General features: G+C 43.3%; 2 protein-coding genes across 2 annotated transcripts; one reads left to right on the plus strand and one right to left on the minus strand.

The window, feature by feature from the left end:
- Window positions 1-21,051: 21,051 nt before the first annotated feature.
- On the plus strand, window positions 21,052-44,845 carry klhl20 (kelch-like family member 20). The gene is made up of 14 exons (XM_083782170.1): window positions 21,052-21,145; window positions 23,856-23,922; window positions 27,456-27,719; window positions 28,671-28,779; window positions 31,717-31,923; window positions 34,567-34,725; window positions 36,110-36,204; window positions 36,729-36,844; window positions 37,743-37,926; window positions 39,028-39,171; window positions 40,893-41,026; window positions 42,224-42,432; window positions 44,158-44,264; window positions 44,600-44,845. Exons 2-14 carry the CDS (start codon window positions 23,900-23,902, stop codon window positions 44,682-44,684), a joined length of 1,836 nt encoding a protein of 611 aa, XP_083638296.1. The 5' UTR covers window positions 21,052-21,145; window positions 23,856-23,899; the 3' UTR covers window positions 44,685-44,845.
- Window positions 44,846-52,185: 7,340 nt separating this feature from the next.
- Window positions 52,186-60,621, minus strand: LOC310870839 (centromere protein L-like). Its single transcript, XM_083782173.1, has 5 exons — window positions 60,596-60,621; window positions 57,810-57,954; window positions 55,006-55,269; window positions 52,865-53,476; window positions 52,186-52,268 (listed from the first exon to the last, which is right to left on the minus strand). Exons 1-5 carry the CDS (start codon window positions 60,610-60,612, stop codon window positions 52,194-52,196), a joined length of 1,113 nt encoding a protein of 370 aa, XP_083638299.1. The 5' UTR covers window positions 60,613-60,621; the 3' UTR covers window positions 52,186-52,193.
- Window positions 60,622-72,089: the final 11,468 nt, after the last annotated feature.

Here is a 72,089-nt window from a genome sequence, read left to right on the forward strand (position 1 = left end):
TGTGGCCTTGAGGATTTAAAATAAATCTTAGCAGTCGCACCGATCCTCCATTATTTACAATCTCAACGTCACGTTGGATGACACCTTGGAGATAAGCCATGTTGACCATCCGGTTGTCCAGCCATTCCGTGCTGCGCAGCTGGTTTGCATTCCGCAGTCGCGCGTTCAGAATCGTAGGATCGTTGAGGATCCTCGTCTCCGCCAGCGTTGGATCGTCGCATATGTAGACGGTAATGTCACAGCCTTGTTGTATGCTGCCATTTCTCCTGTGCTCATTAAGTCTGTCTAGTACTATAGGCCTGTCGGTCCTGCCGATTTTTAATATCCCGTCTGGGCGAGTGAAGCAATAGATAAAACCATTAGAAGAATCACTGTCCGAACTAGAAGAAGGAACGTAATCACTATCTGAACCATCAGAACGACGAGCTCTCTTCACAGCTTGTACAGTTGCGACAGTTGCGACAGCTACTGCAGATATTGCTACACCTATCCAATGTAACCCTAAAAATAAGGCCACTGCACACATGTTTGCCTCTAGTCTACACAATCCTCTGGTCTGTGTTTCCCAACAATCTCCAGTCCAATTAAAGATGAAGGTGTAGGGCCTGTAGGCCTACTCAAGAAACGATGCAGGAGCTCAAAGCCGGACAGATGTATGGAGAACCCGTCTGAGGACCACCTAGCGAGAGACCACCTTGATGGGAGAAGAAATCAATGTCAAATATAGGCTACAAAACTTGGCATCGACCGGGTTAACGGTGGCCGAGATTAGCTGCTCACGGACGGACACACGGACGGACGGACGGACGGACACACGGACGGAGTGCAAAACATACTCTCCCCCCATGCCTTCGGCTGGTGGAGACAAATATAGGCTACAAAACGGGCTACTGCCCTATCGTGTGTGCCGCCATAGCCCTTATGCCTAAACATTTCAGACATTCTTACTATTTTGAAAAGACATTTTAAATAGCCGATCTACATTATATGTTGTGAAGCTATTGGTTCTGCATATACCTGTAGGGTTGACACAATTATTACATAATTGTCTAATCGCAATTATTTGAGATAATCGCAATTATTTTTGTTAAGATGTTCATACATAACAAAAGCAGAAATAGCAGATCTACAAGCGTACAACACATCACTTCATGACGCACTGTAAACTTATAGATCAGCTATTTCCAATGTTTTTGTTTTACCTTGTTTAACGTAGGTATAACATTTCTAAAATAAATTTCAGTTATTTGTCTTATCTGCCCTGTGTACTTTTTCATTAGCGTATACGAAGCCTAAAAGGCAAACAATTTTAATTTCTATTCATAATTATGGTCCAATTTCCAACGCCAATAACACGATTAGATTGCTAATCCCAACTATTTGTGCGACAATTTAAATGTGTAATTGTGACAGCCCTAAACATATACCTAAGTTCCACGTAGATAGTAGATAGTGTACCAGTGGTGATCAGAGGTGTTGTGGTGATATGGTTCCAGACGTCTACATCATTCAACATGATAAAAGCAAGAACAGTAGTAAGTACAAAACAAATCATAAAGGAAAACTATTTTACTTCATTGATACTTACAGACAGTCACCTTGTCGTCTCACTTCTCCTGCTACGAATGGCATAGAGAACCAACCTCTTCCCCTGGCTTTTATCTGTCTGGGAAGAACCTGTTAAACAAGGGAATACCAGCACTCACGGAACTGTCCTTAAAGGAAATGTATTGTTTCAATTTCCCAGAGTATAGTTTTTCAGTTCCTTGTTCCTTATATATATATATATATATATATATATATATATATATTATTTTTTTTACCTTCCTTGTCTGGTTAAATTTGGTAATGTGTAAAAAGGCTGAGTCAGGAGACAGTGCTGTTAGGGTAATATTTAATATTTAGCCCCAGGTAAATAGGTAATATGGTCAATTGCATGGATGGACAGACAGACACAGACAGACAGACAGACAGACAGACAGACAGACAGACAGACAGACAGAGCTGCTCCTTGTCGGTCTGTCTGTCAAAATCACTCAGGCACTTTGAGACGTACAAAGAGGGTAAAAACACAATGAAGCCTGAAGGCTTAAAACAACTGTAAACATCACCATGCACAACAATAACAACAACAACAACAACAACAGGCTACAACACAGACACACATACAGTAAGTAACATAACAATAAAGCAATTTTACATATTTGAGAAACCCTGCCTATGCAGTGGTTCCCAAGGTGGGGTCCAGGGACCCCTACAGGGGGTCCTTGAGGGAGTTCTAGGGGGTCCCCCCCCCCCCCCCCCCCCCCAGCTACATGATATACCAAATGGACCCTTATGGGTCTGTAACTCTGTGTACAAGTGTACAAATGGACCCTTTGCGTGTCCATTTGGGAAATATAGGGAAAATAGGGAAATACAAATGCCATTAAATGGGGCTCCGTAGCCTAATGTCAAACTGGGGGTCCTTGAAATGAAATGGGTTGAGAATCACTGCCGTAAAAATCTTCTCTTATGAGGGGTCCCTGCAGGCATATCTATTCAAATGGGGGTCCGCGGGGCTGATTAGTGTCAATTTGGGGGTCCTTGACATGAAAAGGGTTTGGGAGCCAGTCGTCTATAGTGACTCTATAGATCCACATACCAGCTGGAGACTCCTGAACCCGGAACTGTCCTTTCTAACAGGGCTGTTTTAGAGAAGCACTTATAGCAGCAGGATGTGGATTTTGGCGTTTATATGTTCTACCCAACGCAGCCTCTGTAAACTACGGGCACACATACGTGTTTCTCTAATAATGTCGTGGCCACGTGCACCACGTACGTACACGTGTAGAAATCACTTCACTTCACAAATCACTTCACTTTCAGAAATGCAAGCTATAGATATAGGCCTATATACTATTAACTGGATACGGTTATTTCTTTATGCTCTTAACCCTGGCACTCCATCTTTAAACATTTTGTGCCTTGTGATAAAAGGCCTTTTGTGTGTGTGTTGTGTTGTACAGTCTGACTCCCACAGTGAGAGTTAACAGCCCTGTCACGGACAGGAAATCTTGCTCTCCGCTGCTGGTGACAAAGCATATAAACAGAAGAGACATAACTCTGTTATCAGAGACAGAAGACGTATACGCTCTCTCTGCAGAGCTCTAGATGAGAGCAAGACTTGTGTTAGTTAATAGTTAGACAAATCGCCATATTCATTATGATTTATGACGTCTATAAAGACAGACTTCTCGCATAATGTATTTATGTGAAGTGAATTTGACAATGAATGGTGAATTTTACTTCATAGTGTCTGAGGCATAATAGAGTCTGTTTGCTCAGACCAGGGGGGCAGTCAGACAGATATTTTCAGGAAATCGGGATTTCCTGAAAGTTCATATAATGGCCTGTTGTGGCCCCAAAAAAACCCATAGCCCCATAGAAGTCCTGCATGTATTTGGGCCCAACTTCACCTAGACTGTATTACCTTAATAAACATGGTCATGAATACTTTCTGCTTCCAGTCACTAGTTTAAAGTCTCATTTCTAATGTCATAATATTCTTTTTGGAAAAGTTAGGGTCCCATTTATAAAAGAAATTACCATAAAGTTGCATGTTCTGAGGGGCGTGGCTACTGTTACAGTCTATGATGGGGATTCCCCTCCCACTCGAGTCAAAATAAAAACCAACTAAGAAGAAGGGGGGAAGTCCCGCCTCGTTGTCTGGGCCAGCCAATGGCCAGCTGGGCCCAAACGGATCTAGAAAGATGGCGACTTACAATTCAAGGACTGACAGGCTTCATTTTACGTTCATGTTAGACCCGGGGAACGCTTTGTCCATATTTTTTACAGTCTATGGCTCAGACACTATGAAGTAAAATGCTATACTCATTAGACATAGTGGGCTATCTATACAATTTATTTTTCTGTGTGAAAAATGGATTTAAAAGTGTTTCAACTGATCAATCAAATGAGATATTGGAATATAAGCGATATTATTATAGTTAACTAAAACTAACAAAATAACGAAAACTGAAATTTATAGTAAAAAATTAATACAATAATTTAATTAACTGAACTAAATAAATCATGTCAAATGACTTTTATATACAGTGTATAGTATACATAATGCAATTCAACATGATAAAAGCAAGAACAGTAGTACAAGTACAAAACAAATCATAAATGAAAACTATTTTACTTCATTGATACTTACAGACTTACTTATTATAGTTAACTAAAACTAACAAAATAACGAAAACTGAAATTAGTAAAAAATAAATAAAATAATTAAATTGTTAACTGAACTAAATGAATCAAAAAATAAAATACATGATAACTAACTGTATAGTGTGTTACAAAACTAACTCAAATGATCGATAAAATGCCCTTAGTTTTCGTTCTTGTCAATGTCAGTGCCTTTTGGTATGAAATCTTAATTAATTAAATTATTTTACAAACAAATCACTTATACTGTAGCACCTTAACTATTTACTTAAATCATGTCAAATGACTTTTATATACAGTGTATACATAATGCAATTCAAACATGATAAAAACAAGAACAGTAGTACAAGTACAAAACAAATCATAAATGAAAACTATTTTACTTCATTGATACTTACAGACAGTCACCTTGTCGTCTCACTTCTCCTGCTACGAATGGCATAGAGAACCAACCTCTTCCCCTGGCTTTTATCTGTCTGGGAAGAACCTGTTAAACAAGGGAATACCAGCACTCACGGAACTGTCCTTAAAGGAAATGTATTGTTTCAATTTCCCAGAGTATAGTTTTTCAGTTCCTTGTTCCTTGTTCCTTGTATATATATATATATATATATTTTTTTTTTACCTTCCTTGTCTGGTTAAATGTGGTAATGTGTAAAAAGGCTGAGTCACACTTGTTGTTCACAGCGCACACCTGACAAAAGATATGAAATATTCAGACTGTACATGACGAAGACATCTCCCTTCAGAAAGGGTATGGGTATATTTGTGACTTGGGGTAGCAGAGCTCAAGGAAACCCTATTACTAAAGTATGGCTTTCCCGGTGGATTGTGCAGGAGGCCATCCAACTGGCTTATGCCAGTACAGGGTTTCAGCCTCCTGAAGGCCTGAGGACCCAGGATGCTGCCATACCCTAACCTGACTGTCAGACTGTCATGTTCCCCAACACAGCAACCATCTGGGATCTCTCAGGGGATTGAGCTAACACCGAACCACTCCGTGGTTCGAACCAATCAGCGTGAGCTAAGGGCGGGATATGTGCGAAACCGGATGTGAAGCTATAGCCTATAGACACGTCAATATGATTGGTTGTGTTTGCACGCCCACACGGTGATAGACAGACGGTCCCATCCAATCATCTACCAAGTATCTTGAAAAAAAGGAACAGCCCCGTCATCGAATTTGCTTCCGAGATCCCAGATCCCAATAAGCTGTGAAACAAATTTGTGTAGCAAGCTTCTTGGATCTGGCAGCGTCAGGTTAGCCATACCCTGCGTAGAGCAAGGACTGTCTAAAGAGGACGGGACGCGAAGACCGTAAGGGCGCCGCCATGTTGACTCACATGGTGCTCCATGGAAGGAAAGAAACATGCTCAGTTGAGACCAAGGAAGCTGAAGGAGGAAGTGTTGGCTGCATAAAGCCCTTTGCGCATGTTTCTGTCCTTCCATGGGGCACCATGTGAGCAACATGGCGGCGCCCTTACGGTCTTCGCGTCCCGTCCTCTTTAGACAGTCCTTGGCGTAGAGCAGGGTATATGCTCTGCTGTGGGTCTCTGCTGGTAGAATCTAAAGCAGCAGCATCAAATATTTGCAAGAAAAACAAAATAGGTAAAAATTGGCATATTGTTTTACAGCCCAATAAATCGTCTTCCATTGGCCTTCATTGAGTTGAGTGATTGACAGCTGACAGCCTCTGTTACGGGTCTCAAGGCTGCTGAGCAGTGTTGTTTTCGTCGACTAAATCTAAGACGAAAACTGTTCGTCGACTACCTTTTTCCACTGGTGAAAACTAAATGGAAACTAAATTAAAACTAAGCTACGATGACTAAAACTAAGACTAAATATAGTGACAATTTCGTCGACAAATAAAAACTAGACAAAAAATGCTATAGGAAGGGACTATAGTGGACACGAGATCCAGTAGAAGTCATTTTACACTTTGGTTGCATCTACAAGCGATCTGCAAGCTTACAACGTGTCGCAGCGCGACGCGTTGTGAGCTTGTAGATCGGCTATTTTCAGCAAGTGTAAAATCAGTCATTACAACAGCATCAAGGCCGGCCAAAATACATTTTAGTCGACTAAATCATCTGTAGATTTAGTCGACTAAAATCTTATGACATTTAGTCGACTAAAACTAGACTAACGCTAAGACATTCCTGGTGACTAAAATGTGACTAAAACTAAAGGAAAACTATTCAAAAGACTATATGACTAAAACTAAAATAAAAAATTGCTGCCAAAAACAACACTGCTGCCGAGTACCTCATTAAAGGACAACTTTAGTTTTTTTTAACCAAGGTTCATGTTTTAGGTTGTTATGAGAGAAAGTAAAAGATGAGTGTAATTTTGTTTAATTTGCTGCTTTCTTTCGTTTTAGGGATTTTAGCTGTTTTTGATAGGGGGGGCGGGGGCATTCGAGCATGGGGCTAAGTATGTATTATTTTACAACATTTTCTAGCGATTCCTTTTTTAATTATTTAATATAGTCCTACTAAACCCCAAGAAATTACATCTGGCCACAAAAGATCACGAGATCTACTGAATGTGTCAAACTGACATATTGAGCCTATGACACAGTGTGGCTTCCCCCCAGTAGGCTACCTTCACATTCAGTAGATCCTGTGATCTTTTGTGGCAGATGTCATTTCTTGGGGTCTAGTAGGACTATAGTAAATAATAAAAAAAGAAATCGCCATCATATTGTGTAAAAAAATACATATTTAGCCCCATGCTCGAATGCCCCCGCCCCCCTGTCAAAAACAGCTAAAATCCCTAAAACGAAAGAAAGCAGCAAATTAAACAAAATTACACTCATCTTTTACTTTCTCTCATAACAACCTAAAACATGAACCTTGGTTAAAAAAAACTAAAGTTGTCCTTTAATGAAACTGAACCTGAATAAACAGGGATAAAGACGGAGCAATGAGTGTTGCTTTTCTTTCCACAATGTAACTGAGGGGAACCGGAAGCTGCGCTCCTTATATTGGGACCCCAGAGAACCTGGGCTAGAACAAACGTTCCGTCCTCTCACTGCATGTTACACTTTGCTATAGTGCAATTAATTCACAGTATTAATTGTAAACCTTCATAAAACGAAATTATTAAATAATTAAACAGACTCTTAAAACACATTAAGTTGGGTCACACTCTCCTGGTGCTGCATGCCACACCTTTGTTGAGCGATTGGGACATATCATCCAATGGATTAAAATAACGAAAGGAAAGAGACAAATATATATATATACGTTTTGTGGGTTTGAAATGATTGCTTTTTGGGGCAGAGACAGACCGACACGGCTTGGATCCATAAAGATATAAGACACAAAGTTAAGAAACAAAATGGCTATAGTTCAATCACATTGGAAGTTGCTCGGGAGGCATCCTTTGGTTAGACATAAGGTTGGTGAGGGGTGCGTTAAGACGACCGGATTAAGGTTGGTGAGGGCCGTGGTGCGTTAAGGGTTAGGTTATAGGTTTAGGCGTGCTGTCCCGTGGGAGGTTAGGTTAGGGTGAGGGTTTGAGATGGTTAACATCGGTAGACAACTTAACTGCGTGTGCGTGCACGTTTGTCTTGATTTGTGAGTTCTCTTGGCACAGTATACCATGGGTGTGTACACATAACAAAACCATGACGCTTCTATGCAACGATTGGTATGAAAAACGTCATTGAAGCTGAGAAAGGCCATGCCAGTGCATGTCGGCTATGGGGATTAATGTGGTTGACACGCACTGTGGGAGGAGAAGATGAGTTCAGATATGTACCAGTGCCACTGTCTGCTATTTTGTTTAAAGCTGCATTACAGCTCAAGCAGTAATGCTTGTTGAGTGTTATTAGGATTTAGTTGTTATTGTAATTTGACACTTTTGAAACACTTTCTCTCAACTGACAAAAAATATAACTTATTCCTTGTCCAGTTCTGCCCTCTTTAACCCTTATCTCTAAACCTATTTGCTATTTGTTTTACTATTTAAAAAAAAACCTTTTAGAATAGTTCAAATAGCTTATCTGCAAGCTCACAACCTGTAGATGTAGATCGGCTAGTTGAACTATTTTAAAATCATTTTCAAAATAGTAAAAAAGGGCAAATAAGTTTAGGGAAAAGGGTGGCGCAAGATGGAGCCCAGAGTGTCTATTTAACGTCATGTTGATGTACGATGATATGCTATAGCTATTGAAAAATAGCAGATCTACAAGCTCATAGCGCGCGCTACGAGCTTGTACGTCTGCTATTTTTGAAAGATCGAAGAACGACTCGACTGACATAGAAACATAGCTTTTTCAGAAAACTGTCAGGATGTAGAAGACATCTTTTGAATCTGATCTCAGGTCAAAATGGTGTAACATACGAATCGACCCAGACCATTACTGTCATTCATACAGTAAATGTATAACGCATATAAACCCAGGAAAATGGCATACATTAAGCATGTTGTTCTTAACTCCCTCTGAACTGCAGTAACCCTCCCCAACCCTATAACCTTCTGTCACTGCACATTGTTATCTTCCTCGTTGCCCGGCTCCTCCTCGCTTGTGAAACAATCACACGCACGCACGCACACGCACGCACGCACACACGCACGCACACACGCACGCACGCACCCACGCACGCACGGTCACACGCACGCACACACGCGCACACACACACACACACACACAGACACACGTGCTGTAAGGTAACAATTTCTAAAGCGACGCAGAAATTATAGTGCAGGTGATGAAGGAAACACATATTGGGCTAAAGGTTAATTCTCATCTAAAATAAAAAAAACAAGAAGTTTAATAGTTGAACTGAACATAGTAATCAAACACAAGAGAAGACAAGACAATTGAGAGTAAGGGCGCGTTTGTTCATAATTATATACTGAATTACCACCACTTTCTCCAGTCCGGAAATGGCAGTTGACTAAATGATGAGAGTTCTGCATTTTAGGTTTCGAAACTATAGCTGCCGCAGAGGATGAGGCCAATGAGACTTCTGTCACCACATTGTCTAACCCTCAGAACATGGATATGGACACTTTTGCTTGCCTCAGTTTTCCTTGCCTTAAGTTGTGACAGAGTTATTGAAGAAATACTTCAAAATTGGCAACCATTGTGTTATGTATAAATTAGAAGGTCAAAAACCTGAATTATGTGAAATGGCCTGCATGGTTCCCCACTTTTACCCCGAAATGCCTCTAACCTCCTTAAAGAAGGCCTTTTTTTCCCCCCTGAAATCCCACCAGTCACCATCACAAAAGCTGCTTGTTTGGTTCTTTGTAATGATAGCACCCTCAGGACCGTGACTGTGCATCTTCACAACAGATGCTCTCAGTCGTAACTCGTATAAGTGGATAATGGACCGTGTTTAGTCCTGTCCTTCTGCTGCCCTGTTCACAGGGCAGTCCAGCCCTGTTCACAGGGCTGGACTGCCCTGTGAACAGGGCTGGACTGCCCTGTTCACAGGCCTGGACTGCCCTGTGAACAGGGCTGGACTACCCTGTTCACAGGCCTGGACTGCCCTGTGAACAGGGCTGGACTGCCCTGTTCACAGGCCTGGACTGCCCTGTGAACAGGGCTGGACTACCCTGTTCACAGGCCTGGACTGCCCTGTGAACAGGGCTGGACTGCCATGTGAACAGGCCTGGACTTCCCTGTGAACAGGCCTGGACTGCCCTGTGAACAGGGCTGGACTTCCCTGTGAACAGGCCTGGACTGCCCTGTGAACAGGGCTGGACTGCCCTGTGAACAGGCCTGGACTGCCCTGTGAACAGGCCTGGACTGCCCTGTGAACAGGCCTGGACTGCCCTGTGAACAGGCCTGGACTGCCCTGTGAACAGGCCTGGACTTCCCTGTGAACAGGCCTGGACTGAGACAAAAATCCAGCCTGGACATTCTCGCGGAATTTGGCCCAGACTGGCCCGCATGCACCACAACCAGCGCGCCGATACTCTATACAGACCTTACGGGTCGAGGCCCATACAAATATTTGAAATGCAAGCCCTTTACAGCACCACATTTAACAGTACAACATAAAGGATACACAACCAACAGACAATCATTTAACATTGGGCCCAGACCGGCCCACCAGAGGGTCGGCCCACCGGGCCAGTCCACCCCTGCTTGTGAAGAATCACACCGGTGGAAAACTACAGCATACTCACATGTTTTACTTAAGTAAAAGTATAGCAATACTGCAATGTAGAAATTACTCTGTTACAAGTAAAAGTCAGTAAAGGTATGGCCAACAAAAGTATTTGTATCAAAAAGTAGAAAGTACGTAACTTATGTAAATAATTATGCTGAATGTTCCGTTTCAAATGTATAAATTGTCTAAACATCCAAAATAGCAGATCTACAAGCTCACAAATTCACAATGCGTCACGTCGCTGCAGATATAGAGATGTGACTTATAGTTATATATCATTGGAATGCCTTCTCTAAATGGTGCATTTATATAGCGCCTTTATCCAAGGCGCTTTACAGAGATTGTGCATTACATTCACCCGTTTCACACACACATTCATACACCGATGGCAGCTGAAACCATGCAAGGCACCAACTAGCACATCGGGAGCAATTAGGGGTTCAGTGTCTTTGCTCAAGGACACTTCGACAGTAACTCTGGGGGAGCCCACAGGGTTCGAACTGGCAACCTTACGGTTACCATCCAGGCACTCTATACCCCTGAGCCACCGCCGCCCCCTCTGAGGGCAGCTTCATGTGAATCATGTCCTCTTCAGAACGCTTTCCAAAATCAGGTTTGATTGATTGATTGATTGATTGGAAACATTTCATGGAAAGTATACACAGGGCTTAAAGTTCTCAGTCCTGGGGACGGATTTCAGTCCTGAGGATTTCATAGGGGTTATTTAATGAGATCAGTGCAGATTTGCAAAAAGTAATTTTCAGTCTTGGGATTCTTTTTGGCTTTAAGCCCTGTATACAGGTCAGTACACAATCTGCCAAGAGGATAAAACCAGAAAAAGACTTGTTTACATTAAGGATCCTCCATTTTCAATTCATCAAAGGAGATTAGAGTTAGGCAGATATAAATGATGATGAACGGATGAACGTGAATTAGGGGGGAAACAATGGTCCTACCTAGATGACGGCAGATAGTGATTTCTTATTTATTCTTTCCTGAAAACCTTAAAAATATTACTTAGGCAGTTATGCTATGATCGAGTGGTCTCAAAGAGTTAGGCTGCATGTTGATTCCTGCTTCTACTCTAGACAGGTTTGAGCAGTGGCGTGCACAGATAGACACTAGGGGGTGCTAGAGCACCCCCTGCCCTTTTGGCAATTTTGCTCTTAAAGAACTTTTTTTTTCTTTTTCTTAATTTGTAGTGTGTGGACCATGCGGTGACATTGATCAAATCTTGATAAAAAACGCTTCTACTATATTATTTAGGCCCCCACACAATCTAAAGCTATGTTTCTATGTCAGTGGTTCTTCGATTAAAGAAAAATAGCAGACCTAGATCTGCTATTTTTCAATAGCTATAAAGCACCAAAATGAGTTTCCGCCCCAAAATGCGCTGCACAAGGTGCCCTTTTTTTCACTTGAGCACCTGCCCCTCTAAATGTCTGTGCACGCCACTGGGTTTGAGGATAGACATCAGAAACTCTCCACAATATGCAGATTTTACAACATTAGCGGCATTCATGCATCACATGTCACATGATATTGATAGGATGGATTGGGCATATATATCATAGCAGTGGCATGCACAGACATTTAGAGGGGCTAGCTAGGTGCTCAAGTGAAGCTTGTCGGTCTGCTCAAGAATTGAGCAATGTCACCATGGTCCACACACTACAAATTAAGGAAACATTTAGAGCACATTGCCAAAAGGGCAGGGGGTGCTCTAGCACCCCCTAGTGTCTATCTGTGCACGCCACTGTATCATAGCCTGGCTAATAAGCCAGACCGAATCAGCCGTTGGCAAAAAATAAATGCCGATTTGAGTCTGGGTTATTAGCCAATAGCCAGGCTATACATATATCACAGACTGGACAGTGGGTATGATGATGGTAAATAGGCCTACAGGACAATTCCCAGTTCCATCTCCCATTTACACAGATTAATCAAACAGCTCTGAATATTATGCCAATTGTTACCAAGTGGGATTGTGGATCGGCTGTTTGTCAGTAATAAAACCTTAAAAATGACATACTGGACATGAGGCGGACTTGCAGGTGAAAGATAAAGTTTAATAAGTTCCAGGCCTGGACAACATGAGTGAACAATTAACTGAAGAAAAGAAAAACTCAAACAACAAAACATAACCTGAACAGAGCTGTACTGGTGTCAACCTCTCCCCAAGGCAGCCCACTCTCTACTGAACCATTTCCCCTGTATATAGACTCCTGACTCCACCCCTGGCTAAGCAGTCAGCAAATCACAAAGCATTTAGCAACACCCAAGATGCTCCCCCATAAAGCAATCAATCAGAGCTCTCTTCAGGCAATCAAGGCAGCTTCCCAATTACAGCATCTCTGCATAGATAAACACAAGCATATTAGATTCACATGTCACAGCAGAAAGTGCACCTTCTGTGGGCCTGAGAATCAACCTGTTACAAATCTTCACCTTACCCCACATGTCATTAGGGCCTATAGGGGCCCTATCTTCACCTTACCCCACATATCATTAGGGCCTATAGGGGCCCTATCTTCACCTTACCCCACATATCATTAGGGCCTATAGGGGCCCTATCTTCACCTTACCCCACATATCATTAGGGCCTATAGGGGCCCTATCTTCACCTTACCCCACATATCATTAGGGCCTATAGGGGCCCTATCTTCATCTTACCCCACATATCATTAGGGCCTATAGGGGCCCTATCTTCACCGTATCCCACATATCATTAGGGCCTATAGGGGCCCTATCTTCACCTTACCCCACATATCATTAGGGCCTATAGGGGCCCTATCTTCATCTTACCCCACATATCATTAGGGCCTATAGGGGCCCTATCTTCACCGTATCCCACATATCATTAGGGCCTATAGGGGCCCTATCTTCACCTTACCCCACATATCATTAGGGCCTATAGGGGCCCTATCTTCACCTTACCCCACATATCATTAGGGCCTATAGGGGCCCTATCTTCACCTTACCCCACATATCATTAGGGCCTATAGGGGCCCTATCTTCACCTTACCCCACATATCATTAGGGCCTATAGGGGCCCTATCTTCACCTTACCCCACATATCATTAGGGCCTATAGGGGCCCTATCTTCATCTTACCCCACATATCATTAGGGCCTATAGGGGCCCTATCTTACCTTACCCCACATGTCATTAGGGCCTATAGGGGCCCTATCTTACCTTACCCCACATATCATTAGGGCCTATAGGGGCCCTATCTTCACCTTACCCCACATATCATTAGGGCCTATAGGGGCCCTATCTTCACCTTACCCCACATATCATTAGGGCCTATAGGGGCCCTATCTTACCTTACCCCACATATCATTAGGGCCTATAGGGGCCCTATCTTCACCTTACCCCACATATCCCTAAACTCTTTTGCCACCCACATTTTACAATAGTTCAAATAGCCAATCTACAAGCAACATGTCAATGTAGATCAGCAAGTTGAACAATTTAAAAATGTTTTTCAAAATAGTAAAATATGGCTAATAAAAATTTAGGGATAAGGGAAGATGGCGCGCAAGATAGGGCCCTCAGTCTACTCTACCGAACTTCTCTACGAACTTGCCTTTTGCAAGCCTTAAAGTAAAACTTTTCGATCCTCCTTTATTTACTGTCGCAACTATCTGTTGGATGACCTTTTGGTGACCTTCTTGTTGTCCAGCCATTCTGTGAGGCGCTGTGAGATTGCATTCCGCAGTCGCGCCATCAGAATCTTAGGATACTTGAGGATCAACTTCTCCGCCAGCTTTGCATCGTCGCAACTGTAGACGAAAATGACGGAGTCTTCTTCTATTTTTCCATTTCTCATGTGCTCTATAAGTCTGTCTAGTATAGGCCTGTTGGTCATGCCGATTTTTAAACTCCCGTCTGGGCGAGTGAAGCTATAGATAAAACCTCTTTTAACCCTGTCCTCGGAGGACGAAGGAAAGTAGTCACTGCCGTCACTAGATGTATGAGACCGACAAAAGAGAACCTGTTGTAAAAAAATAAGAGAAAATATAACAGCTAGATTCTTCACTGAAAACATGTCTCTGCCTCTACACGATCCCAACAATGTCCAGTCGAAGGAAAGATGTCAGGAGGCAGGAACGCAAAGCACCAGCAAGCCGGACCGATGTATGGAGAACCGGGATGACTGGAAGCAGCGATGGAGGGCTCGTCTGAGGACCACCTAGAGAGAGAGAGACCGCACCTTGAATTTTAATTCACACATTAATCATGTTACCAAGATTGCCTTTTTTCACCTTAGAAATATTGCACGAATCAGAGCCTATTTGTCTTTAGACGATGCAAAAATGCTAATCCACGCCTTTGTTTTTTTCTCGGCTTGATTACTGCAATGCACTTTTTTCAGGACTGCCTAAGAAAACAACTGACAGATTGAAACTTGTCCAAAATGCAGCAGCCCAGAGTTTTAACTAGAACTAAGATGAGAGAACATATTACTCCAGTTTTGGCTTCACTGCACTGGCTTCCGGTTGTTTTTAGGATTGATTTTAAAATTATTTTACTTGTGTATAAAGCTCTCAATGGTCTCGCACCTTCCTACCTACATGATTGCCTGCCTAAATATGTCCCAAACCGCCCCCTAAGGTCTTCCACTGCTGGCCTGCTCGCTTTGCCTAAAAAAATGGCAACTAAAAAATACGGGGAAGCAGCTTTTTGCTTCTACGGGCCGTCGGCATGGAACAAGCTCCCTCTGTACCTTCGTCAGGCAGCCTCTGTAGAAATTTTTAAAGCTCAGCTCAAGACCCACTTCTACAACATTGCTTTTAATTGATCTTTTATTTTTTGCTTGTAGATCTGCTAGTTCCACTATAGTAGTCCTACCTTTTTTAATGTATAAAAAATGCCAGTGATTTCTTGGTATATTTCAGTTATTTGTCATATCTTTGCACTGTGCACTTTTTCATTATGTAACGTTCCTTTTTCCAATGCCAAAAACACAATTAGATTGCTAATAGCAATTATTTGTGTGACAATTAATCGCCAACTTAAATGTGTAATGGTGACAGGTTGTATGATGGGTGATAGCCTAATTAATAATTTTATGTACGCGGATGACCTTGCCATACTTTCCCCTAGTAGCAGTCACCCTGGGCAAGACCTAAGCTGAAAAGACTATCAGCGGAAGTTGCGGGATTTTAGCGGAAGTGAAATCGTTGATGCTTTACAAATCAGTTTACATTCTCCGCGAATGAAACAAGTGTTGTGATTGGTCTGGAAAATATCGTATCCGGGGGAAATACATTTGACGGCTGTTCCGGAGGATACAACCGCCGATAGCTTCTCTGCCTAAAGGTCATTACACACTGGCGAATTAGCGACGCGATGCGAATAAGCGATCTGAAAATGCGAAATATTGCATGTTGCAGTTCGCCTGCGAATCTCTGCAAAATACGACACCAGAGCGAACAAATAAAAGCGAAAACGATCGCATTTTCGCACATTCGCCACTGATGTGGAAGCTTGCATGGACTTCAATAGTTTATTTTTAAATGCGAATTATTCGCACGAATATATCGCGTCGCCAATTCGCCAGTGTGTAATGACCTTTAGGCTTTTCTTTTCGCAGATAAGTAAGCCTGGGACTGAGGCTAAGTAGCAGTGGGTTCCAACAGCTACTCAATATTTGTACAAATTACGGTATTGACGTTGATATTCAGTATAATGCCAAGAAGAGCATGATACTCATATGTAGAACTAAAGAAGATCTGGAACTTAAGTTTCCTGCCTTTCATCTTTTTTTTTTTTTATCCCACAATTTTGTAACCCATTTTTCACCCCTGTGTCAATCATCTAATGTGATCCTGGGCTCTAAACACCCTCTGCCAACCTGGGGAGAGCAACACACGCACACACACACACACACACACACACACACACACACACACACACACACACACACACACACACACACACACATAACTTAAAAAAAACTCAACTTAAAAAAAACTTTAAAAACGTACAAAAAAAACAAAGAAAACTAAATTAAATCAATAAATTAAAACATGCACGCACGCACACAAACAGCTCTGAATATTATGCCAATCACATTTGAACAATATTATGGGCATCTAAAATGGCAAATAAGTTTGGGGATAAGGATGGCGCAAGATAGGGCGTGTGTGTGTGTGTGTGTGTGTGTGTGTGTGTGTGTGTGTGTGTGTGTGTGTGTGTGTGTGTGTGTGTGTGTGTGTGTGTGTGTGTGTGTGTGTGTGTGTGTGTGTGTGTGTGTGTGTGTGTGTGTGTGCAGCGACGTAGACTAGAGTCTGTGGGGGCCACGGGGCTGCAGCCCCCATGAAGAATCCTAGGGCCCCTTTAGGCCCCCATGAAGATTTTCGTGGACATTTTATATTTACATTACAGATTTCCTGGGAATGATTGACCCTCTGTGACTCTGTCATCTGCACCACTCTCTATGGAAGGAAAGAGAGAAGTATGACTACGTGTTACTGAAGCGGTCACTTTGATCAGCAACTTCATGTTGAAATGTGTTGTTTGTAGATCGTATCACACCTGTTACTGTATTGCACTGTGCACTCGTCACTTTACTCTGCACTTAATAATCGAGGACACACCTCAGCATCTGTACTCTATTGGGAGGAAAGATAATAATAATAATAATAAACTTTATTTATATAGCACCTTTCATACATAAATGTAGCTCAAAGTGCTTTACAGAGCAGATAAAATTATAAAAACAAAAGCAAAACAAAACAGCATTAAAACAGGCATGCAGTTTAAAACAATAGGACAATAATGCAGTGTCAAATCAGGAGAAGGCAGTGGTACAAAGATAAGAACAGATAAAGCAGGGCAACGACATTAAAAAACGACAATAAAAAACAAGCAGTAATACAATACAGTGAGGACATTTAAAAATGTCTACAGAGGCTGCCTGACGAAGGTACAGTGGGAGCTTGTTCCATGCCGACGGCCCGTAGAAGCAAAAAGCTGCTTCCCCGTATTTTCTAGTTGCCACCTCTCTAGGCAAAGCGAGCAGGCCAGCAGTGGAAGACCTTAGGGGGCGGTTTGGGACATATTTATGCAGGCAGTCATGTAGGTAGGAGGGCGCGAGACCATTGAGAGCTTTATAGACAAGTAAAAACAACCGGAAGCCAGTGCAGTGATGCCAAAACTGGAGTAATATGTTCTCTCATCTTAGTTCTAGTTAAAACTAAGATGAGAAGTATGACTAAATTACAGAAGTGGTTGTTTTGATTGATTGATTGAAATATTTATTAACAGTTTGCAGAATTACAGTACATTTCAAGCACAGACTCAATACAAAGACTGTTAACTGTGAGTGGACGACCCAATTAAGCATTACACTTGTTTACAACAGGGTCCACATAAATGGTAAATGGTGCATTTATATAGCGCCTTTATCCAAGGCGCTTTACATAGATTGTGCATTACATTCACCCATTCATACACCGATTGCGGCGGAAGCCATGCAAGGTACCAACCAGCACATCGGGAGCAATTTGGGGTTCAGTGTCGTCTTGCCCAAGGACACTTCGACATGTAGACAGGAGGAGCCGGGATTCGAACCGCCGACCCATGGATCATTGGACGACCTGCTCTACCTCTTGAGCCACCTGTTGTTACAAGGCACATTGTTCAATTCATCAAAAAGAAAATATTTTTATGAACGTCATGAATGATGAGATGTGTAGATCTAGATTAGTAGAAGTAGCTGACACCCCTTTTGTTTGAACACTGACCCTGAGAACCCTTTTTACCCGACGATAAAGCCACACAAGAAATCCATATATAGCTTGGATACCTGGTCCGGCCAAATAGCAGATCTACAAGTTCAAAACACGTCTCACACCACAACGTTTTGTGAGATTGTATTGGCTATTTTCAAGTAGCCAACGTTAAAATATATATAGGGCAGGGGCTAAAGTGGTTAATCAATTAATGTTTTGTACTAATAGTCGAAATCCACAAAGTAACAAGTTAATAAGGTTTTCAAATAATTGTATAGTGGAGTAAAAAGTAGGCTACAATATTCGCCTCTGAGACAGTGTACATTTTCAATTATCTTTTTGACCTACATTTAAGCAGGGACCTCCAGCCTGGGGGGCCCTGAAGGGCCCCAGGAGCCCTTGTCAGGGCCTCAAACCCAGTACAGCGCATTCCAGTTTCCACGAAGGGCCCCTGAGAGCCAATGAAGGGCCCCTGGGTCCTGGCCCCACCGGCCCAATGGCTATAATATGGCCCTGGCAGTATATTACACGACACATTCTGAAGTTTAACCCATTCTGACCTGAGATCAGATTCTAAAAATGTCTGTTTGAAAATGACAGTTTTCTGAAAAAGCTATGTTTCTATGTCAGTGGTTCTTCGATTTTTCAAAAATAGCAGACCTACAAGCTCGGTGGCGCGCTATGAGCTTGTAGATCTGCTATTTTTCAATAGCTAAAGCATAACGTAATGCTAACACCAAAATGGGTTAAAGACACACAGATAAATATATACAGATACAGTACTGTGGAATCGTTTCGTGCGCATAATCTTTGAAATGTTTTGTAGTTTTAGAAATATTTTGTCCATAGACCAGGTAGGCCTATAGGAACTATATTCCCATTTCCCCCAATTTATTTCTGTATCTGTTTATTATTTCCGCTAGAATGTGTGAGAAAAACTGCAAATAGGCCTACAATAATACACAATAGTACACACGATGAATCATTGGTCTTCTTCACTGCCAAGTTCATATAATATTCTGTAATAGATTGAGTGTTGTGACATAACACAATTCAGATTAATAGGCCTATATACTTTCTTGCTGCCGCAAGAATAGGCCTATACTTTCTTTCTTTTCTTGTTGATTTGTATCAGCAACCCGTTTTATGTACCCATTAATTGAGCACAAAGGACCCCAATTGAAACAGATTTCTTGGAGGTTTATTCCATGTTCTGAACGGTACTTAGCTGTGCTTGTCTTTGCAAACTGTAAACTAAAGTCAACCATTGCAGATTATGGGGGGAAAAAGATTTGTAGCGCTCTCTAGTGGTGAATAAATGTAATCCAAGAAAGACTGAACGACATACGGACACGGTAGGCCTACAGTACATTAGGACAACAATCCTTAATAGTCCAGAAAACCCTATATATTTTTTTTTATGAATTACGACCTTATATCTGCTTGACCCAGTGGTGAACATATTGATATCCATGATGCACACAAGTTACACAACATAGCCTATACATCAGGGGTTCCCAAAGTGGGGTCCGGGGACCCCCAGGGGTCCTTGAGGGAGTTCCTGTCTGTTCCAGGGAGTCCCCATGCAGCTAAATGATAGTTTGGAACCAAATGGACCCTTATAATGCTCCTATAATGACATTCACATATCTATGAATGGAGCTGATATCGAAAGAGTCATAGCTAAATATCTTGGTAGCTATTGGATTGATGAGAGACTTACTTTTAAACACCATGTAGGCCTAGAGGTTCACCGTCCTTGCTCGTAAATTGCGACAGAAAATTGGCTTTAATACAAGTATAGAAATAAAGCCAGCTTTCCTGTCATTAGCAGAAAGAGGGTATATAGTTGAGGCAGTGTTCCTGTCTGTCTTGGATTATGGTTATGGCATCCACTCTTAAATAGAGCTCCGATCTGTTTATCACTCATCGATTTGTCTTATTAGGGTGATATATGCGGTACTCAGTGACTACTCACCATTGTAGCCTATCTTATATCAAGGTTGGCTGGCCCTGACAGCTGAGAGAGAACTATTATCTTTTATTTACTTTTAACATTTCATTTACATACAGTTGTAAAATGCAACCTATAAATAAATACATTTCCTATAACTAAACAACCCCAACCCTTTCCAATGCATGGTTTTCTTTTGACCATTGGCACCCGTTCCATGCTTGGAGATTGTCCTGAAATTGAATAGGCTACACATCTTTTCTGAAGTGGGACTCTGAGCCGGTCAAGTGGTTTCCCCAAATTCAAGGTACCAAAAGTTAACTCTGAACTTTGGTAGACTGCCTTTAGCTTCTGTGGCCCTAATACATGGAATGACCTGCAAACGACATTAAAATTGACCATGCACATTGGTAAATGGGAGTCGTTTTAAAACCTTGGTGAGCATACAGACCGCCACAATATGTAAACTGTTTTTTTTAATTTGTCTTAGCTTTTTATTTAAATTATTTGTAAACCTATGTCATTCTTTTGTTTTTGTTTTCCTGATTCTGATGTATTGTGATGTTTTTCTATGTGATTGTGTTACTCGATGACACCGGAAATGAGTTTGATTACTGTAATTTCGAGAATGAATAAAACTTGAATGAATTAATGAATGAATGAATAAATTGTGCCATTTTATCATGATCATTATTAGTGAGGAAGGACCAATTATATGAAGATAGGTTGAAAAGTGGTGAAGTGGTCCTTTAAATTATCAACGTATTAACTATTAACTGCTAAATAATGTTTAGTCCACAAAGTCATAAGGATTTTATATTGTACTTATTAAACTCCCGCCACACCCCCCAGTTTAGGAAGGACACAATAAATATAATTAATAATAAATAACCAATAAATAAATATAATTATTGGGCCTCAGACAGGAAGTGCAAATTCGTTGGTCGCTGCTGTGCGCAGGCGCAGATTGATTGTTGTGTTTTAGCCTCCATGCTAGCTAGCTACTAGCTTAGCCTCCGGAACCAAAACCACCAACCAAACCCTGCTGTGACACACTGGGCTGTCCTGTGCTGTTCTTATACTGTACTGGAATGGACACATAACAAGGTACATGTTCTGTTATAAACATAGCACTGATAACTACACACGTTTGGCTGAATATTACTTTGACTGAGAGAGAGAGAGAGAGAGAGAGAGAGGCTATCTTCTCTCTGTCATTTAGTTCTGAACGTGGAACCCATTTTGGTGTTAGCATCATGTTATGCTTTAGCTTTTGAAAAAATAGCAGACCTATACAAGCTCATAGCGCTAAGAGCTTGTAGGTCTGCTATTTTTTTGAAAAATCGAAGAACCACTGACATAGAAACATCGCTTTTTCAGAAAACTGTCAGGATTTAGAAGACATTTTTTAGAATCTGATCTCAGGTCAGAATGGGTTATAATCAGACCAGTGTGTGTCCCCAGTGGAAACCTCGTATGAATCTGATCTCAGGTCAGAATGGGTTAAGGTTTGGTGATGCTATGCTATTATAGCCCATCCATCCATCCATCCATCCATCCAGTGTGTATTATCTGGGCCTGATGATGGTGGTTGACGATGCACAGATTAAATAACCCATGGTTCATTCACTGTGTTCCACTGCGTTAGTGTAAGCTTTACTTTGTATTCCCGTGCACGTCTAAATCTATCTGTTTACATTGGAATGGAACATGGTGTACACAGACTGACTGAGGCAGACTACAGTACTGTGCCAAATGCACCGCGTCGGGTCTGTTCTGGGTCATGTTTTATTATTAATACTGTAGTACACTGTGTCAGCAATAAGGCTCTGTATGGTCTTCTAGCGTTAACGGTTAAAATGAACACCGATATGCGGTTATATTTATTTAGGTGACAACTAAAAGTGTTTACACTTTTAACTTGAGGATCTCATCACTTGTGTTGTGTGACTGGTGTGTCGTGGCGCCGTCTATTTTCTGGAGGGGGGAATATATATACTCCTATAGCTGTTATAGTCTAGTCTTTCTTAAATACTAGGTTATTATTATTTATTGTTGTTGTGAGATTGTAGATCTGCTTTTGTCGGCAAAAAAGAGGCCTGGTGTATGGATGGAAGGAAAAAGGAGCAAACCAAGTACAGAGCCATGAAAGGTCAAGTTTACTTATTGATTGATTGAAGTATTGAGGGGTTTTACTGTGCTGACATGTCTGAAATAAACCAAAAACAAAACAATGTAAATGTTCACACCATTGACGAAGTCTATGAAATCTATAAGCTATCTATGAAATCTGCTAAAGGGTTTTAATCTGCAAAAAACAATTGTAAACAATGGCCCTGCATGCTTCATCTCCCCCTGTCTCTGTTAAAGGGATATTTCACTTTAAAAAAAGAGTCTCAGACAGGCTTATGTGAACGCCCGGGGCAGTTTTTCAGTTGCTTGATTCAATCAGTATTTAGATATTTGATAGTCATTATTTTACCCGCCCCGCCCCCTTCCTATACAAACCCATTGTAACTTCAAACTCCATGACATTTCAACCATCATGATAGACTCATCGGAAACACCTGTCCTTTTTGAGCGGTGCAACGTAGTACCACTCCTATAGAGCGGCGCAGTCCCTCCCCCTTTCAGAACAACGAACGGCCCAGGAAATGAAATGCAATGCATTCTGACCATAGGATTTTCTTTAAGTATGTATTTAAAGACGGTTACGCCGCGGACAAAGCCAACTCGGATCGTGACAAATCACGACAATGAACACAATATTTTGGGCCGATCAAATCATTAGAAAGAAGAAAATAAAGGCAGGAGACATAACACTATTTGTTTTGTTGTTCTTCTTATAAATTATTTGATCGGCCCCAAAACATTGTGTTCATTGTCATGATTTGTCACGATCCGAGTTGGCTTTGTCCGCGGCGTAACCGTCTTTAAATACATACTTAAAGAAAATCCTATGGTCAGAGAATGCATTGCATTTCATTTCCTGGGCCACTCGCCGTTCTGAAAGGGGGAGGGACTGCGCCGCTCCATAGGGAGCTCTCCTTATGCAACTTTGATGTCCTTGCACCTGTGAAGCACCGGATCAGCCGTTTTAGGCTTGAGGCGCGTTGGTAGATTCCCTTTGTACCACTCCTATAGGGAGCTTTGTGTGTCCCTGGCTGCCTGGCTGTTGAAAAATAGCAGATCTACAAGCTCATTCCGCGCTATGAGCTTGTAGATCGAGCATGTAGCATGTAGGAGCATGTAGGTCTGCTATTTTTGAAAGATCATGAAAATGTGGTGCAAATCTTTGAATAGATATCTTTTCAGAGCGAAACGTTTTTAACTCAAATCTTTGAATAGATATCCTTTCAGAGTTTCAGTTTTTAACTCAAATCTTTGCTTCTGGAGGGGGTCCCTGAAACAACATATTTTCAGATGGGGGTCGGCAGCATATTACATATCATTTTTGGGGTCTTTGACATGAAATACAGTAGTTTGAAAACCAGTGATATAGAAACATAGTTTTTCATAAAACTGTTATGATTTAGATAGACCTTTTGTAGAATCTAGCTCAGGTCTAAATGGGTTAAAATAAGCTTTGCTTGGAAAACCACTGGCCATTCACCTCAGTAAAATCCTTTACGTCTGGGGAGTGTATAATAAATATAACCAAAACCAAATGGACCATATGTTTACATTTGTAATAGGTACCTTTTTAAGTTACAAATGGATACATACATACAGTACAGATCACATAATTTAACATAGGCCTGCCATGATAGGTTGACAAAGTTAGTAACTTTGACATCTTATTTTGCGGTCTGTGAAGGTTGAGGACACTTGGTGGGGGAGTAAATATTGCGTCTTCAGTGCATGGACGCAAAGCCAATGCGCAGGTATGTGAAATGAACAAACAACCCGATTCATAGATATTATTAAAGCATAAGGAATGGAATATTTATCAGCGAGGAGACGGGGCAAGCTGTCCTTCTCCCCCCATAGAGATGCATGTTAACACATTCTGACCTGAGATCAGATTCATACGAGGTTTCCACTGGACACACACTGGTCTGATTAACCCATTCTGACCTGAGGTCAGATTCTAAAAATGTCAGTCGTTCTTCGATTTTTTTCAAAAATAGCAGACCTACAAGCTCGTATCGCGCCACCGAGTGGCGCGATATGAGCTTGTAGATCTGCTATTTTTCAATAGCTAAAGCATAACATGATGCTAACACCAAAATGGGTGCCCGGTCAGAATGGGTTAAATAAACCGGATTGCAATCATTTCGGTAGCGAGAGCATCAAAATGTCTTCTAAATCTAGTCTACCAGGCCTGCAGTAGACTATGCACTGGACACATGTCTTCTAAATGGAATGGAATGGAATGGAAAATACTTTATTAATCCCCGAGGGGAAATTGATTAAGTAGGCTATGCACTGGACACATGTCTTCTAAATCTAGTCAACCAGGCCTGCAGTAGGCTATGCACTGGACACATGTCTTCTAAATCTAGTCTACCAGGCCTGCAGTAGGCTATGCACTGGACACATGTCTTCTAAATCTAGTCTACCAGGCGTGCAGTAGGCTATGCACTGGACACATGTCTTCTAAATCTAGTCAACCAGGCCTGCAGTAGGCTATGCACTGGGAAATTGTGCATGACATTATTTAAAATAAACTAGAAATACGAGGAAATGACAGAGAAACAGTATCCAACAATCAACCTTAACGACCGCCCGACGGTAAGACTACGGTCATTGGTATTATTGCCTTCACCTAGGCGTCGGGAGTCTTGGGAGTCCCCAGCCCAAGGTCAGGGGTCGTGGATCCTTTCCTATTAACCCATTTAGGGTTAGTCGAAATGAAAAAAAAAAGTCCTCTGAAAGAATATATATTCAAAGATTTGTGCCGCATTTTCACGATTTCTTTCAAAAATAACAGATCTACAAGCTCATAGCGCGCCACTCGGGGGCGCGCTATGAGCTTGTAGATCTGCTATTTTTCAAATAGCTAAAGTATAACATAATGCTTAGTTAAAACACCAAAAGGGGCATTAAATATGGCAGAATGTTTGTTTGGTCAGTAATATCTTAAATTGCTTTTCAGTTTGTCTTTATTGCCGGCCCCAGGCACCAGGCTGTGTGACTGTCTGAGAGGCCAGCTAGTGGATAAACCATCAATACAACATGTTTATTCATTCAAGTCTTTTCTCAGAGATCAAAAGCTGGTATACGATTAAGAAGTCACTGCATGTGTCGATGACAAAATCCTCTTCCTCATTCGCCATCCATTCAGACTGGTTTGTCAAGACTTGTGACTTCCACCACAAGCCTTTTAGACTGCTGGAATGATTGTTTACGAGATGCTTTGTTAAAACTATTTAACCCATTTCGGGGCGGGAACCCCTTTTGGTGTTAGCATTATGTCATGCTTTAGCTATTGAAAAATAGCAGATCTACAAGCTCATAGCGCGCCACCGAGTGGCGCGCTACGAGCTTGTAGGTCTGCTATTTTTGAAAAACGACTGACACAGAAACATAGCTTTTTCAGAAAACTGTCAGGCTGTAGAAGACATTTTTAGAATCTGATCTCGGGTCAAAATGGGTTAACTTACGTAGTACCTAGTGTGTCCCCCCCTCCCTGTATGTGCCCAGGGCGGTATGCAAGGGAGATGAGGTTGATTGAATGAACGGTGAGTGCATGAATAATAATAATAATAGTATACAGTAGGATAGTGGCTCTGTGGAAGTTACTTGTAACGCATTCATGATCATCATGAAGACTATACTATAGTATACACACACCGTACACTGGAAAAAGTGAGCATTTCATTTCTCCATGGACTCAACGGTACAGTGCAGTACTTTATTACAGGAAACGTGCACAAGCGACCCACTTAACCCCCGATGTGGTACTTTTACTTTGTCATGTACAGTCGTGTTAGATCAGTTATTTTTTAATCTGTTTTGGAAAACACACACACACACACACACACACACACACACACACACACACACACACACACACACACACACACACACACACTAACTGTATATGATGTCTGGTGACTGATATTGTACTAATACGTGAGTGGGGCGTGTTTTTTTCATTTACTGTTTGCATGGAGGTGTGACTTTGTAGTCCAGGAAGGAAGTGAGACCACATTTTCATGACAGGTTTTTGGTCATGAACATGTTGGCGTCATGACTAAGATATCTAAAATATATATATATATATATATATATATTACACACATGAAAACCCCCAGGAAAGTGTTTCTTGTGTCCTAAACATCATTAACCCATTTTGGGGAACGTGCACACGTGACCCACTTAACCCCCGATGTGGTACTTTGTCATGTACAGTGGTGTTGATAGCTTGTAGATCAGTTATTTGTTGATGTGTTTTGGAGAAAACAAACTCACCTACCGGTACCTGTCCTGTATGGGGTAACAGGTCAAACTATAATATAATACTGTTCTATTATATACCAGTGGTGTTCTGCCACACAATGGGGGCTTGTAGATGCTAGATATGACACTTTTGTTATTTTAGATCAAATGTGACAAACCAAACATTATCATCACAACATCGATAAATACTGGATGTATTTGGCACTTGTCCATATATATCGCCCAGGCCCTTAAAGGACCACTTCACCACTTTTCAACCTATTTTCATATAATGGGTCCTCACTAATAATCATGCAAAAATGGCACGATTCTTTTCCTACTCTGTCTGTGTCTCATTAGGAGGGCTGTGGGCAGTTCAGAAACCGTCTTCCAGTGACATCATCGATGGGGAATACAAGCTAATAGAAACTGCAGGCTTTCTAGTCCTGAAAAGTTGCAATGCGAAAATGGAAGCCATCGTTCTCGCGATAATGAAAATCGAAATATTTTTGTAAAAAATTCTGCCCAATGATGATGTCACTGGAAGACAGTTTCTAAACTGTCCACAGCCCTCCTATGAGACTGAGTAGGAAAAAATCGTGCCATTTCTTCATGATTTTCTTCTTTTTATTTTTATTTTTTTTATCCCACGATTTTGTAACCCATTTTTTACCCCTGTGTCAATCGTCTAATGTGATCCTGGGCTCTACACACCCTCCACCAACCTAGTCCCCATATATGGGGGACAAGGGGAGAGCAACCTAGTCCCCATATATGGGGGACAAGGGGAGAGCAACGGACTTGAACTCATGCTTCCTTCATGCCTGAGTGTCCAAGTTGCTCCTTTACACCTGACAGGGGGGAGTTTCCCTGGTTGGACGTAGCGCGTGGAAGGAACACGTTATTCCAACCAGTTCCTTTCCCCTCCAACAGGCGCCCCGGCTGGCCAGGGGGAGGCAGTTTGTTTTTTTCAAAAGTGGTGAAGTGGTCCTTTAAGAATATTCTCCGCTGTGTTTCAATGACCCACGTCCAGGGCCACCAGCAGCGCACGCCAAGGAGACGTCACCGGAATGGACATCACCAGCCGCTGTACCCTGGGGGACCCCAACAAGCTCCCCGAGGGGGTCCCCCAGCCCGCGCGCATGCCCTACGTCTCCGACAAGCACCCCCGGCAGACCCTGGAGGTGATCAACCTGCTGCGGAAGCACCGCGAGCTCTGCGACGTGGTGCTGGTGGTGGGCTCCAAGAAGATCTACGCCCACCGCGTCATCCTGTCCGCCTGCAGCCCCTACTTCAGGTACAGGGCTGTGTTTTTGGCAGCAAATTTCTATTTTAGTCTTAGTCATATAGTCTTTGGACTGAGACTTCATTTAGTTTTAGTCACCTGGATGGAATGTCTTAGTGTTTAGTCTAGTTTTATTCGACTAAATGTCATAAGATTTTAGTCGACTAAATCTACAGTTGATTTAGTTGACTAAAATGTATTTTGGCGGGTCTTGATGCCGTAATGAGTGTATTTCAAAGACCCCCATAACTCTTGAGTGTAAAAAAATAAATCAAATGGACCCTTATTCCTAGGGGTTAGGGGTCTATTAGTGCTGCACGATTCTTGCTCAAATGTCAAATCTCGATTTTCCTCCACGAGGATTGAGATCACGATTCTCACACGATTCTCATTTTTTCCATGAAAATATGTATTGTCTTTCAAAGTTTCTCTCTTGTAGCAAAATCATAAGAGTATATAACTAAAATGAATTGGACAGCCAACTAGTGCTGCACGATTCGTGCTCAAATTTAGAAATGAGATTGCAAATTATATTATATTTATGCAGCCCTATTCGATACTCTGTCCCCTCCTCCCCCCCCCAGCTTCACCCGAAATAGCTGATCTACAAGCTCACAATGTGTCGCATTGCGAACTTTTAGACGTGCTATTTTCGCTGAATGTTCACCTACTGCGACATGCCGATGATAGGGTTATAGATGATAGGGTTCACCCCTTTTGGTGTTAGCATTATGTTATGCTTTAGCTATTGAAAAATAGCAGATCTACAAGCTCATAGCGCGCCACCGAGTGGCGCGCTACGAGCTTGTATGTCTGCTATTTTTGAAAAATCGAAGAACGACTGACATAGAAACATAGCTTTTTCAGAAAACTGTCAGGATGTAGAAGACATTTCTAGAATCTGATCTCGGGTCAAAATGGGTTAAATAAATAAAAAGACTTCCTTGATCCCGTGGTTCCCAGGGCGATGTTTACGGGCGAGCTGGCGGAGAGCAGGCAGACGGAGGTGGTTATCCGCGACATCGACGAGAGGGCCATGGAGCTGCTCATCGACTTCGCCTACACGTCGCAGGTAATCCTGGGCTCTTTGTGCTGCTCGTTAACTTCGCCTACACGTCGCAGGTAATCCTGGGCTCTTTGTGCTGCTCGTTAACTTCGCCTACACGTCGCAGGTAATCCTGGGCTCTTTGTGCTGCTCGTTAACTTCGCCTACACGTCGCAGGTAATCCTGGGCTCTTTGTGCTGATCGTTAACTTCGCCTACACGTCGCAGGTAATCCTGGGCTCTTTGTGCTGCTCGTTAACTTCGCCTACACGTCGCAGGTAATCCTGGGCTCTTTGTGCTGCTCGTTAACTTCGCCTACACGTCGCAGGTAATCCTGGGCTCTTTGTGCTGCTCGTTAACTTCGCCTACACGTCGCAGGTAATCCTGGGCTCTTTGTGCTGCTCGTTAACTTCGCCTACACGTCGCAGGTAATCCTGGGCTCTTTGTGCTGCTCGTTAACTTCGCCTACACGTCACAGGTAATCCTGGGCTCTTTGTGCTGCTCGTTAACTTCGCCTACACGTCGCAGGTAATCCTGGGCTCTTTGTGCTGCTCGTTAACTTCGCCTACACGTCGCAGGTAATCCTGGGCTCTTTGTGCTGCTCATTAACTTCGCCTACACGTCGCAGGTAATCCTGGGCTCTTTGTGCTGCTCGTTAACTTCGCCTACACGTCGCAGGTAATCCTGGGCTCTTTGTGCTGCTCATTAACTTCGCCTACATGTCGCAGGTAATCCTGGCGTCTTTGTGCTGCCCAATCGGCCCCCGGTTTCCAATGTGATTGGATCAGGACAACCCTAATAATAATGATAATAATAATAAGAATCATGGTTCCATCTAGGGATGTCGGTAACGGTTAATCTGCCAGCCGGGTAGCCGATGGCATTATCCGGTTAATTAATGGTTGTTGATTTTTTCCTTTTAATAGGCTACCCCAAATGTAATATGCATGTATAGGCTACATAATTATAGTTGGTAGACGAATGGTACCTATACATTTATTTATGCTCCTTTTTAAAAGACAAACAAAAAAAGCAACATTTACCAATATAAATCAATTGTTGTAGGCTTAATCATCAATAAACAACGCATCGCATCTGCATGATGCATGCATCTGCGCGTCTACAGTACAGAGGTCTGCCGGTTCTAGTCCAAAAAACATAAATTAGTCCAGTCCAGATCGGAGCAACCTATACCTATAAATCCACTGGACGCATGGGCTAAGCTTTTTTTTATTATTAAGGAAGATCAGCATGCATGTCAATGATGTCACCGTGTTCTGTTTGTTGACTTTTCGCTGACGAGAGAACCCTCAAACATGGATAGCACATGGCTAACTTGATAGCCGTAAGCCGTTCCAGTGTGGGGAGATGGATTGGAGGAGGAGGAGGAAGCGGTGGCGGCTGTAAAAGTTATATATTTTTTGTCATGTCACTTATTGGTGTTAGTGAATCACCTGCCCATGCAGTCGTCATCAGTCACGTGATGTGACGACTGGGTTTAAAAGGGAGTTGTCACATATACTGCCGATTATCACCTGATGAAGGCCGTTCACGGCCGAAACGTTGTGTATTAATTATGGTGTATTGAATAAAAAGCAAACACCTTGGAGCAAACCTGTGTGCGGACTCTCCTCTCTTCACTGTACTTACCTTAGTCCGGCACCAGACAGGAACTGGATGTGCGCGAGCCACCTACCTTTTATACTAGGCTGTAAAAGTTCTCCCTCCAGGCCAAATGGCCAATAATGGATTTAATAATGCCAAGTAGGTCTCTGCATCGATACGGTCGACATGTGTTCATCTCGTCTCGCTGTCACTCGCTTACATTTTGACTACCGCAAAGCTACCGTTGTAGCCAACTAGCCATTGAAGTACAACAGAGAACTTTGGGACATTGAGGGGGCAGAAAACAGCTCCCGAGCAGCGCTGTTCATGCAGCCTGGAGTGTGACAAGCTGGGCGGCGCAAATAACAGCAATTTTAGGCTTGTGTGCAACATGACAACTGTTTCAAAAGTATTGTACAGTGACAACTATACAGTCTCTGTAATGTTTATGTTGTACTATTACTAAAAACGATCTAAAATAAAGAGATTTAAGATTAGAACACGCATTTATTATTATGCAAATTAACCGTAAAGCTGATAAGCATACTCGGATATTTCTTACCCGTCGACATCCCTAGTTCCATCCCTAACGTACCACCTCCCTCACCTCCCCGGTGCCCCAGGGACAACCCTGGGGCTGTCGCCTCACAGCTAGAAGGTCCTGGGTTCGATTCCCGCTCGTGATGCTGTGGGTGCTGGCGGCGTGTTTCCTCCTCCGCGTCATCAGTGCCCATGCCCGAAGGCGGGGTTGGCAAAAGGTCCTTTCTGTGTGGAGTTTGCATGTTCTTCCCGTGTCCCCTATAGGGTAGGTTCCCTCACATGTTCTCCCCGTGTCCCCTAGGGTAGATACCCTCACAAAAAACATGCAGTAATCCTGGTCACTAAACTGCCTCCCCCTGGCCAGCCGGGGCGCCTGATGGAGGGGAAAGGAACTCGTTGGAATAACGTGTTCCTTCCACGCGCTACGTCCAACCATGGAAACTCCCCCCCTGTCAGGTGTAAAGGAGCAACTTGGACACTCAGGCATGAAGGAAGCATGAGTTCAAGTCCGTTGCTCTCCCCTTGTCCCCCATATATGGGGACTAGGTTGGTGGAGGGTGTGTAGAGCCCAGGATCACATTAGATGATTGACACACGGGTGAAAAATGGGTTACAAAATCGTGGGATAAAAAATATATTAAAAAATAAATAAAAATAATAATGATCATGGTTCCATCCTCCCAGGTGACGGTGGAGGAGGGCAACGTGCAGACCCTGCTGCCCGCCGCCTGCCTCCTGCCTCCTGCAGCTGGCTGAGATCCAATAATATTAATAATAATAATAATAATAATAATGATCATGGTTCCTCCCTCCCCTCCAGGTGACGGTGGAGGAGGGCAACGTGCAGACCCTGCTGCCCGCCGCCTGCCTCCTGCAGCTGGCAGAGATCCAGGAGGCCTGCTGTGAGTTCCTGAAGAGGCAGCTGGACCCGTCCAACTGTCTGGGCATCAGGGCCTTCGCAGACACGCACTCCTGCCGGGAGCTGCTCCGCATCGCGGACAAGTTCACCCAGCACAACTTCCAGGAGGTACGGTATACTGTAGGAGGGGTCGTAAAGTACTGTACAGCAGGTACGCTACCGTAGGAGGGGTCTGTAGTACTGTACTGTACAGTACCGTAGGAGGGGTCTGTAGTACTGTACTGTACTGTACAGTACAGTACTGTACAGGTACAGTACTGTAGGAGGTGGCGTAGCAGTGTTGTTTTCGTCGACTAAAACTAAGACGAAAAATGTTCGTCGACTACCTTTTTTCACTGACTAAAACTAAATAAAAACGAAATAATTACGAATCTGTGATGACTAAAACTAAGACTAAATATACTGACAATTTCGTCAACAAATAAAAACTAGACTAAAATGTTAGTAAGGGACTAGTGGACAAGAGATCCAGTTTTATGCTGGGTTGCATGCTGAAAATAGCAGATATACAATCTCACAACGCGTCGCGCTGCGAGATTGTATATCTGCTATTTTCAGCATGCAGCCAAAGTGTAAAACATGTCATTACAACGACATCAAGGCCTGTCAAAACACATTTTAGTCGACTAAATCAACTGTAGATTTAGTCGACTAAATTCTATGACATTTAGTCGACTAAAACTAGACTAAACACTAGAACATTCCAGGTGACTAAAATGTGACTAAAACTAAGTGAAAACTATTCAAGAGACCATGACTAAAACTAAAATAGAAATTTGCTGCCAAACACAACACTGGTCTGTAGTACAGTACTGTACAGTACTGTACAGGTACAGTACCGTAGGAGGGGGCGTAGCATGGAGCAGTCTCGCAGTCAAAGACAACATGGGCCTGTCTCGCAGTCAGAGGCAAAGACGTGTGTCAGGCACATGCTTGTGACTTAGGTGCTATTTTAGTATTTACACGAGGATGGTGTTCATATAAAACGTCAAAATAAAGTATCGTTTGCTGCTGTAATTTAGACGAGAACCGTGTTCTCTGGAGGTGAAAACGCAACGAAGTGAAACCGCCTCCCAGAGTGGAAATCTTTTAGAACGCCGTTTCCTATGGTCTCCATATAAACAGGCAAAACGGTGGATCCGCAAAACTTGTGACATCATGGCTTACGTCAGCTCTGGTCGGCTCGCCCCGTGTCCTACGTTTTTACATGGTGTCATAGGCATGCGTCAGTTGCTAGGGGAAACGAACAACAACAACCATGTCGGATAGTCCGGTTTGCTGGAGGTGTGATGAGGACGCGACGTTTGTTTACTTTCTGTGTAGAAGAAGAACGGAAGTTGTTCTACGCATGCGTGACTTATGTCTATGGTTTATATAAGCGCTGCGTCACACGGACCCCACAAGGACACGCGCCACCTAGCGACCTGGCATGTATATGCATGCACTTTGTAGCGTGTTCATTCAAGTGTGCGTTCTCATGTAAATGGTCCAAAAAAATGAGAACGCAACGGGACTTTGACGAGTTATATGGAGATGGTCGCCGTCTAAAAGAGGCCTTAGTCCATTTCCCTATGTTCAGCCATATGAGTCTGTAGGCTGTATAGCAGGGCAAATGAAACAGAAATCTAAAACAGGGGGTTCCCCAATGTCATGGGAAATTAGCATTTTTAGTATTTTTTACATGTGAAATACCCACCCATGTATGCCTCATATGGAATGTAGTCAGCTCCATTGGATTCCTTGCCCCCCAAAAATGTAGATTTAACCACTGCAATCTTGGATTTTAGGTCATCTAGGAGGCGAGATATTGAGAAATTCGTTTTTTGAAAGTAGCCATTTTTTAAAGATCCAAGATGGCTGCTATACCGACCTCGAAAAAAAATGGCAACAAACATTTTCTGATTCGTTAGGCTATTAGGTTTTCAAAAATATATAGTTTTAAAAATCTTCATCGTCTTCAGCCTACAAAATGACATAAGGAACCTGAGTAACTGTACAAACATGACAAAGCAGAAACTCCAGTCCAGCTTGTCTCTTGATTATTCAAACCACCATTTGATTTCTGACCTGTTACTATGACTTTCTAATCCCTGTCTGGAAACGTGTTGGCTAATTAATTGGCTATTAAAAGGCTATTCAACGATGTCTTTCATCATTTTGTGTTAGACAAAATGAACACAGTAACTGACACAGTAACTGACTGTCTGGTGTGTCTGTGTGTCCTAGGTGATGGAGAGTAACTGACAGTAACTGACCGTCTGGTCTGTGTGTGTCCTATATGTGATGGAGAGTAACTGACACAGTAACTGACTGTCTGGTGTGTGTGTGTGTCCTATAGGTGATGGAGAGTAACTGACACAGTAACTGACTGTCTGGTGTGTGTGTCCTAGGTGATGGAGAGTAACTGACACAGTAACTGACCGCCTGGTGTGTGTGTCCTCTAGGTGATGGAGAGTAACTGACACAGTAACTGACCGTCTGGTCTGTGTGTCCTATAGTAACTGACACAGTAACTGACTGTAACACAGTAACTGACCGTCTGGTCTGTGTGTGTGTCCTAGGTGATGGAGAGTAACTGACTGTAACACAGTAACTGACTGTAACACAGTAACTGACCGTCTGGTCTGTGTGTCCTATAGTAACTGACACAGTAACTGACTGTAACACAGTAACTGACCGTCTGGTCTGTGTGTCCTATAGTAACTGACACAGTAACTGACCGTCTGGTCTGTGTGTGTGTGTGTGTCCTAGGTGATGGAGAGCGAGGAGTTCATGTTGCTGCCGGCCAACCAGCTGATCGACATCATCTCCAGTGACGAGCTGAACGTGCGCAGCGAGGAGCAGGTGTTCAACGCCGTGATGGCCTGGGTGAAATACAGCATCCAGGAGCGCCGGCCCCAGCTACCACAGGTTGGTCTAAAAATAGCAGATCTACATATCTATGAGCTCACAGCGCGCCCCCCGAGTGGCGCGTTACGAGCTTGTAGGTCTGCTATTTTTGAAAAATCGTGAAAATGCGGCACAAATCTTTTTTTTCTTTTTCTAATATATTTTTTATCCCACGATTTTGTAACCCATTTTTCACCCCTGTGTCAATTATCTAATGTGATCCTGGGCTTTACACACCCTCCACCAACCTAGTCCCCATATATGGGGGACAAGGGGAGACCAACCTAGTCCCCATATATGGGGGACAAGGGGAGACCAACCTAGTCCCCATATATGGGGGACAAGGGGAGACCAACCTAGTCCCCATATATGGGGGACAAGGGGAGAGCAACGGACTTGAACTCATGCTTCCTTCATGCCTGAGTGTCCAAGTTGCTCCTTTTACACCTGACAGGGGGGGGGGTTTCCCTGGTTGGACGTAGCGCGTGGAAGGAACACGTTATTCCAACCAAGGGCACAAATCTTTGAATATATATATTCTTTCAGAGTGAACGTTTTTAACTCAAATCTTTGCTTCTGGGGAGTCCCTGGAACAGCACATGTTCCGATGGCGGCCGGCGGCCAAATACATAATATTATATTTTTGGGGGTCATTGAAATGAAACTGTTTGAGAACGACTGACATATAGAAACATGGGGTTTTTCAGAAAACTGTCAACATTTGGAAGGCATTTCTAGAATCGTCCTCAGGTCTAAATGGGTTAAAGTGGCTCCACAGTGGCTTTTCTGGGGGCTAGTTTTCATAGACCTGATTGCTTATTTCTCTGTGAACCACAGGAGGTCATGTCCTGGTAACAAGATGACTCGCCCCGTTTCTGTTTTCCTCCCAGAACTTTCCCCAGTGAGGGGTGGGAGAGGCTGGACAGCAGACGGCTGGACTTTGATTTTCTCTAACTATAAACTTTCATGACAGCAGAACAGCCTAAAGTACAAATATAATTTATGAAAAGCTACTACATTGAAGTCTGTCCACAGAAGTTGTTGTAGGATATGTGGGGATTATCTGACGAGGTACCATTTGAGTGGGCAAAACCTTACAATACTAAATAATACTAAATTGTTTATAGGGTCAATATAAGTCAAATAATATAGCCTTTCCACAGGAGTATCTTTTTATATTTTTCCAAAAAGAATACAAACAGCCAATAGCATAATTATTACAAAGTTATCCCCCTCGCTGGTGAAAATTCCGGGAGGAAAAACGGGCAAGCACCGGGTCGAGTTGTCCAGTGTGCTGTGCTCTCTGTGAAACACAGGAGGTCAGAGGTCAGAGGTCATGTGCTGTGCTCTCTGTGAAACTCAGGAGGTCAGAGGTCATGTGCTGTGCTCTCTGTGTGACCTGCAGGTGTTGCAGCATGTCAGGCTGCCTCTGCTCAGCCCCAAGTTCCTGGTGGGCACCGTGGGCTCCGATCCGCTCATTAAAAGTGACGAAGAATGCAGGTAAGCGTGTGTGTGTGTGTGTGTGTGTGTGTGTGTGTGTGTGTGTGTGTGTGTGTGTGTGTGTGTGTGTGTGTGGACGTGCGTGCGTGCGTGTGACTTGTTACAGTGGGGCTGAAATTTTGAGAGCTGTGTAACTTGTTTTTACTGAATAAATAAAATGTAAATTTGTCAGGTCTGTGTGGTAGAGTAGAGTATGTTAACACAATATAACCTGATATACAATAGGGGTGGTTGTATTTAGTCTCCCTGCTCTTCTAGTGAGACATTTAGATGGTGTCAAAGGGAAAGAGGAGATCCGCACAGCGTTTTAAAAGCTCCCAAAACAATGTGTTGACAACAGAGCGGAAAACATTCAAACGTTTCGGCCTCAGTGGCCTTTGTCAGGTACCTGACGAAGGCCTTCCTTCCTTCCTTGTTATTGTATTAAGTGTGTGTGTGTGTGTGTGTGTGTGTGTGTGTGTGTGTGTGTGTTTGTGTGTTTGTTTGTTTGTTTGTGCGTGTGTTTTTGTGTTTGTTTGCTTCAGAGACCTGGTTGATGAAGCAAAGAACTACCTGCTGCTGCCCCAGGAGAGGCCCCTGATGCAGGGCCCCAGAACTCGGCCCCGGAAGCCCATCCGCTGTGGAGAGGTTCTGTTTGCAGGTCGGTATCTCCCATCCGCTGTGGAGAGGTTCTGTTTGCAGGTCGGTATCTCCCATCCGCTGTGGAGAGGTTCTGTTTGCAGGTCGGTATCTCCCATCCGCTGTGGAGAGGTTCTGTTTGCAGGTCGGTATCTCCCATCCGCTGTGGAGAGGTTCTGTTTGCAGGTCGGTATCTCCCATCCGCTGTGGAGAGGTTCTGTTTGCAGGTCGGTATCTCCCATCCGCTGTGGAGAGGTTCTGTTTGCAGGTCGGTATCTCCCATCCGCTGTGGAGAGGTTCTGTTTGCAGGTCGGTACCTCCCATCCGCTGTGGAGAGGTTCTGTTTGCAGGTCGGTATCTCCCATCCGCTGTGGAGAGGTTCTGTTTGCAGGTCGGTATCTCCCATCCGCTGTGACGCTCCTCGCGTGACTGAACTTCTCACCCTATCTCTAAAGGAGATGCCAGCCACCCGTCGGAGAAAACTCATTTCGGCCGCTTGTATTCGCTTGTATAGTTTTAGTCATAGTCGTTAATACAGTTTAACCCATTCTGACCTGAGATCAGATTCACACGAGGTTTCCGCCGGACACACACTGGTCTGATTAACCCATTCTGACCTGAGATCAGATTCTAAAAATGTCAGTCGCTCTTCGATTTTTCAAAAATAGCAGACCTGCAAGCTCGTATCGCGCCACTCGGTGGCGCGATATGAGCTTGTAGATCTGCTATTTTTAAATAGCTAAAGCATAACATGATGCCAACACCAAAATGGGTGCCCGGTCAGAATGGGTTAATTTAGTTTTAGTCATCTGAAGAGTTCGAGTTAGTGTTCGTCTAGTTTTAGTTGAATCAAATCATGAGTCTAAATGGGTTCATCTCTCTCTTTGTCTTTCTCCCTCTACTGCTCCCCCTCCTGGCAGTGGGTGGCTGGTGCAGCGGCGACGCCATCTCCAGCGTGGAGCGCTACGACCCGCAGACCAACGAGTGGCGCATGGTGGCGTCCATGAGCAAGAGGCGCTGCGGCGTGGGCGTCAGCGTTCTGGACGACCTGCTGTACGCCGTGGGAGGTCACGACGGGTCGTCATACCTCAACTCTGTGGAGAGGTCGGGAATCGTTCACCTCTCTTTCAGTCTGCCTTTGTCCGGTCTTTTCTCTCTCTCTCTCTCTCTCTCCCTCTCCCTCTCTCTCTCCCTCTCTCTCTCTCTCCCCCTCTCTCTCTCTCTCCCCCTATATTGGTTTATTATATCAGGTTTACTTTAATGTTCCTTTGGTTAGTATTGAATCTGGTAAATATGCCTTTTCCTTTAAAGCCCCTACAGACTGGAATACTTTACCAAATAACATTAGATCCATCTCATCATTCCCAGTTTTCAAAAGTGCACTGTCTTCCTACTTCAAAGTCTTATGTTCTTGCTTTCGGTAAATATGCCATTATATCACCATGTTTATTCCTTTATTTCATTTTTTTTTATTTTGTATTACTATTATCATTATTTTATTTTAGTTTATTTTTTGCACTCACTGTATATAGGACATAGAATCTTCATAATTTGCTACAGTATATTATTGGATTCAATGCCGTAATGAGGTTTAACCGTAACCGTAATGTTTAACCCAATCTGACCTGAGATCAGATTCATACGAGGTTTCCACTGGACAACACACTGGTCTGATTAACCCATTCTGACCTGAGATCAGATTCTAAAAATGTCAGTCGTTCTTCGATTTTTCAAAAATAGCAGACCTACAAGCTCATAGCGCGCCACTCGGTGGCGCGCTATGAGCTTGTAGATCTGCTATTTTTCAATAGCTAAACAAAGCATAACATGATGCTAACGATGTTCCCGTTCAGAATGGGTTAATATTTTTGTCCTGTCCATGTTGGTGTATGTAATTTGTTTAGTTTGACTGTTTACACCTACAATAATGATTGTGACATGTATCTGTGTTGGGAGCCCCTCGAAAACGAGATGGTACATCTCAAGGGGTCTTTTTTCCTAATAAAGAAACTTTGTTATTATTATTGTAATTACTTAACTGTAACTGTTATTATAATTATTGGTCAGGCAGGAGATCAACTCTGCAAATCAGAGTTCTCATGGGTCGTGGAATTTCTGGAATGTTTTTGAAATTTTGGAAGTCTGTTTTTGCCAACCTTTCGCCTTACTTGCTAAGTACGAACATAATGTGTTCCCCGTCCCCAGATACGACCCCAAGACCAACCAGTGGAGCAGCGACGTGGCGCCCACCAGCACCTGTCGCACCAGTGTGGGCGTGGCCGTGCTGGGGGGCTACCTGTACGCCGTGGGGGGGCAGGACGGCGTCTCCTGTCTCAACATCGTGGAGCGGTGAGTGACCGCCACGCCCACCAGTGTGGGCGTGGCCGTGCTGGGGGGCTACCTGTACGCCGTGGGGGGGCAGGACGGCGTCTCCTGTCTCTACATCGTGGAGCGGTGAGTGACCGGCGACCGGGATGGCTTCCCCATTGGCCCGTTGGTCTCTTACCTTAATCTGTGGTTATTGTATCCATTAACGAGTGGTGGTACATTTTTTAAATTTAAATTACATTGCAACGTCCAGGCACGCACGTTGGTCTTAAAGGGGCACTTCACCCTTTTTGCAAAAGAATATATGTTAATGACGTTTAGAAGCTTTAGAACACTTTCCTGGGGGTATTTATGTGTGTAATATGTGGTTTTAGATATTTTAGATTGTAGCAGTGAGCCCAGTGTCTCTGATGTCATGGACACTGGTCTCACTTCCTTCCTGGACTACAATTCCCATAATACTTTGGTGCACTGCTCCTCCATGTGTAGTCCAGGAAGTAAGTGAGCCCAGTGTCCATGACATCAGAGACACTGGGCTCACTGCTACAATCTAAAATAGCTAAAACCACATATTACACACATAAAGACCTCCAGGAAAGTGTTCTGAAGCTTCTAAACGTCATTAACATATATTGTTTTGCAAAAAGGGTGAAGTGTCCCTTTAAGGCTTAATCGCTTATTTTGACTGCTAAAAGAATATATATTATTCTCTCCACATCTGTCTTTCATAATCACCAACGTCGTTGCCCAGTGTTACCACCACGCCGCAGTCTAAGTGTTAATAAAGTTAGTCGATCTTGAAGTTGATTTATTTTCATAATCGATTCATCTGCCGATTATTTAAACGATTAATCGGATTATGACACTTATTTAGCTATCACCTTAAAAATATATTTTTGGTTATTTTAGACATGTTCTAACTAACAAAAAATATAATTCATTAAAATGTTCATTTGATTAGCTGCTGATTAGGCTGCTTTAAAAATAAAAGACAAACTAAATTAAAATGAATTAAAGCAACTCATGGTGTCTTTAGACATATTCTGACTGCATACATTTGATTAAAGAACAGCTACACATGTGTCAGTCTAGAAGGAACAGTACTCTTCTGAACTCAATTAGTTAATTTAAAAATAATTATTCAAGCCATATGTTTTGTTCTTGATATTATAATCGTTATGTTATGTGTCATATTTTGCTTTGCAGTCGCTACTGTGCAACTATCATCAGATTGTACGGGAAGAGAGATGGATCACTCTTTAGTTTAGTTACACTTAACACTGGAAAAACTGGTTAAGTAGGAAATCACCTATGATAAATTGAAAAAATCTCTAGTGATTAGTTGCCGATTCGATTAATCGATTACTAAATTTAGTTGACAACTAATTGAATAATCGATTCGATTACGATTAATCGATGAATCGTTGCAGCCCAAACATTCTCTCTGTGTTTTTGAGTGGTGCAACCACTCCAAGGAACAGCAATGTCCGGGACTACGTGACTATGTTTAGAGTACCAGTAGGGGCAAAAGTGGCGCTGTTGTGCCAGAAACAGAGAGAGAGAGAGAGAGATAGTGTTGCACTGTTGCCTGCTAACTACACAGAGAGAGAGAGAAGCAGGGGGAGAGGGGAGTTGCACCACTCAGTTCACACGGGTGTGATTTTTAGTAGTACTCTGACTCACATTGTGTGTGTGTTTGGTGGTACACTGACTCTGACTCACATCGTGTGTGTGCGTTCCAGATACGACCCCAAGGAGAACAAATGGACGCGCGTGGCCTCCATGAGCACCAGGAGACTGGGAGTGGCGGTGGCTGTGCTGGGAGGCTTCCTCTACGCAGTGGGGGGCTCGGACGGGACGTCGCCCCTAAACACAGGTAGGCTGTCCTGTGAGGGTTCCTGGGGCTCTGACGGGACGTCTCCCCTAAACACAGGTAGGCTGTCCTGTGAGGGTTCCTGGGGCTCTGACGGGACGTCTCCCCTAAACACAGGTAGGTTGTCCTCTACGCAGTGGGGGGCTCTGATGGGACGTCGCCCCTAAACACAGGTAGGCTGTCCTGTGAGGGTTCCTGGGGCTCTGACGGGACGTCTCCCCTAAACACAGGTAGGCTGTCCTGTGAGGGTTCCTGGGGCTCTGACGGGACGTCTCCCCTAAACACAGGTAGGTTGTCCTCTACGCAGTGGGGGGCTCTGATGGGACGTCGCCCCTAAACACAGGTAGGCTGTCCTGTGAGGGTTCCTGGGGCTCTGATGGGACGTCTCCCCTAAACACAGGTAGGCGGTCCTGATAGTGTCAGCCCTAGCTTACAGCCACCGTGGCAAGCATGGACATCACACTTTGCTATTCTGGGATGGCTCAGGCTAGAAGACGGGATTAAGCAATTAGAAATGGGATTGGTAAATGAAATTGTCATTAACTGCCCACGTTTTCCTTTTATCTTCATTGTACATAATATTGTTTATGTATTTGTTGAGGACATGTTGTTATTTATTTAATGCATACGACGACAATCTACAGTCGCACCGTATCCCCCGTTTGAATTCGGTTTGAATTAACCCATTTTGGGGAGGGAACCCCTTTTGGTGTTATAGCATTAGGTTATGCTTTAGCTATTGAAAAATAGCAGATCTACAAGTTTTTTGTAGGTCTGCTACTTTTGAAAAAATCGAAGAACGACTGACATATAGAAACATAGCTTTTTCAGAAAACTGTCAGGATGTAGAAGACATTTATAGAATCTGATCTCATGTCAAAATTGGTTAATATTTTCATTATTATCCTCCGTCTCCTCCTCTCTCTCTCTCTCTCTCTCTCTCTCTCTCTCTCTCTCTCTCCTTTTCGTGTTTTAAACATTATGCTATGATTTATCTATTGAAAAATAGCAGATCTACAAGCTCATAGCGCGCCACGAGCTTGTAGGTCTGCTATTTTTGAAAAATTGAGCACCACTAACACAGAAACATGTCAGAAAACTGTCAGATTTTTTTTTTTTCTTTTTTCTTTTTGACGTCGGGCCTAAATGGGTTATTCTCCCTCTCCTCTTTCCATCCCATCTCTCTCTCTCCTCTGCCAGTGGAGCGCTACAACCCCCAGGAGAACCGCTGGCACACGGTGTCACCCATGGGCACGCGGAGGAAGCACCTGGGCTGTGCCGTGTACCAGGACATGATCTACTCTGTGGGCGGACGGGACGACACCACGGAGCTGAGCAGCGCCGAGCGCTACAACCCGCGGACCAACCAGTGGTCGCCTGTGGTCGCCATGACCTCCCGGCGCAGTGGGGTGAGTTTGTGTGTGTGTGTGTGTGTGTGTGTGTGTGTGTGTGTGTGTGTGTGTGTGTGTGTGTGTGTGTGTGTGTGTGTGTGTGTGTGTGTGTGTGTGTGTGTGTGTGTGTGTGTGTGTGTGTGTGTGTGTGTGTGTGTGTGTGTGTGTGTGTGTGTGTGTGTGTGTGTGTGTGTGTGAAGAATTATGCAGTTGATGAGGATATAGTCACCTTTACAGTAGGGCTGCAACAAACGATTATTTTCATAATCGATTCATCTGCCGATTATTTAAACGATTAATCGGATTATGACACTTATTTAGCTATCACCTTAAAAATATATTTTATGTTATGTTCTAACTAACAAAAAATATAATTCATTAAACATTTCATTTGATTAGCTGCTGATTAGGCTGCTATTCAAATAAAAGACAAACTAAATTAAAATGAATTAAAGCAACTCATTTGCAGTACTCTTCTGAACTCAAATAGGTAATTTAAAAATAAATATTCAAGCCATATGTTTTGTTCTTGATATTATCATCGTTATGTGTCATATTTTGCTTTGCAGTCGCTACTGTGCAACTATCATCAGATTGTAAGGGAAGAGAGATGGATCACTCTTTAGTTTAGTTACACTTAACACTGGAAGAACTGGTTAAGTAGGAAATCACCTATGATAAATTGAAAAAATCTCTAGTGATTAGTTGCAGATTCGATTAATCGATTACTAAATTAGTTGACAACTAATTGAATAATCGATTCGATTACGATTAATCGATGAATCGTTGCAGCCCAACTTTACAGTCAAAGCCAGATTACAGGTCCTTCCAACCAGACTCCATCTCTCTCTCTGTGGTACCCTAACACGTTTCCTCCTCATTGTCTGCACCGTGACCACACTCCACTTACAGAAACACTGTCACTTATTCTTAATGGCTGCTATGTATATAAGGGAATGTACATTGCTAGGCAGTAGGCACGACAGAATTGTTGACCTATTAGCTAAGGACATAAGTTCATATGTTTCATCATCTGCCAAAATGTATACGCACTCACGTGTTTCAACTGCCATGTCCATGCACAATAATGAAAATTATGCTTTCTCAGATGTCACAGCTAATACACCAGATATTGTTGTTGTTGATGAGGACAGTAGAGAAGTGACCATTTTGGAAGTGGCATCATGTACATTTGACCACAGTCTGGAAGAGGCATTCCTTACCAAGGTGCTTAAGTATACCAGCGTCTTAAGGATGCTATTATACAGCTTGGCTACAAATGTAAACTATATTTGTGTTCATATTTGGAAGCCTCAGTAATGTCCATAAATCAGTGGTGAGGGGCCTGCAGGTTGCAGGCATGCCCAATAAGCCGAGAGCTGATCAGGCAGCGGCAAAATTCTGTTCAGTGTCTGCAATAATTGGCAGTCGCCATATATGGAGAAGGCGATGCTTTCTGTACCCGTGATCTGTATCTGAAGCACTTGTTGTAGAGTTTTCTCAAGTTTGCGCATCCACTATTGTTTGTGTTCAAGAAATTTCTTGTAAAATGTGAATACAAATAAAGATGTTAAGTGTGTGTGTTTGTGTGTGTGTGTGTGTGTGTGTGTGTGTGTGTGTGTGTGTGTGTGTGTGTGTGTGTGTGTGTGTGTGTGTGTGTGTGTGTGTGTGTGTGTGTGTGTGTGTGTGTGTGTGTGTGTGTGTGTGTGTGTGTGTGTGTGTGTGTGTGTGTGTGCTGTCCAGGTGGGTCTGGCTGTAGTGAACGGTCAGCTGATGGCGGTGGGAGGCTTCGACGGGACCACGTATCTGAAAACCATAGAAGTGTACGACCCTGACGCCAACACATGGAGGTACGTATCTCAAAACGCAGTTTTCTGAAATACCTCATGTTTCTGTATCAGTCGTTCTCAAACTATTTCATGTCAAGAACCCCAAAAGTTATATGTAATAGGCCGCCGATCCCCCCCATCTGAAAAGATGTTATTCCAGGAACCCCTCAGAAGCAAAGATTTGAGTTAAAAACATTCGCTCTGAAAGAATATATTATTCAAAGATTTGTGCCGCATTTTCACGATAAAAGATCTGCTATTTTTCAATATTTTTCAATAGCAATAGCTAATAAATTCAATGAAGTTGTCAAACATTCATATTATTCCTTTATTTCTGTGTCTCGTCCTTTCCGCAGGCTGTACGGAGGAATGAACTACCGCCGGCTAGGAGGAGGCGTGGGCGTCATCAAAATGACTCACTGTGAATCTCACATCTGGTGACCCCTGACCTCCCTCCACCTCCCCCCTCCCTCCTCCTCCCTCCTCCTCCCCTTCACCAGAATGGATGCCTCCGCTCGCTCATTCACCCCTGTGCCTCCAACAGACACATGTAGTCATATCATGAAAGGGGGGGGGAGGGAGGGGGGGGAAGATGGACCGAGGAGGGGGGGGGGGGGAGACTTTGTATTGACTGTTTGACATCTCACCCCCACCGCCCCCCCCCACCCCCCCCTACCCAACCATGACCTTTGACCAGCAGAACGAGAGCCCATGTCGTCTTCAGTGACGACTCGAGCCACTGTTGGACTTTATTTATGAAATGTTACTAACGGCAGGATTCTATCGTCTAGTGTGTCATTATGTCGCCACTCCCTCCCCACACACACACGCACACACACACACACACACACACACACACACAATTAACACGTTGATCCGCATTGACCCGAATTACCTGAAAGGCGAAATGGGCAAAAAGTGTGGAGATTCTACTGTGTTTTGGGACACGTTGACGAGTTTGAATCTGCGACTATAGGCCCTCTAAAGAAATGCTGGGAATGCCCTCCTCCTCCTCTGGGACACAGCTCTGTTTTTCCACAAGCAGTCTACAAAATAATTGTAGAATGTTGGAAGAATTGTTATTTTGATCAACGTTTGGCCTGTTATCTCTCCTTGGGTCAATTAATTGGAATTAAATGGAATTGTGGGCAAAAAAACGTATCCCAACGATAACAAAATATACCAAGTCTTGGTTGGGTCTGAGAGGCTAGATCTCATCATAATGGACCCCCCCCCCCCCCCCCCCCAGTGTGGGAGCGCACTCGCCTATTAATTTGCATTGCACAGTGCGCTATTTCCGAACACGCCCAGTGTGTCAGTGGGTGCTTCAGCCCTCAAGCACCCCCGGACTCCACGCCACTGCACCAGAGAGAGAGAGAGAGAGAGAGAGGAGGAATCACTGACCAACCAGTCACAGTAGAAGGCCACGCTGTCAGAGGAGGAAGGTCAAAACCACCACTCTTCCTCCCTCCTGTTTTACGAAGATGAAGACTCCTGTGCGCGGCGGTGGCTGCCGTGCACGGAGAAACGGAGTTTCGCTCTGCGGCGCGTGCCGTCGGATTAAGGGGGTCTGGCGTACCTCCAGTATTAAGGTTACAATTCAATTTACTTAAAAAGTGAAGTTAAATACATTAAGGAATGGTGATGGTGATGGCAACAGAAATGGATTTTAAATGCAGGAATGGCCTCTTTACAGGGGGCTGAAGATGGAAGCTTTCTAGGGGGCTGAAGATGGAAGCAAGGCCTCTTTGGATGCGAGACATTTTGAAAGGTTCTGTCACCGTTTCAAACAAGGCTGGTCATGGATGATGACTTTTTTTTTTTAATCTGCAGACATTTTTTGGTGAGCTGAACTAACATCGCTTTCTTGTGCTATGATGATGAATCTGCTTTAAGACATGCCTGTTGGTTCTCTGGATAGATTTCTATTGTATAGAAGGAAAAAGAAAAACATCTTTAATTCTTTATCTAAAAGTGAATTCAATCAATTTGCCATAACTGCCACGTGTTAAGCTGCTCTGCACCAGGTCTGGCTGCCTTGACCAGATCATTCACCCACCCTACCAGGAGACATGGCTCTGCTCTGACCAGACCTCCACCCACCCTACCAGGAGTCATGGCTCTGCTCTGACCAGACATTCACCCACCCTACCAGGAGTCATGGCTCTGCTCTGACCAGACCTCCACCCACCCTACCAGGAGTCATGGCTCTGCTCTGACCAGACCTCCACCCACCCTACCAGGAGTCATGGCTCTGCTCTGACCAGACCTCCTCCCACCCTACCAGGAGTCATGGCTCTGCTCTGACCAGACCTCCACCCACCCTACCAGGAGTCATGGCTCTGCTCTGACCAGACCATCCACCCACCCTACCAGGAGACATGGCTCTGCTCTGACCAGACCTCCACCCACCCTACCAGGAGTCATGGCTCTGCTCTGACCAGACCTCCACCCACCCTACCAGGAGTCATGGCTCTGCTCTGACCAGACATTCACCCACCCTACCATTGGTCATGGCTCTGCTCTGACCAGACCTCCACCCACCCTACCAGGAGTCATGGCTCTGCTCTGACCAGACCTCCTCCCACCCTACCAGGAGTCATGGCTCTGCTCTGACCAGACCTCCACCCACCCTACCAGGAGTCATGGCTCTGCTCTGACCAGACCTCCACCCACCCTACCAGGAGTCATGGCTCTGCTCTGACCAGACCTCCACCCACCCTACCAGGAGTCATGGCTCTGCTCTGACCAGACCTCCACCCACCCTACCAGGAGTCATGGCTCTGCTCTGCACCGGTCAGGCTGCCCTGACCAGACATCCACCAAGCAGACATTGTCGTTGCGGTGCTTCCAGCTACGAGTGCAACAAATGCATGGATTTCCCCACTCGGTTGACGGTTCCCTTGTTGACGCTGTCCTCCCCTACCTGTCCTCTGCTGTCCTCTCCTACCTTCTACTGATGATCTAAGATTCGTGAACGGTTTCTGCTGTACTTTGGGGGGGATGTTTTTTTTTGTTTTGTTTTACAGCTCCTATTCCATAGCATTTAAAGCCGCTCACCGAAGAAGCTGTGTGCCGAAAACAGCCCATCTAGGATCTCACAGCGTGTTGGGATGCGACGCTGCCATCGGCTCATAGATTGGATATATTTCCTTTGTGCGACATCGTTGTAAAACGTAGCATAAATCAGGCATTTAATTAATATACAGCAGCACGATTGATCACACACTTGTTGGAGAAGTCAGAGTAGCACCATGGCGACACCTGCTGGAGAACAACGGAACAGCCTGCAGCCACTACTACAGCAGTGGTTATTAGAGAAATGGAGGAGCATTTGGAGTTTGGCTTTTCTTTTTGAATACACAGGCTTCTCGTCTTTTTTTTTAATGGAAGCAGCAAGTCTCAGAGACGATGGAACCGGTTTGTTGTCGAGCTGATGTTGAATGCACTGTGATTGGCATTGTGTTATATATATTTTTATTAATTAATTACGTGGCCACTGAGCATTACTTTGGATGTTCAGCGTTTCGGACATTGTGGGTTCTTGGAGTGAGGGCGTGGGGGGTGGCTGTAATGCGTATGACAAAAGATGCAGTGAAAAGTACTAAACATTTTTTTCATATTTTTTTATTTTATTTTGCCCAGCATGTGGAAGAGTGGTTTAACAACGGTTCAGTCGTGTTGTCATCATAGGAAATGTACCCACATGCCACTTCTAACTTCTTCTGTGTTTACGAACAAATGCGTTGTTTTAACAGTAGCTTGTGAAAGACAATACAACCAGCTCAGTGGGTTATGCTTTATTTTTTATTATTAAACCTGGTATCTGCAATTTGCCAGCATGTCATATTGATCGTAATACTCGGTGGTAAATGAATGGGTTTGGGTTTATTTTACCGATTGACATCTTGCATAAAACTCTTAAGGTGTGGGGGGGGGGGGGGGATTCAAGATGCAGGATTGCCCCGTTTGATAGACTGAGGGTACAGTTTTGCAATTTTGTTGACCTGTTAATTGCGGTTGTCATGAATGATGCACGCATACGGTCATTTTCAAAGACTATTTAATGCAAATTCTGAAGAAGAACCTTGGCTCTTGGGAATGCCGTGACAGCATGAATATGACATATAGGGCTGTCGGGCGGAAACCTCATCTGTCTAAAAACTGGTCAGGCTTCACGTCCAAAAAAAAACGGCAAAAGTGGCAGATCTGACGCTTTTGTCATTCATGAAAAAGTTAAAAAAATATGAGCTTTCTGCCTGACAGCGATGATAACCTGCTCCTTAAAACCTCCCCTTCTTAGAACATGTTAGCGCATCTCACTGCCACGGAGTAGTAAAGGAGTGCCACTCAATTTAACATTCATTACCTGTCAGATTCTGGTCAAAGACAAAGACAGTTCAGTCACCATTTTGTTGAATATGTATAGTTTGTTGAATTTACATGTGATGTTATCAAATGTAAGTAAATAAAGCGCCATGAAGGCAGAATGTTTTAATTTACCATCCCAAATGAGTTTATTTAAAATAATGTATGCTGTGGTAGTTTCACACTAAACCACCATGTTATGTATTCAATCATCTCTGCACCACCCCAACCTGTTATCTAACTCACTTTAACCTTAACGATTTGCGGCACAATTTTTGCAAAAAATAGATCTACAAGCTCAGCACCGAGTTTGTAGATCTGCTATTTTTCAATGGCTAAAGTATAGAGCGTCGCAGTCCCGCCCCCTCGAGAGACCCGGAAAAGAAATCCCCGTTCATTTTCCTCATAGACTTTTCAGAAAGTATTTATTTAAAGATGTTTACGCCGCGGACAAAGCCAACTCTTGTCGTGAGAATATATATATATATATATATTGTGTGTGTTGTCATGATTTGTCACGACAAGACAAGAGTTGGCTTCGTACGACGCTTAAAAGGTCTTTAAATAAATACGTTTTGAAAAGCCTATGGAGAAAATGAATGGAGAATAATTTCCTGGGCCACTCGTCGTTCTGAAAGGGGGAGGGACTGCGACGCTCTATAGCAATGCTCAAAACACAAAGGGGTTCCCGTCCTGAATGGGTTTAATATTACAGGTTCTGCTAGTGGCCTCTAGGAGATCATGGAACCCATTCTGTGCGGAACCCCTTTTGGTGTTTTAACTAAGCAAAAATAGCAGATCTACAAGCTCGTAGCGCGCCACCGAGTGGCGCGCTACGAGCTTGTAGATCTGCTATTTATTTTTAAGTGAAAATGCGGCACAAATCTTTGAATATATCTTCTTGCAGATGAGTATTTTTTTTTTTAATTTTGACGTCAGGCCAAAATGGGTTAAGACCAGAAGAATGATGCATTGTTGTGATTATGAACCACAGTGGGAACTTTATTAATATTTATGTACATGCTGAATATCATACAAGGTTGTGCTTAATCAAATGGTGGTCCCGCTTAAACACCTTTCTTTCAGTTGTGACCTGAACAGATGATATTCGTTATGAATCAGGATGAAATACTAAAATCCCTGGAAACATTGTTCATCTTTATGATCTTTATGAATTATATTAAGAGACCATGCAGTATATACACATACACACACTGAATTGAACATTAGTAGTTACGGATTTACATGGAATGCACTGGTTTTGGTCATTTCTCAATTGTCGCCTTTGATCTGTAGCATCAAAATATTAATGCAAATTTAAATGTTCCTTAACCCATTTTGACCGGGCACCCATTTTGGTGTTAGCATCATGTTATGCTTTATCTATTGAAAAATAGAAGAACGACTGACATTTTTTTAATCTGATCTCAGGTCAGAATGGGTTTAATCAGACCAGTGTGTCCAGTGGAAACCTCGTATGAATCTGATCTCAGGTCAGAATGGGTTAAAAGTCAAGCGGTTCCTCCTTTTTGCATCTTCCTACAGAGATCTGGGTGCATACTTAGTTTAGACTAGTTTAAGTGTGCTGCCCCGTGGGAGCCGGTTTAGGGTGAGGGTTTGAGATAGGTTGTAGTTGTAGGACTAATGACTGGTCTAACCAATGACTAGTCTAAACCAAAAACTGTCTAAACTAAGTACTGCACCCCAGAGATCCTGTGATGCCACATGAACACATGTGGAACATAAAGGACAACTTTAGTTTTTTTCAACCAAGGTTCATGTTTTAGGTTATTAGAGAAAGTAAAAGGTGAGTGTTCATTTTCTTTCATTTGCTGCTTTCTTTCGTTTTGGGGATTTTAGCAGTTTTTGACAGGGGCGGGGGCATTCGAGCATGGGGCTAAATATGTAATTTTTTACAAAATATTATGGCGATTTATTTTTTTATTATTTACTATAGTCCTAATATACCCCAAGAAATTACATCTGACCACATTAGATAACAGGATCTATTGAATGTGACAAACTGACATTGAGCCTATACACAGTATAAGCCTTCCCCCAGTAGGTAGATCACATTCAGTAGATCCTGTGATCTTCTGTGGCCAGATGTAATTTCCTGGGGTTTATTAGGACTATAGTAAATAATAAATAAATAAATCACCATCAAATTTGGTAAAAAAATACATATTTAGCCCCATGCTCGAATGCCCCCGCCCCCCCTGTCAAAAAGAGCTAAAGTAAAATCCCTAAAACGAAAGAAAGCAGCAAATGAAGAAAAATTAACACATCTTTTACTTTCTCTAATAACAACCTAAAACATGAACCTTGGTTGGAAAAAAAACTAAAGTTGTCCTTTAAGAACGGAAGACGGAGCATATATTCCACAGATTACAGGAGACCGCTCAATGTCTTTAGAATTTAAAATGTCTTATGTGGCTAAAAGCTAAAATAGTGATCTGGAGACATCGCACGCTGCTTTTAGTTTGTTATATACGTCCGGTAACCGCCCGGGGTCTGTGCTTAGTTAATCACCTCCTTTCCTCTGCACCCAATCACATTGCTCTATCTGTTTTCCTCCACCTATCATGACATGCCCTCCAGACTCTAAGGTTGTCTGTGGTGGTACTAACTACTAACTTTACTCCTTTACCTGCTTTTTTACTAACACTAACATTACAAAGATGCCCAGAACATCGAGATGAACCTGTGTAGTTTATGGCTGCTCCAACAGTAGTGGCAACATACAAAATAAATAAATACGGAATGTCAAAATATCCACCATGGTGGCGGAGACCAGAGCCATTGAGTAATGGTTGAGACAAAGCAGTGAAAGGTCCTGAAATATACATAATTTCAGTCTTACCCAATACCCAATCTTTCTGTTTTATGAACACAAGGCTGCTGTATTTTATACCTCATACTAAGCATTTAAAGTATGAGGTATAAAGTACAGCAGCCTTGTGTTAATAAAACAGAAATATTTGGTATTGGGTAAGACTGGCGTTATGTATCCTTCACTGCTTCGTCTCAACCATTACTCAATGGCTCTGGTCCCCGCCAACGCGGTGGATATTAGACATTCCGTTTTTATTTATTTTTTATGTTGCCACTACTGTTGGAGCAGCCATAAACTACACAGGTTCATCTCGATGTTCTGGGCATCTTTGTAATGTTAGTGTTAGTAAAAAAGCAGGTAAAGGAGTAAAGTTTGAGGCAAACTAACATCAGTCACTCTGCCGTTCACTGTAGTGGAAGAGGTGCGCCTGGTGAGGGTTTTACCCCCGCAGCTACGTCGAGTCCGCCTACAGGAAATACGTAGGCTGCGACCATGAGACCCGCTACGGAATCGGTCTATAGGTGACTAGAGACCCTCGCAGCACATGAATACATAATACACAATACACAAAGAGACGATGTTCTAGCTACCAATTTCAGTCTTTATAAAAAAGGGATCTCACTTTCAAAACATGTTTGTGGTAAAAGTCTACTCGCACATAAAAGAGCTCCTTTATTATTAGAGTTTTAAAAAACAAATTGAAAAACATATTAAGACCATAATTGTCTTTAAAAAGTATTTTCTTCTCAGATTGGCATTTTCAGCACAGCCATCTCTGTGAGCAGTGTCAGGGTGGTGAGCAGGTACTTCTTGTTCTTGATCTGTCAACAGAAAGACAGGAACACATGGATTAAAACTAAACTAAATCTCACGTGAAAGGAATTGCTTTCAGTTATTTGACCTTATGTCTTTTATGAACTATCCAAGAACATCTTTCTGAGGGGTTTTCTGAAAGATTGTGTGTTTTATAGCTAGTTTGACCAGTTCGAAACTCTTTAATCTTAAAATAACAAATAACCGGGTCTAGTTAACCTCTGTGGTGGTGGGCAGGGTCTTTACCACTGCGCCACACGTCTAAAAGTTTAAAATGAAATAAAAACGTAGTGGTTAACGAACTAAGGGCCGATTCATACTCATATTTTACCGCTGTTTCGGCGCTGTAGTGCCGAAATGATTTCGGCTCGTAAGAAATTTTCAGTAGCACCGAAGAGCCGACTTTAGGACGGTACCCCCCCCCCCCCCCCCCCCCCCTGAACCTCAAATGACGTCACATTGTAGGCTCTACAGAGCCGAACCGACTTTTATTCGGCTCTAAAATAGGAGCATGAATCGGCCCTTATACTGCAGTGCAGAGTCTGCAGACATGGTCATTTTCCACTTGTTAACCCATTATCTTATATCTTATATTATTTATTACCTTGATTCTGCCGCTGCACTTGGCCGTCCCCAGGGCTGTGGACACCTGGCTCAGTGTCCCCGCCGACAGGTGCGTCTTGAAGTGTCTGTAGAGGTGTCCCTCCAGCATCTCAAAGAACCTCTTCACCTCCTTGACGTCCACAGCATCGTCATCATCAGCCCCTCCTCCCCCTCTGTTCTCCTTCTCGCCCTCCTCCTCCTCCTGCTGCTGCTGCTGCTCGCGGGCGAGGCTCCACAGCCGCCAGGCGTCCTTGGCGAACAGCGCGTAGGTGACGTCGAGCGGCGGCGTGGCCGAGCGGAGGACGTACTGGAGGTGGAGCTGCAGGATGTCGGCCTCGGGCTGGCAGTTGGTCCACAGCGCGGCCAGCCACTGCAGCACCGTGGCGTTGAGCGGCAGCCGGCCGAAGCAGCAGTCAAAGGTCCTCTGGAACCAGGCCTTGACCAGCGCGGTGAGCGCCTGGCTGCCGCCGCTGTGCAACAGCAGCGGCAGGCTCACAAAGTCCTCCGGGAGCGTGTGCAGGAAGTCGGGGTCGGCGTTGACGCTCGTCAGCCACCCGCTCCACACCACCTTGTGGGCCTCGTCGGGCCTGGCGAACACCGGCTTGGACTGGATCTGTGTGGTCGAGAGAGAGACAGAGAGAGAGAGAGAAAGAGGTGAAGAGAATGAGAGGAAACACCAAAAGATCAGAGCATTTCTTACTTTAAAATAACACAAATCTTTCTGCTACAATCTATCTCTTAGATCATGGGTTTTCAACAGGTGGTCCGTGGACCACTGGTGGTCCGTGGAGGTATTGCATGTGGTCCCTGACCATGCATTTAGTAATGTAGGATTTGTTGATTTGTTTTAAATGTTCTTTCCACTAGTGGAGAAACCGTGAACTGAATGACCTGGTGACCTACGTATGATGAGTCCATCCATGTAGTCATTTACTGACAAGTTGGAGTTCAAGAAATTCAACAGAAAAAGGGAGTTAGAATCTCAAGAAGGGGGAAGTCAAGTGCACCGGATTGTCTGGTTGAATTATTATTAGGACATTTTACCAGTAGTCAACGGTTGAGAAACAGTGGGATGTATACACATGGGATGCATAGCAAGTGTTCATTTACAAAAGCACTAATCTTAGCCCATATCCCCACCCAACACAATAGTGGTCCCCAGGTTGATTCCAAGTCAGGGTGGTGGTCCCTGGTTCACAATCAGTTGAAAACCCCTGTCTTAGATCTATACCAGCACCAGCAATGACATTTACACTGATGTATTTGTCACTGTCCCCTTCTTTCTGTTGCGTAAGCAGCTGGTGGTTGCCAGGTTGGTGGGGTGGCTGGAAGAGGGTGAGCAAACTGTCTGTGTATTATATGTGTACTGTATGTTTCTATCAGGGGATCCCCCTTGAAAATGAGATGCTGCATCTCAAGGGGTTGTCCCCTTCAATAAAACTGAAATATTCTGCGGCACAATGAGACTGAAATGGCCCTTAAAAAGGCGTGGCGTGTCTGGTTTCCTTCCTCGTTGTAGTGATGGCATTGTGTCTCTGAGACTAAAGAACTGTTCATCTCGTCACCAGGGTTACCGACCTGTATGAAGAACTGTTCATCTCGTCACCAGGGTTACCGACCTGTATAAAGAACTGTTCATCGTCACCAGGGTTACCGACCTGTATAAAGAACTGTTCATCTCGTCACCAGGGTTACCGACCTGTATAAAGAACTGTTCATCTCGTCACCAGGGTTATCGACCTGTATAAAGAACTGTTCATCTCGTCACCAGGGTTACCGACCTGTATAAAGAACTGTTCATCTCGTCACCAGGGTTATCGACCTGTATGAAGAACTGTTCATCGTCACCAGGGTTACCGACCTGTATAAAGAACTGTTCATCGTCACCAGGGTTACCGACCTGTATAAAGAACTGTTCATCGTCACCAGGGTTACCGACCTGTATGAAGAACTGTTCATCTCGTCACCAGGGTTATCGACCTGTATGAAGAACTGTTCATCTCGTCACCAGGGTTACCGACCTGTATAAAGAACTGTTCATCTCGTCACCAGGGTTACCGACCTGTATAAAGAACTGTTCATCTCGTCACCAGGGTTACCGACCTGTATAAAGAACTGTTCATCGTCACCAGGGTTACCGACCTGTATGAAGACGGTCTCGGCGTCGCTGCCGCGCTCCGCCATCCCCTCCACCACGGAGAAGGTGACCTTGAAGCCGCTCCCCGCCGGGCCCCCCGCCTCCTCCACGAAGCCCTGCTGCTGCTTCTTCTCAGACGCGATGAACGCACAGAGCATCCTGGAGTAGCTCTTCAGCTGGGCGTGTCTGAAGCGGTAGAGCGGCGTGACGTACGACAGCTTCCATTCCCTCTGCACCAGCAGGGCCAGCTGCTCTGCGTCCACCTTCTCCTGTAGAAAACACAAAACAAAATCTAATCAAAACGTGGCCAAAGAGAACTTCCCCAACAATGAAAGGACGGGACTCCAGAAACGCTCAGGACAAGATTAGTTATGCCTAATTTTTGTATTGCACGACGCGTTTCGCCGTGCGAAGCGGTCCCTTCCTTTCACTGGGGAAGTTCTCTTTGGCCTGCATTATAAGCAAATGTGCTATATATATATATAGCACATTTTTTTTAAATAAACTCACGTCGTACCAAAGTGCACTGCTTTACAAATCAATATAAGCGTCAAAACGGATCGATATCGGAATCGATAATAAGACAACACGCAATCATATTAGTCAGTGAGTAGAAAAACATTGAAAGCAGCAAAGCAGATTCTTTATTTTAATTTTTTTAACAAAGTTTTATCCCATGATTTTGTGACCCATTTTTTCCACCCGGTGCCAATTATCTAAGGTGCTACTCTGCCAGCCAACCTGGGGAGAGTCCCGAACTCATCGCTCATCATGCTTCCATTAATGCAGAAGGAGTGAGCAGAGGCCGCTTCAAACCATTCTTAACAGTTTTCAGCCTGGATTTAAATTTAAAAAATCACACCCGTGTGAACTGAGTGGTGCAATCTACAAGCTATCTACAATCTGCAAGACATCTACAATCTACAAGCTTGTAGATCTGCTATTTTTCAATAGCTTAACCCATTCTGACCGGGCACCCATTTTGGTATCAGCATCATGTCATGCTTTAGCTATTTAAAAATAGCAGATCTACAAGCTCATATCGCGCCACCGAGTGGCGCGATACGAGCTTGTAGGTCTGCTATTTTTTGAAAAATCGAAGAATGACTGACATTTTTTAGAATCTGATCTCAGGTCAGAATGAGTTCATCAGACCAGTGTGTGTCCGGCGGAAACCTCGTATGAATCTGATCTCAGGTCAGAATATATAGACGATCTACACATATAGGCTCCCAATGTGTGGTGATGCTCGTGGATCAGCTGCCAAACACCACCAGCCGGGTCGAATACTGTGTGTGATGTTTTTTTGTTTTTTTTGCAAAACCGAAAGGTTGCGGTCCATATTGAACCGCGCAGGGCGTACCGTATACGGTTAGTTTTAAAACCGTAAACCGCTGCACCCTTAAAGCATAACATAATGCCAACACCAAAAGGGGTTCCCAGCCCAGAATAGGTTAACGTCACACGGGCACATAGGTGAACACGGACATTGCTGTTCCTTGGAGTGCTGCTAGATCTCTGCGGTCTGAGGGCCAGCTAAACCTCAGGGTCACAAAGAAGACCCGCTTAAAGTCCAGAGGCGACCCAGCCTTTTCTGTTGTAGCCCCTAAACTATGGAACGCACTCCCCTCCCACGTCAAATTGGCCCCCTCCATCGAGACCTTTAAATCCCGCCTGAAGACCCACCTCTTTACCTTGGCTTTTAACCCCGCTTGAGTTCCTTTGGTCCTTGTATATGTTTCGTCTCACTGTGATGCTGTTGTTTTTTCTGTTGTTTTCTGTAATGTGTCTCAGTTGTTGTCACTGTTTGTACTTTGTTTTCTCGCTGTTGTTTTTCTGTGTGGTAGCTTTAGTGCACTTGTTTTTATTTTATTTTATTCTCCTGTACAGCACTTTGTAAACTCTGAGTTTTAAAACGTGCTATATAACCCATTCTGACCGGGCACCCATTTTGGTGTCTGCATCATGTTATGCTTTAGCTACTCTGCCAGCCAACCTGGGGAGAGTCCCGAACTCATCGCTCATGCTTCCATTAATGCAGAAGGAGTGAGCAGAGGCCGCTTCAAACCATTCTTAACAGTTTTCAGCCTGGATTTAAATTTAAAAAATCACACCCGTGTGAACTGATTGGTGCAATCTACAAGCTATCTACAATCTACAAGCCATCTACAATCTACAAGCTTGTAGATCTGCTATTTTTCAATAGCTTAAAGCATAACATAATGCCAACACCAAAAGGGGTTCCCAGCCCAGAATAGGTTAACGTCACACGGGCACATAGGTGAACACGGACATTGCTGTTCCTTGGAGTGCTGCTAGATCTCTGCGGTCTGAGGGCCAGCTAAACCTCAGGGTCACAAAGAAGACCCGCTTAAAGTCCAGAGGCGACCGAGCCTTTTCTGTTGTAGCCCCTAAACTATGGAACGCACTCCCCTCCCACGTCAAATTGGCCCCCTCCATCGAGACCTTTAAATCCCGCCTGAAGACCCACCTCTTTACCTTGGCTTTTTAACCCCGCTTGAGTTCCTTTGGTCCTTGTATATGTTTCGTCTCACTGTGATGCTGTTGTTTTTCTGTTGTTTTCTGTAATGTGTCTCAGTTGTTGTCACTGTTTGTACTTTGTTTTCTCGCTGTTGTTTTTCTGTGTGGTAGCTTTAGTGCACTTGTTTTTATTTTATTTTATTCTCCTGTACAGCACTTTGTAAACTCTGAGTTTTAAAACGTGCTATATAAATAAAGTGGATTGGAGTGGTTCAAAAAGCAAAGTGACATGATGTTCTGTTGTCTTTTCGTCTGCGTTTCCACTCACTGTGATGTCGCGTGGCGTCGAAGCCCTCCTGCTGGTCGTCAGCCTCCTCGCCGCCCGTCCTGCCCCGAAGAAGGACGTAGCGTTGGCGCTGCGGCCGTACGACTGGCGGCACCTCTTACTCGCTCTGCGCGGCGACGCCGGCTCGCTGACCACGTCGTCCAGCGGAGGTCGGGAAAAACCAAAGGGTGGGTCGGGGCAATGTGGTTAGATGGTGAATACAAATAGCAGATCCAGTGATGTAAATAGGTTTTCAATGTAATGAAATGAGTCCCAGGGACATATTATGAGTCCCACTTCAACGACATTAGGAGTTCTATTTTGCCATTTTTTTTTACAAATTGCAGCATTTATTAACTCCCATTTAATTTTATATGGTTATAATGTGGTTATATTCATGTCGAAAAAAAGCTAAACTAAAGCTAGCAAATAAACTAGAATAAAAAATCAGCACAGTAGTGCATTCCGTGGATGCAGAGGTTGCTGTTTTTTATTAGTTATTCGTTATTCATTGTTTTATTAACTATAAACCTTAACCATAAACTGTGTTTTGGGATGCACAATGCATCATTTTAATCTCTGCATTAAGTAGAACATATAATGCAGAGAACACAATGTAATGCCTCATACTAATCAATAACAATCAAATTAATCCAGCACCCGCCTTAATGTTAGGAACCAAATGGACCCACACCAGTCCATTTGGATCAAGAACAAAAAACATGAGTGACCAAGATAGCTACTAGTACACTAGTATCTGGATTCAGGGAGAGAGATTTGGTCTCTCTGAAGATGGTGAGTCTTCAGCTAGATTTTTTTTAAGTGGGTACATTTCAAACGAAAGTCAATATAAAAACTGCTACGAGGATAGAAACCAGCACTTGTTTACATACATCAGGGTCCTCCATTTTCAATTCATCAGAACATAACATGATAACATGATGGCACGATGATTAGAAAAAGAGAACATGTTATAGTACTTTCATGGTGAGACAAAATGTTCCTCGTTTCATATTGAGCAATAATTGCATCCCTTTTTCCAGCCCTATTTCAAGTATACCATACAGTAGTGTACACTACACACATATTGAACTAGCCGCAATTTGCAACTCTAGATTTTTTTACAATCTGTTGAATCTAGAGTTGCAATACCCTCCATCCATTTCCTATTCATGATTTTCGGTTTCTGATCTGCTGGTCTTAAATGACGTTAAACTCACCAACATTGCAGCTGTAGTCCAAGCTTGAATTATCCTCTTTCAATCTGCCGAGCTTGTTTTTCATAAAAATCCCCCGTAGACATGTTATGAGTTACTTTCTGTCCAAAATATTCCAAGAGTTCACATTCCGAGCTGCCATTTTGTATTTTTGCAACGTGCCGTAAAACAAGATGTGAGGGGGAGCGCTTGTTTAATAGAAGGCTGTGCGTGACGGGGCGTCGCACTGCGTCGGCCTCTTCTTTGGGTGTCTTACCTGCGCAGGTAAGATTCTATTAAACAAGCGCTCCCCCTCACGTCTTGTTTTACGGCACGTTGCAAAAATACAAAATGGCGGCTCGGAATGTGAACTCTTGGAATATTTTGGACAGAAAGTAACTCATAACATGTCTACGGGGGATTTTTATGAAAAACAAGCTCGGCAGATTGAAAGAGGATAATTCAAGCTTGGACTGCAGCTGCAATGTTGGTGAGTTTAACGTCATTTAAGACCAGCAGATCAGAAACCGAAAATCATGAATAGGAAATGGATGGAGGGTATTGCAACTCTAGATTCAACAGATTGTAAAGAAATCTAGAGTTGCAAATTGCGGCTAATATTGAACAAGGTGGACCCTGTTGTAAACAAGTGTAATGCTTAATTGGGTCGTCCACTCACAGTTAACAGTCTTTGTATTGAGTTTGTGCTTGAAATGTACTGTAATTCTGCAAACTGTTAATACATATTTCAATCAATCAATCAATCAATCACAGCCATGGATCACTCCTAATGCTATGCCCTCCTCCTGTGTCGGGGAATGAGGCACACACGTGTGTGATTAATTACCCATCACCAATCGCAGACCAAATAACACACCTGTCAAAAATCGCAAAAGTCAAACTCGATAAAAAAACTACATCTGTGACAGTCTAAACTAAAGGCCTCAAATGGATATAATATGCATAATAATGCACCTATAACTTTGACACTAGAGGATTATTATCTGACTCCAAGTCGCAGAGAGAAAGTGCATTATATTGGGTGAGTTATAGCTCCACAACTGCAGTTTAAAGGACGAATCCATGAGATGTTTGTATATAATAATAATAATATCACAGCCATTCTAAGGACCAAACGACTATAGCTCTGTCTGGTCCATGTAGCGTTAGGATCCGAGTTCTCCTGTCGTGGTAATATTTAATAATAGTCATTCACTTATATATTGTTACAGTAGTGCTTGGTATAATGCATCGTAAAATAAACGTGTTGTTGATGCGAAAGTTCACCGTTTGCTAAATAACTGCCGTACAGTTGTGTTGTTGTACGTTGTTGTCAACAGAGACTGTACCCATTCTGAACGGGAACCCAATTTGGTGTTAGCATCATGTTATGCTTTAGCTATTGAAAAATCGAAGAACGACTGACATTTTTTTAGAATCTGATCTCAGGTCAGAATGGGTTAACTGTGAGTGGACGGACGACATTACACAAAGCATTACACTTTAGGGTCCACCATATTCAATTAATCAGATCATCATGTATTGTATTGTATTGTATTGTATTGTAATATAATATTGTATATTTATTGTTACCTCTCCCGTGGTTCCATGTCCGCGGTGTTGTTAGCATGTAGCAGCAGATGCTATTGTTATATTGTGCAGAAGGCGTCAGTGTTGTTGGTGCTCTGTGTTGTTAGCCTGGTTTGCCAACGGCTGATTCGGTCTGGTTTATTAACCAGGCTACTGTGTTGTTGTTAGCATTAGCCTGTTTGCATCACCGACAAAACATTCAAAAGCAGCCGGGCAGCGCCGCGCTTTCCCATAATGCATCTCGACCGGTGTTGCCACATTGTGTTAGAGAAACAAGCAACCGGGTACTATGATAAACAAACAAGGCCAAAATAATTGATTGATTGAAATATTTATTAACAGTTTGCAGAATTATAGTACATTTCAAGCACACACTCAATACAAAGACTGTTAACTGTGAGTGGACGACCCAATTAAGCATTACACTTGTTTACAAGAGGGTCCACCATGTTCAATTCAAAGAATAGAACAGGAATTCATCATAAAGGAAGCAAAAAGGGAAAAGAAACTTATACAGTGAGGGGAAAAAGGGGGTGGGGGGGTGGGGGATTCATATTTTACGGGGGCCAGTTTCGAATTGCAGCCATCCGTAGGTGCCCTTTGAGAGCGGTTTTGAAGGAGTCAAGGGATTCACATGTCTTAATGACTGTTGGTAGGGCGTTCCACATTTTGGTGGCATAGGAGCGATAATAATTTAGTCCCTTGTTTGTGCCGAATCTGGGTTTCACATGGTTTGTTGCACTCCCTCTGGTGTTGTGAGTGTGGACTTCGTCTACATTAAGGAAGTATTTAGACAGGTACATGGGTATCTTGGTGGTGTATCGAATCTTGTGGACCAGACCCATTGCAAGATGCTGTACTCTGTCGTCGACCCTAAAGGCCTATTCATAGTCTGGATTTTCGGTGGTGAGGTGACCACCGCTCCGGTGGTGAGCTGACCACCGGAGCTGAAATAACGTTGAGCGGTGGTGAGTAAAAACAGAGAGAAGGGCTGGAGCGGTGGCGGTGGTTTGCTCTTCACTGCGGCTCGTGACGTCATGTTGTAGTTCGGTGGTCACCCCACCACCGTAAAACCAGACTATGTATGAGCCTTAAGCCATCCCTGCCTGTCAAAGTGTGAGGGTGAGGTGGGTGAGGCCAAGTAGGAGCTTGACCAAGACTAGGACTAGGGCCGTCTAGGGCTATTTGGAAATAGCAGATCCAGTGATGTAAATGAATAGGTCTTCAATGTAATGAGTCCCGCGATGCAGGGATGGTCTTTTAGAAATGAGTCCCAGGGACATTTTATGAGTCCCACTTCAACGACATTAGGAGTCATATTTTGCCTTTTTTTTTTTTTTTTTACAAATTGCAGCATTTAACTCCCATTTCATTTTATATGGTTATAATGTGGTTATATTCATGTAGAAAACAGAAGAAGAAATGATTATTATAACTAAAGCTAGACTAAAAAAACAGTACAGTAGTACAGTAGTGCATCCTGTGGATGCAGAGGTCGTTGTTTTATTGCGTCCCTTAACTATAAACTGCATTTTGGGATGCAAAATGCACCCTGTTTTAATCTCTGCAGATATACAAGCTCGCAATGCGTCGCATGAGGATAATGATAATAATAACTAGAAAAAGTGCCCTTCTGGGCACAGGTCTCCACCAGGATAGGAATGTAGGACATTGCAGCTTGCCTTCATCTGGTGGTTGGATAAAAGGGCAACAAAAGTAAATTAGAGGTAAAAAACACTTTTCGGCCAGTTATAGCGCCACCTTGAGGCTGAGTTGAAATTGTTCATGTGGCATTTCTTCCTCGGCCTAGTGGGAATGTGCGTGCACAATTTCACGGAAATCACGCGATGTGTTCATGATTTGCAGCATTTTGTTTGAAACTGAGCACTCCTGTGAACTTTGGAAGCCAATCTTAACCAATCAGGATGGAGTCTGAGAAATCTGAAAGACCCGTTTCGTTGAATGGATCTAGAGAGACTGTGTACCAATTTGCGCGATGTTTGGACAAAATCTGTAGGTGTACTGTGCAAAAACTTGTTTTGCACAAAGCGGCCTCCTGGTGGCGCTATAACAGGCCGTTCTGGAAATTTTGGGGCAGAGGTTCATTTTTGGCATCCAGGGAGTGTGTGTGTGCAAAATTTGGCATCGACCGGGTTAACGGTGGCCGAGATTAGCTGCTCACGGACACACGGACGGACACACACACGGACGGACGGACGGAGTGCAAAACATACTCTCCCCCCATGCCTTCGGCCTGGTGGAGACAATAATAAACACAAATCTTGGCCCTGGCATAAAATATTTTTCAGATTTGGGCCCGGGAGGTCCTTGACATCATGAAAATGTTTGAGAATCACTGGTTTAAACAACATTATAAAACTAGACAAAGTGCCAATCGGCACAGGTCTCCACCAGGGCAGGTCAGGTTGTGGCCTCATGGTGGCGCTATAACAGGCTGTTGAGGAAGATTTGGGCCGGAGGTTCGTGTTGGAGGGATGCAGGTACAATGTTTTTCCATGTGTGCATACATAAGTTGTATACAGATCGATGCAGTTATAGCGATGTGTTCATGATTTGCAGCATTTTGTTTGAAACTGAGCACTCCTGTGAACTTTGGAAGCAATCTTAACCAATCAGGATGGAGTCTGATAAATCTGAAAGACCCGTTTCGTTGAATGGCTCTAGAGAGACTGTGTACCAATTTGCGTGATGTTTGGACAAAATCTGTAGGTGTACTGTGCAAAAACTTGTTTTGCACAAAGCGGCCTCCTGGTGGCGCTATAACAGGCCGTTCTGGAAAGTTTGGGGCAGAGGTTCATCGTTGGCATCCAGGGAGTGTGTGTGCAAAATTTGGCATCGACCGGGTTAACGGTGGCCGAGATTAGCTGCTCACGGACACACACAACATACTCTCCCCCCATGCCTTCGGCCTGGTGGAGACAACTAGTTTTTGCAACTGGGAGATCAGGTTTCTGGCTCTGCTTCTGCACATTTTAACATAACCTGCATAGCAGAGCAAAATAATATTCAGCAGCAATACTGAATGTTCCGCACATACACATATCCCATTTGACATTGTTCTGGGTTGATTGTTTTGCCCGTGCAATACTAGTATTATTGCCTATCTTCACCAGTATACATTACTTTTCAAACATGTAACATGTATGCATCATGTAGCCGTGATGTAAATAGGTTACAGCAAGCTATATTATAGCTTAGCAGAAATGGAAATAAAAAGCTCTAACAATATTTTAAAAGATATATTTTTGTGAACTGAAATCTAAACCTAAATCTAAACAGTGAATTGTACCAACATAATGCATATATATGTATGTTGTTTACAGACTGACAGTAATCCTGCTGTGTTATACTAACAATTATGTGCAGCAGCTCGCTTGGTCTTCAACCAGCCAAAATTCTCACATGTCTCCCCCTGCTCCGCTCCCTTCACTGGCTCCCGGTCGCTGCCCGCACAGAATACAAAACTCTGATGCTGGCATTCAAAGCAACCAAAGGTATGGCTCCCCCATATCTTACAAGTATGATTGAACCCTACAAACCCTCCCGCGCACTCAGATCAGCCAACGCAGGGAAACTGGAAGTACCCTCACTAAAAACGCCGGGACAACGCTCCACACGTCCCAAACTCTTCTCCCTTCTGGCTCCAAAACTGTGGAATGCACTTCCCATTGCAGTCAGAACTGCAGCATCACTCCCAATCTTCCGCCGTATCCTGAAAACCCACCTTTTCAGACTCCATCATGGCCCATAGCACTTACCCTAACCCCTTAGATAGCATTTCTGTTGGCTTAGATAGCATTTGACACAGACTTATAGCATGTTATGTAGACAGCACTATAATTGTATTGTATATAGTCATAGCACGCCATAGTACATATGTATAGCATAGTAGTGAATATGTATAGTTTATTATGTATAGTGTATGTATAGTTTCATCATATAGATATTCCACTGTTACCTTCTTAGCTTACGCATGTCTCATGATAAATGCTTTTATGTGATGTATTCCCATGCTTTTGTTCTTGCTTAAATGTAAGTCGCTCTGGATTAAGAGCGTCTGCTAAATGCCTAAATTGTAAATTGTAATGTGATATTCCATACAATAAGCTAAACATTCACAACTACTACATTTATATAACTTTTGCCTCTTGGTTATAGTAAAAGACTAGGTTCAAATAACACATTAGACTAGACAGGACAAAGCCATGCATGAGCAGTCAGTGTTCGTCACATGTTCCTACGGATCTACCCACTGAGGCTCTGCAGAATAACGTCACAGGTACCAATGTCACTAATGGATCTGCTACTTTATTATCAATAGAGAACAACAGCACGTTGCACAACCAATGACCCATAGGGGACACGTGAAGTTTGATCAGGTATGTCAGCAGTGTTGTTTTCCTCGACTAAAACAAAGACGAAAAATGTTCGTCGACTACCTTTTTTCACTGGCGAAAACTAAATGGAAACTAAATGAAAACTAAGCTATGATGACTAAAACTAAGACTAAATATATTTACAATTTCGTCAACACATAAAAACTAGACTAAAATGTTAGGAAGGGACTAGTGGACAAGAGTATAAGACACAAGTCATTTTACACTTTGTTTCATGCTGAAAATAGCTGATCTACAAGCTCGCTGCGACGCGTTGTGAGCTTGTAGATCAGCTATTTTCAGCAAGTGTGAAATATGTCATTACGACAGCATCAAGCCCCGCCTTTCTGTGTGGAGTTTGCATGTTCTCCCCGTGTCCCCTATAGGGTAGATACCCTCACAGAAAGATGCAGTAATCCTGGTCACTAAACTACCTCCCCCTGGCCAGCCGGGGGGCCTGATGGAGGGGAAAGGAACTGGAATAACGTGTTCCTTCCACGCGCTACGTCCAACCAGGTAAACCCCCCCCCCTGTCAGGTGTAAAGGAGCAACTTGGACACTCAGGCATGAAGGAAGCATGAGTTCAAGTCCGTTGCTCTCCCCTTGTCCCCCATATATGGGGACTAGGTTGGTGGAGGGTGTGTAGAGCCCAGGATCACATTAGATGATTGACACAGGGGTGAAAAATGGGTTACAAAATCGTGGGATAAAGGGTCGGCTGCTGCTGCACCCCTCGTCCCCCAAATCACATTCTTCCCAGCGCTGTGTCCCGCCTTACTGGCACGTTTCCCTCGGAAATGCGTCGCCATGATGCGGAAGTGGGACACACACTTACTTCCGTTTCACTACACCTTTAAGCGCCTTCTGACCGGGCACCCATTTTGGTGTTGGCATCATGTTATGCTTTAGCTATTGAAAAATAGCAGATCTACAAGCTCATATCGCATATATTAGAGGGAACCGGGCTTTTGCAGTCGCAGCTCCCAAGCTCTGGAATGAGCTGCCTCTGCACATAAGACAGGCCCCCACTCTTCAGGTGTTTAAATCACGCCTCAAGACATATTCTTATTCTTTGGCTTTTCCTAGCATAGTATGAGCTTTTTGATGTTGAAAGTGACACTGTGTACTGTATGTTGTTTGTTTTTATATGAAGTTGTGATTTTTATTATTTTATTGTAAAGCACTTTGGAACAACCTGTTGTTATTGAAATGTGCTATAGAAATAAAGATGGTATGGTATGGTATGGTATGGTATGGTATGGTATGGTATGGTATATCGCGCCACCGAGTGGCGCGATATGAGCTTGTAGGTCTGCTATTTTTTGAAAAATCGAAGAACGACTGACATTTTCTAGAATCTGATCTCAGGTCAGAATGGGTTAATAATCAGACCAGTGTGTGTCCGGCGGAAACCTCGTATGAATCTGATCTCACGTCAGAATGGGTTAATAATCAGACCAGTGTGTGTCCGGCGGAAATCTCGTATGAATCTGATCTCAGGTCAGAATGGGTTAAGCCCCTTGTTCAGCACGTTATGGGTCTGTGAGTTGTTTGGCCATGTTTATATCACGGGCGCCGCCATTGCGCAACGTCCCGCAGCTATGCGGGTTGCGGTCTGTCCTTTGATGTCCAAATTAAGCCACTTTAGAGCAGAGGTATAGGCCGCAGTGCGCAGACTTGTTCCTGGAGTTATTGAAATGTGTTTATTTGATCTTATTGGCCAGTTTACATGAAAGGGTGTGACGTGGATTCATGTTTATGATGATATTATTAATGTTGTCCAGCACCCTGGTGATATTGTATATGTATGTATGGTATCTTATTTGTTCCTATACTTATTATTGTCTCTTGTCTGTGTTTATTGCAGAAAACCACGTTGACATGTTGTCATTCGCACTCAGTGCTGTATCTTCATTCCCATGCCGTGCCTGTATCCCTGTGCCTACGACAACTACAGTAAACTACAGTAAACTACAGTAAACTACAGTAAACTGCCATGAACCCCCTTCACTCTCCTACAACAACTACAGTAAACTACAGTAAACTACAGTAAACTACAGTAAACTGCCATGAACCCCCTTCACTCTCCTACAACAACTACAGTAAACTACAGTAAACTGCAGTAAACTGCCATAAACCCCCTTCACTCTCCTACAACAACTACAGTAAACTACAGTAAACTACAGTAAACTGCCATAAACCCCCTTCACTCTCCTACAACAACTACAGTAAACTACAGTAAACTACAGTAAACTGCCATGAACCCCCTTCACTCTCCTACAACAACTACAGTAAACTACAGTAAACTACAGTAAACTGCCATGAACCCCCTTCACTCTCCTACAGTAAACTACAGTAAACTACAGTAAACTACAGTAAACTACAGTAAACTACAGTAAACTACAGTAAACTGCCTTCACTCTCCTGTCCAGTGTGTTCGGACCAGTGTTGTTTTCGGCAGCAAATTTCTATTTTTAGTTTTAGTCATTAGTCTCTTGCATAGTTTTCACTTAGTTTTAGTCACATTTTAGTCACCCATGGAATGTTCTAGTGTTTAGTCTAGTTTTAGTCGACTAAATGTCATACGATTCCAGTCGACTAAATCTACAGTTGATTTAGTCGACTAAAATGTGTTTTGACAGGCCTTGATGTCGTTGTAGTGACATATTTTACACTTTGGTTGCATGCTGAAAATAGCAGATATACAATCTCACTGCGACGCGTTGTGAGATTGCATATCTGCTATTTTCAGCATGCAACCCAGCATAAAACTGGATCTCTTGTCCACTAGTCCCTTACTAACATTTTAGTCTATTTTTTTACTTGTTGACGAAATTGTCAGTATATTTAGTCTTAGTTTTTAGTCATCATAGATTGTTTTATTTAGTTTTTATTTAGTTTTAGTCAGTGAAAAAAGGTAGTCGACGAACATTTTTCGTCTTAGTTTCAGTCGACGGAAACAACACTGGTTCTGACCGACGCCCAGCCCGGGGGCCAATGAATCACAACCACACAGAACTATATAGTCCATGCTAATGCAGTCCTTTTTGGCAGGCGGCAACCAGAATAACCCGTTCTGAGTGAGACTCCTCCCTATGCACTGCCTGGTGATACAGGGTGAAGGTTCACAGAATCACAGCAGAGGAGCTTCTGTCTGCCAGACGAGCACAACATGGAGGCCCTCCTGTCGTCTCTGCTCTTCGCGGTAATCAGAAGAGTTTTAATGGCGTTGAGGCCGAAGGTCATCATGCGGATTAATTTCTACGTGCTGTTGGTGCTGGTTCTGTGGAGCGGCTGTAACACACCTGGGACAGGTACGGGCCATTATGTACACTTATACATTCACATTCACTTGTTTTTACACTGTTACTGAAACCCGTCTGGAAACTAAAACCCTTAACTTTTTTTTAAACCCATTCTGACCTGAGATCAGATTCTAAAAATGACTTCTACATCCCTGACAGTTTTCCATTCTGACCTGAGATCAGATTCTAAAAATGTCTTCTATGTCAGTCGCTCTTCGATTTTTCAAAAATGGCAGACCTACAAGCTCGTAGCGCGCCACTCGGTGGCGCGCTATGAGCTTGTAGATCTGCTATTTTTCAAATAGCTAAAGCACGACATGACGCTAACACCAAAATGTGTTCCCGACCAAAATGGTAGGGGTGTGGTTTTCAAAAAGGTCCTTCCAAATGGATTCAATGTGGTTTATATTGATGTATACAGCTGTGTATCATTAGTGTGACTGTCTGGATATTTACTTTATTGAAGAGGCTTAAAGGACCACTTTTCAACCTATCTTCATATAATAGGTCCTCACTAATAATCATGATAAAATGGCATGATTCTTTTCTACACTGTCTGTGTCTCATAGGACGGCTGTGGGCAGTTTAGAAACCGTCCTCCAGTGACATCATATTAGGCAGATCTTTTTTTTTTTAAACAAGAATTGTTTTATAAAAAATGTTTAGATTTTCATTATCGTGAGAACGATGGCTTCCATTTTCGCATTGCACCTTTTCAGGACTAGTAGAAACTAGAAAGCCTGCAGTTTCTATTAGCTTGTATTCCCCATCGATTATGAACGGCCCACAGCCCTCCTATGAGACACAGACCGAGTAGAAAACAATTGCGCCATTTTTTTCATGATTATTATTGGGGAGGACCTATTATATGAAGATAGTTTGAAGTGTGTGTGTGTGTGTGTGTGTGTGTGTGTGTGTGTGTGTGTGTGTGTGTGTGTGTGTGTGTGTGTGTGTGTGTGTGTGTGTGTGTGTGTGTGTGTGTGTGTGTGTGTGTGTGTGTGTGTGTGTGTGTGTGTGTGTGTGTGTGTGTGCGCGTTGGCTGCTGGGAAAAAAAGTTGTTTTACTTGACTTTAAGTTTTAACATCAACTCTGCAACACAGACACACTCTCATTTCATGCTTTATTTATTTAAAGACCTTTTAAGCGTCGTACGAAGCCAACTCTTGTCGTGACAAATCATGACAACACACACAATATTTTGGACCAAACAAAGAATTAGAAAGTAGAAAAAAACGGCAGGTTAAAACCCTTTTTTGTTATTGTTTTTCTTCTTTGTAATTATTTGTTTGGTCCAAAATATTTTGTGTGTTGTCATGATTTGTCACGACAAGAGTTGGCTTCGTATACGACGCTTAAAAAGGTCTTTAAATAAATAAAGCACGAAATGCCTATGAGGACAAATGCACTGGGATTCATTTCCTGGGCCACTCGTTGTTCTGAAAGGGGGAGGGACTGCAACGCTCTATTGTAGCAGGCTGCTAGGCTACATTCTCCGGCCTCACTGTGGAGACATACCAATGTAGATATTACAATGGTATGTGTTAGGTTATAAAGTAAACATACCAATGTAGATATTACAATGGTATGTGTTAGGTTATAAAGTTAACATACCAATGTAGATATTACAATGGTATGTGTTAGGTTATAAAGTTCAACTGGAGCCACAAACCACCAGGAAACAGGATTTTATTTTATCCAGTTTAATTAGGATAGTAAAGGTTGACATTCACATGATGATTGCCTTGATGGTTCTATAAATAAACAAAGGAAAGAAACGAATTATAATTATAAAGTATGGCCTTTAGTTCATATTTATACATTTCCTATTGCATATTCAAATAATAATCAGCCACATATCTAGTATAAGTTCATAATATAAATCAGAATATAAGTTTAAATCAAATGCATCAGTCTTAAATATATAACCCACATCATGGAGGTGACTTACATTGAAACAAGTTCAAAGACGCATAGGAAATCACCTGGTCATGCACACAGCACACAGGGCTGTGGCTGTGTGGTTGGGGATGAAGGGACAAGTGAGCATCCAGGCCTGCTCTATTGAGAGGAATACCGGACTACTCGCCCCGGTGCTTGCCCGTTTTTTCCTCCCGGAATTGTCACCAGTGAGGGGGATAACTTTGTAATATGCTATTGGCTGTTTGTATTCTTTTTGGAAAAATATAAAAAGATACTCCTGTGGAAAGGCTATATTATTTTACTTATATTGACCCTATAAACAATGTAGTATTATTTAGTATATGTAAGGTTTTGCCCACTCAAATGGTACCTCGTCAGATAATCCCCACATAGCCTACAACAACAGACTTCAATGTAGTAGCTTTTCATAAATTATATTTGTACTTATTTGTTCTGCTGTCATGAAAGTTTATAGTTAGAGAAATTCAAAGTCCAGCCGTCTGCTGTCCAGCCTCTCCCACCCCTCACTGGGGAACATTCTGGGAGGAAAACAGAAACGGGGCGAGTAGACTTGTTACCATTGAGAGGAAGTGAGGGAGGCAGTGAGGCACTGCCACAAGTCCTTCCTGAACCACTGTGGAGGGTAACAAGATGACTCGCCCCGTCACCATTTGAGTGTGCAAAACCTTACATATACTAAATAATACTACATTGTTTATAGGGTCAATATAAGTAATATAATATAGCCTTTCTACAGGAGTATCTTTTTATATTTTTTCCAAAAAGAATACAAACAGCCAATAGCATATTACAAAGTTATCCCCCTCACTGGTGACAATACCGGGAGGAGTCATCCGGTATTCCTGTGGAGTCTCCTTGTGGAGCGGAGGGGAAATTGCTCTTACAGTTTGTTGTGACAGCCGCCACCGGATTTGTGCAGCAAATACGTTCATTGATCAGCTAGCTATAGGATCTGACTGTGACGCCATTTTCCTTTGCCAAGGAGTTCACTTGAACAATAGATTGGGGGGGAAGAGAGGAGTCAGGCCGCCCCATCAACAACATTTCACACGTCTGGTGTGACAGGGTCAGGGTCAGCAAGGTCAGAGGAGATGTATGCAGGGGGCGTTTGAGTTCACTTCACTTCAATCAGGACGCTGTGCATGGCTGTTTCTGCTGTTGGTTGGTCAATCAGGACGCTGTGCATGGCTGTTTCTGTTGTTGGTTGGTTAATCAGGACGCTGTGCATGGCTGTTTCTGCTGTTGGTTGGTTAATCAGGACGCTGTGCATGGCTGTTTCTGTTGTTGGTTGGTTAATCAGGACGCTGTGCATGGCTGTTTCTGTTGTTGGTTGGTTAATCAGGACGCTGTGCATGGCTGTTTCTGTTGTTGGTTGGTTAATCAGGACGCTGTGCATGGCTGTTTCTGTTGTTGGTTGGTTAATCAGGACGCTGTGCATGGCTGTTTCTGCTGTTGGTTGGTCAATCAGGACGCTGTGCATGGCTGTTTCTGCTGTTGGTTGGTTAATCAGGACGCTGTGCATGGCTGTTTCTGTTGTTGGTTGGTTAATCAGGACGCTGTGCATGGCTGTTTCTGCTGTTGGTTGGTTAATCAGGACGCTGTGCATGGCTGTTTCTGTTCCCTAGATAGAACAACACGGAGGGCCATTTTTATTATTTTGGCATGTGTCTAAAGGTACTTTTCCTTTTTTTACCATGTGGTAGCTATAATGTAAAAAGCAATACTTCAAATTGACATAATACTTAATAGTTTTGAATGCATGTATGTCATCATTATTACACAAAAGTACATAGATCTCAAAAGGAATGCTTTTGTTGAACTACGCTGTGACTATACAGTCAAAGCACACGGTCT

The sequence above is a fragment of the Protomyctophum parallelum genome, assembly GCF_964188405.1.
Source record: "Protomyctophum parallelum genome assembly, chromosome: 14".
In the NCBI taxonomy this organism is placed as follows: domain Eukaryota; kingdom Metazoa; phylum Chordata; class Actinopteri; order Myctophiformes; family Myctophidae; genus Protomyctophum; species Protomyctophum parallelum.

Coding starts and splice junctions, on each gene's coding strand:
- klhl20 (XM_083782170.1), top strand. CDS start 23,900: ATGGACGCAAAGCCAATGCGCAG. Junction 36,205..36,728: donor AAAAGTGACGAAGAATGCAG/GTAAGCGTGTGT, acceptor TGTTTGCTTCAG/AGACCTGGTTGATGAAGCAA. Junction 37,927..39,027: donor TACCTCAACTCTGTGGAGAG/GTCGGGAATCGT, acceptor CCCCGTCCCCAG/ATACGACCCCAAGACCAACC.
- LOC310870839 (XM_083782173.1), bottom strand. Junction 53,477..55,005: donor CCGAGACCGTCTTCATACAG/GTCGGTAACCCT, acceptor TCGACCACACAG/ATCCAGTCCAAGCCGGTGTT. Junction 52,269..52,864: donor AGTGCAGCGGCAGAATCAAG/GTAATAAATAAT, acceptor TTCTGTTGACAG/ATCAAGAACAAGAAGTACCT.